We start from the raw sequence: 72,089 nt of genomic DNA, 5'->3' as shown, positions 1-72,089 counted from the left end.
TGTCTTTCCGTGCCTGGCTTGTTTCACTTAGCATAATATCTTCTAGTGAGCTAGACTAGAGGAATAAGTTTTAGTAATCTGTTGTATTGCACGGTGACCACCGTTAAAAATAATGCTTTGTATTTTAAAATTGCTAAAAGAATAGAATTTTAACATTCTCACTACAAAAAGTTGGTAGGTTGATGGATATGTTAATTAGCTTAATTACATATTTTTACAATATATACATGAATGTAAACATCACAGGGTAGCCCGTAAATATACACAATTACTATGTCTGAATTAAAGAAGAAAGAAAGGAAGAAAAAATAGAAAGGGAAAGAAAAATAGAGAGACAAAGAGAGAGAGAAGGGTATAAATGCTACGCTAAAATTATGTAGAAAGAATAAAACATAAGGAAACAATGCAATTTCTAAAAATAAAACTGTTTTAAAGTTATAGAAATGTTTTCTATTATCAACATTCCCCATGTCCTGCAGATGCGAGAGCTTCAGAGGCACTGCTGGATACATACTGCACTTAAAGCTTTTGATATGCAGTGTCATATCTTGGGTATATAATTTATTTATGGACAATTTAAATGATGTTAAATGAACTCAAATAATTCCAATAACAGTGGCATATTAATGCTACTTTAAACCTTTGTGGGCTTTTAAACAGAACCAATCTGTAAAAAGCATGAAATCCATACCATAGAGTTTACTTTGTAATAAGAAACTGTGGGATTAACTATTGAAGCAATCACTATTATTCCTTGTAAAAATTCTTCTGTAGTTAAAGATTACAGTTTTTTAATCAAAATTGTTCTGGTATTATATTTAAAAGAGAAGGGCTTTTTTGGAAGGCCCAAAGGCATAAAATGGGATATAAATTTAGCTCTTTCCCACTTCACTTATCTTCCCTAATGTTTCTTCTCCTTTGGCTTTCCATCTCTTCCAAAATTTTCCCTTAAAATACAGATAAATTGGTGGGATGATATCATGTTCTCTTCCATGGAATACTCTACTGAAATAGAGCATGACATTCAGATGCATCACCGACTAAATAAAGTCACACCATTCTGTGTGGAGAGTACAAATCTCTGCTTATTATCTTATTTGAATAATTTATCATGTAGTAAAATAGAGCAAAGACTCAGAGTTTCATGATGTAGAGAACAACATGATGCTGGGGTGGAAAGTAGTTTATAGAAATAGCCAACGAAACACTTAGGGTCAAGGGCTTCATAAGCTACTGCTAGGGTAACCTAAAGTTACTGTGCATTATACTTTCTCCTTACCTTCAAAAACAGGAAAATTATTAGCAAAGCAGCTATATTCTACTACCTTTATTACAATACTTATAGGGACAGATTATTTTTCCCTCCTCGAATTTCTTTTTAATTAGAACAGTTATAAAATTTTAAGACCAATTATAGGAAATCTGAATAACATTTTGTGTGTTCTTATTTTTATAAGCCTCCAAAGTCCCTTTGCGAAGACCCTTGACTTAAGAAAAGGATAAAAGCCTTCTTATGCAAATTTCCCTTTCTTGGTAGTCTATCATTGGCAGTAATAATAAAATTGCTTTCCATTTGCTGAACAAAATAAAGGCTATGTATAAGCCTTGGTCTTCCTGGCTAAGGAGATGAGTGCCAGCATTAAATAAGAAAACAACAAATTAAATGTTGTTAGAGAATAGGAAATAATCAAGATTTGAAGAGAACACCTAAAATTTGAGGCTAAGCCAAAAAATCACAATGTTTACATAAAGTTACCAAATTCATTATTTACTTGCCCATTGTTTAATATTTATTATGTCAACAGACTGCATAAATGCACTAGCAGTCCTCTGAATATTCAGAGGACAAGACATCCTCAGATATTTATCATTTTGATATTTTTTGAAAAAATAAAATGTAACTTTTAAAGTTTAATTTATTTGAAATCTACAATTATATGCATAGTAATTTCTGAACTAAAATTACATATATAATTGAGCTAAACTCTTGCTAATATAAGTAAATGTAGATTGAACATATTTTAAATGCATGCAAATCTTTTTCAATATTTAAAATGAATTAGAGAACAAAGAAAAAATTTATGAGCTACTATACCAATATTAGTGACCCTTAAATATTTATTGTATGCAGTGCACTGAGATGTGTCTTCTCAAGGTTCTAGAGAAATCAAAGATATGTTTCCTTGTTATACAATGATTTTTATATGTATATTGGAAGGTAGATCATTCTTATGAAAAACTGCAATCTCCCCTGCTTAATATTAAAACTTCAAATAAAAGCCATGGGCCACAAACACACAGCTTACATCATAATCAATTGTGAAAAGTTGAAAGCTTTTACTCCAAGGTGAGGAACAAGACTAGGATGCTCAATCTTGCCATTTCTATTCAACATTGTAATGGAAGCCCTAGCCAGAACAATTAAGCAAGAGAAAGAAATAAAAGATATTCAAATAAGAAAGGGAAAAAAAGTAAAACTGTCTCTATTTGCAGATGGCAAAATCTTATATTGTGAAAACTGCTAAACCCTAAAGACTCTGGAAAAAAAAAAAAAAAAAAAAAAAAAAAAAAAAAAACCAGCCTGTTAGAACTAATAAACACATTCAGTAAGATCACAACATACAAAATCAATGTGCAAAAATCACTCATGTTTCTATACTCTAACAATAAACTAAATGAAAAAAATGAAGAAAAAATCCCATTTATAATAGCATCAAAAGGAATAAAGCACTTAAGAATAAGTTTAAACAAAGAGGTAAAATATCTGTTTACTGGAAACTATGTAACATAGATGAAAGAAATTGAAGAAGACAGAAAAAATGATGGGTCAAGAGAATCAATTTCATTCAGATGTCCATGCTATGCAAAGTAATCTGCAGAGTCAGTGCAATCCTTATCCAAATTTCAATGGCATTTTTCACAGAAACAGAAAACAAATCACAGAATTAGTGCGGAGCCACAGAAGAATGTGAATAGCTAAGGCACTTTTGAGCAAGAAGAACAAAGCTGGAGTCAACAAACTTTCTAATTTCAAATTCTATTGCAAAACCATAGTACTCAAAACAGAATGATACTGCTATTAAAACAGACGCAGAGACCAACAGAAAGAGCTGAAAACCCAGAAATAAGTCCATGTGTATAAAATCAACTAATCTTTGACAAAAGTGCCAAGAATACACATTTAGGAAAGGATAGTCTGGTCAATAAATGATCTTTGGAAAACTGGTTATCTACATTGAATCCTTATTCTACACCATGCACAAACATCAATTCAACATGGGTTAAAATTTTTTATCTAAGACTGAAAACCATAAAACTAGAAAACATAGAAACATAGGGGGAAAGTTCCATGACATTGGTCTTTGCAATGATTTTTCAGGTCTAAGAGCAAATTCACAGGCAACAAAAGCAAAAATAAAGCACATCATACTATATAAAACTAAAAAGTTTCTGCACAGCAAAGAAAATAATCAATAAATTAAAGGAACCCTCACAAAGGGGGAAAATATTTGCAAACTATATATCATAAGGGGTGAATGTCCAAAATATATAAGGAACTTCTATAAGTTAATAATAAAAATACAAATAACCTGCTCAAAGAATGGGCAGATGACCTGAACAGACTTTTTCCAAGAAGACATGGCCAACGGATATGTAAAAAGGCACTGAACTTCACTAATGATCAGGGAAATGCAAATAGAAACCATAATGAGGTATCACCTCACACCTGTTAGGTTGTCTATTATCAAAAATCAAACGATGAGAAGTGTTGGCAAGGATGTGGAGCAAAAGAGACCCTTATACTTTGTGAGTGGAAATGTAAATGACTACAGTCATTATGAAATACAGTATGGAATTTCCTTAAAAAATAAAAATAAAACTATTGTATGACCCAGCAATCCACTTCTGGGTATACATCCAAAGAAAATAAAATCACTATCACGAAGTGATATTTGCACTCCAATGTGCATTGCATCATTATTCACAGTAGTGAGGATATGGAAACAATCTAAGTGCCCATTGATGATGAATGCATAAAGAAACTGTGGTGTATATAAACATTGAAATATAATTCGACCTTAATAAAAGAAAAAAAAATCCTGCCATAGCAACAACATGGATGAACATGGAGTATATTATGCTAGGTGAAACATGTCAGGAACAGAAAGACACCTACCGAATGATCTTATTTGTATATGGAATCTAGAAATGTTGAATTCATAGTAACAAAAAGTAGAAGGGTGGTTACCAAAAAATTCATAGTAACAAAAAGTAGAAGGGTGGTTACCAGAGGTTATGGGTGCAGTTATAAGATCAAGTATTCCAGAGACCTAATGTCCAGTATGGTACCTATACTTAATAATAACGTATTGCATACTAGAAATTTAAGAGTAAATATTAAGCATTTTACTTAAGGTACCTGTGTGAGATGACGGATTTATTAATAAGCTTGTTTGTGATAATCATTTCACAATGTATACCTATAAAAAACATTATATTGTATACCTTGAATATATACAATTTTTGTCACTGATATCACAATAAAGGAAAAATAAAGTTAAGCTTTCATAACCCATTTCAATGCTAGAAGTCTATTTCATAAAATTCTCTTTCTTGGAACATGTATACTTTTGGATTTATTGAAAGTTATTTGGTATGTAGTGATTTCTCCCATTAATTCTTTAACACACATAAGTAAACACATACTTAAATAGGTATTTAGGTTCTAGTAATAAATTGGAGTCCTAATATAATAATTAAAATGCAATAATTATATCTCTAGCTGAAATAAGACCAGAGTTACTCTAATTGAAGAACCTATTTTACTGAGGAAAATTAATTTGATTTAACATTGCAACTACATGAAGTTAATTCTCAGTCTTTATAAAAAATTTGTCATTAGTATGATGTATTGTTTGCCAGTAATGTTAGTCTTTGCTTGGATATTTGATTTAACCTGTTGGGATAGAAACACACTGAATCAGTCACTTCTATGTGAGGTCAAAGATTAACAACAAAGTATTTTTACTGATGTCAATAAATGTTCCACAATGCTTAATAAGTAAGTTTCTAAATACTAATGACTTATATATTTTTTCATTCTATCTCTCCTAGAGATGCATAATTTGTATGTCAAAGGAGGTTATTGTATAGTTGAGAAAATAACTTATTCCTAGAGTGTCCTCCAAAGACTTGAAAATTTGTTCTATTTTAAAATCCAAAAGTGTTTTGGAGGAATATTTAGGAAGTGAATAAAGCAACGTACAATAACTTTATGAAGTGACAATTATTTCAAAGATTCCAGGACATTGTATGATTCTCAAATAATTAAAACTTAATGATTAACATTTATTGAGAACAACTCTACATCGGGGACTGTTCTTACTTGTAAAGGACACAGACCTAAAAATGCCATAGGAGGTGTTGATATTTATGAAAATTTACCCACAATAGCAGGGTAACACACATTAAACAATTAAATAAATATACTTTAAAACATGTAAAATACATTTAACAAGCAAAAAAGCAAAGTATTAGTGACGTGGTTATATATGTAAGATAAGCAGTGATTAAAGAACAGCTTTACTTTGGTGACTAGAAAAGGTTTTTCAGCAGCTTCAACCAACAGACCAGGAGCTAACCACAAAAACAAACAAGCAAACACAAAAACAAACTAACAAAAAAAAAAAAAAAAAAAAAGTGAAACACAGAAACAGGGAGAACATCTTTGTTGGTAAAGAGCTCTTGAGTGACTGTAACCCAGAAATCCCTTGATAGTTTTAGGAAACTAGACAGCCTTTGTGGCTGGATTGGAGACAGCAAGAAAGTTCACATGGTTAGGATCTTAGGTGTGCTTCAGATCTGCACAGTAAGTCTGGATACTGGATATGGACATTTTCCTCCTAATTTTAGGAGGGAGCAAAGAATGGATTTTAAGCAACAGATCAACATAATTTGACTCACATATTTTATAAGTCACTCTTGCAGGTATTTGGAGAATGGATGAATGAGGCAAAAATAGAGACAAGAAAGAAATTTCATTACTGCATTTCTCCAGGTGAAACTTGAAGTGCAGATGGAGAAAAATGAATTTGTAATATGATCGGAGTTGAAATATAAAGGGTATTCTGATGAATGAAATTAAAAGTAGCATAAAAAGAGCATCAGGAATGAGTCCTTTCGTTTTGAGTCTCACGGACAGATAGAAAGTGGTGCTATTTACTGAAGTAAGAAAGTTTGGGGGAATAATGGGTCAAAGGGCTATTTAAGAAAAATTAACAATTCCCTGAGTTCTGAATTAAAACAACTTGTTCTTGTATTACTACTATGGGGTAATATCTCTGCATATTACATTTCTAGTATTCACAGTTCATGATTCTTAATATTGCCACATTGGGGTTGTTTTCTCAATGACAGCTACTCCTTTTAGTCAACTAGATGCCCTGCCTTTTACTATACTCATGATGTCTTACAGGCAATTGTGAATATATTTGGAAAAGCCACAATTAACTTAATAGTCTAAGTAGCTGAAGAAGTTACATTTATTCTTTTGAACTAATGTCATTAGTCCATTTAAGATACTGTGTATCTGTAGTGTTTATCATACATGTTTTTACTTTCCCATGTATTTCTTGTACATTGTCATATAATGTAATATCTACATCTAAAGTCATGTTACATTTTGTTTGCCATTATATTAGGACAGAAGTGGTATTTCAATAATAGCTTTCTGTAAATATTTGTGGAAAGAACTTAATAAACTAGGTAGGGTTGGTTAAAAAAAAGAAAAATTATAATCTACATTCAATTTGGTAATTTTCTTGCATCTTAGAAGATTAAGTGAGGGTTCTTCATAAACAATTAGATATACAAGACTGGAATACAAGAGCAAAATCAGGACAAAGGATACATATTTAGGAATCATAAACATATAGATGAAATTAAAAGCCCCATGACTCTATGTGGTTACCTAGCTAGATAATGTAAAAGTAACTCCAAAAGATAATTGAGAAGCAGATAATATCATATTCCTCATATGTATTGCTCCTGATTCAATTAATTCAAGATTTCAAGTTTTGTATATAAAAAATGATACAAGGTATGGAGTACCACCCTGAGGTGATGGTGGGGTCAAGGCTGGAGCTTAACCTGGTGCAGCTGCTGTGCACTGAAAGAGGACAGCAATTGCACAAATGTTATCTGCAAAAGTACATAAGTTCCCTGGAGGAGGGTCAAGGCTGGAGCTTAACCTGGTGCAGCTGCTGTGCACTGAAAGAGGACAGCAATTGCACAAATGTTATCTGCAAAAGTACATAAGTTCCCTGGAGGACATAGTGCCAGTCTTGAAGGCCCAAACAAGTCTCTGAGGTGATTCATTAATATCTCTGTATGGTGGATTTTCCAGAGGAGATGCTGTAGGCAGAGAAATCGACCTCCTTCTCCATGAAAGCAGCAGCCAACCAGTGTCTGGCCCTGCCACATGCATCTCACATCACAAAGAGTGGCTGCTGCAACCACAGTGCATGTGTGGCCACCGCAGGGTACACCAGTGAGATGTGGAGTGAGCTGCCAGCACTGGCTTTGCAGCAAAGCCTGTGCAGAAAGTGAGAAAGAGGGCTGGAGTGGCAGGACAGAAGCCAGAGGAGGAGAAGCATTTGGGGATGAGCTAGACCTTCTCCTCCTGTGACATCAGAATCTCCAGGAAAAATTGGTGCAGGAGATTCTAGGCTTGGCCTAGAGTCTCAAGACACTGGCCACACAGAGCATCATCAAGAAGGACAATCAGACCCTGTTTCACTCACTTACTATGGCTGAACAGTACCTGGAGAAGCTCAAGACAGTGTCAGAGCAGCTGGAACAGCACATGCAGAAGTCCATCATGTGGGTGCTTTGGGCCATCCCTGCTTCATCATCATTAGCATGGTCTTCATCGGTGTCATGCCCAAACTCAAAGGTAGACCAGCCCCTTACCCCAGGGAAAAAAGGATACAAAAGATGTTTGCTTTCATGTTCTCAACAAGCTAAAACCAGATACGATAAAAGACCAGGTTTTCTAGTGTGCTATCAGAGAGCGAGGGGTTCATTTCTTGCTGTGATAAAATAGATTAAAATAAATAAATAAATAAATAAATAAATAAATAAATAAATAAATAAAGAGCCAGGGTAAAGAAGGTCTTAATAAACAGAATTCTAGAGAAATACAAGCCTTTCTCTGGTGAGCAACGTGCGGAGAGTATATTCCTGTTTTGAGTGGAGACAAGCGTGGGATGGTGCCAGTCACAAGGGGTAAGACTTTGCAGGCACAATTTTCCCACCCATTTGAACGTTGTCCACATTTTTCACAATATGGTTCACATATTATTGATAGTTATTTTAATATCTGTTTGTTAGTCTCAACAGCTAGGCCATGTTGGCGTCTATTTCTGTTGACTGGTTCATAATGCAACGATGAAAAACATTTTTACTTGCTTTACATATGCCTATTAACTTATATTTAAGTTCTGGAAATTGTCTGTAAAAGAACAATAGAGATAGAGGTACGCAAAATGTTTGACTGAATGTTGGTGTGCCTTTTTTTTTTTTTTTTTTTTTTTTTGTATGTCTGTTACCTGGGAAACTGAGATGAGCTGGGTTTGAGTATTTGCTCTCATGGTTTTCTCCAGTATTACCATCTTCAAATTCCTTCCATTATTGATTGATGCTGCCTTGTTCTTCGTGTTGATCACGCAATGTTGGTTTTTAGTGCAATTTTTCTGCTCACTTTTAGCTTTCAGTAGATCTTGCAAACCTCTGTCATAAAAGGGCTTTCTCTCTACATTCTGATGTTTCCTTCAATGGCAGTCTACTCTTGTTGTTTCTCATGCATGACTTGTGGAGAACAGGGGCATTCTCATTATCCTCTTTATTTTGTTCCAGGCTTAATATTAAATCATCCCTCAATGCTTGACCTTCAGAGATGAGAATTTTTCAGTGTTTTTGCCCTTCTTTCTTAATAGAAAATCTTTTCTTCCTTCTCAATACAGAGTCTAGCACACAGACAGGACTTCCGCCCCTCCTGCAGTGATAGAAGACCTCTCTTTTTTGTTTGTAAAAGATCTTGTCCTAAGTTAGTTTGCTACCCATCTTCCAGCAGCTGATGACTTTTGCCAATGTCATTGTAATAGTTTTGCCCAAAACTAAAGGAATTGGTGGGGGAGGCGTGGATTTCTACACTTCTCTTTGTGGGAGAAAACTTTCCCGTCAGAGCAGGGTCATTTCCTTGCTCATAGAAATATTAGTTTCTAAGCTGAACACCGTTTCTCAAGAAAAACAGCTTTTTATCCTGTCTCTCTATCCCCTGCAAAACAGCACAACACAGGATTTTTATCTGAGTGCAGTGCACTGTCAAGAAAATAGTAAAAAGAGAGAAAGAGCAATTTCTATCAGTTTATCCAGTATTTCTCGATCTTCCCTGTGATCAAGGTTCTTGCTTGTCCTTCAGTGACAGACACCTGCTGTGTAACAGACTGCATCTGTGGTGTGATGGGCTTCATGTGTCTCTTACAGCAGCCAGTCACCAACTTTTATTCATCCAGGGCGCAAATGAATTTCTCCACTCTTAATCTTTGGCCTGCATTACCAACATGGAGTGTATTAAGTAAAAAATGAATATTTCAAACACTAGATCAACTACTACTGAAAAAAAAAAATGAACTAAGAGTGGTAGTTAGAAAGTAAAAAAGGGAACACAATAGAATACTAAATCAATGATTCACTTCATCCTCACTGCCTGAGCCTACCTACCCATTCTTAACTGCTTGCCATGCTTCTGGGCCTAAGGACAAAAACTCTGGCCACTTTTATCATAATATTACTTCAGAGTGTTTTGGCCTTTCTTATAGTCAAGTGCTGGATTTAGCATGACTTCTGCTGTACTTGATAAGCTTGGGATCGCAGAAACTCCAGTGTCCATTCAGACTTGACTGTAACCATAGAAGCTCTATGTTCTCCAACAACTGCCCATAAAGGCTGGCTAACACATTCTGGAAGTGCAGTTGAGGATAATTTCCCTTAGGATACACTTTAAGCAATAAAAGGCAGGTTACTGGATAAAGTGATAGATAAATTTTTATCTCTCTCTTTTTTTTTTTTTTTTTCTTCACAACGTACTGAGCTCAGATAAAATTCTTCTGTGTTGTGCTATTTTGCCGGGTGTAGAGGGAATGGAATAGAAAGTATTGCTTGGGAAACTGTGTTTAACTTAGAATCTAATCTTGTATTCGCTTTTCTCTTTTTCCTTGTTTATTATTAAATAATAGTTTCCTTTATTCTAACTTTCTTGGAATTCATTTCCTAATAAAACATCAGCAAATAATCTTTGCTTCAGGTTCTGTTTCTAGAGGAACTTGGGCCAAAACTTGGTACACAATAAAGTAATCTGAAAAAGACAAGAGTGTGAGGTCAAAGAGATCAATGGGGAAATGTGATTTTAGGAGGAAGTGGTCTACTGAATCAAATTTGGCTGCTAAGAAAGAATAATAATGAGATACAACCATTAAACTTTCAGCATGAAGGCCATTTATGATGTGATAAGAGTCACTTCATTTCAGGAAGATTAAAATTATTTATGATTATAAAAATCCAACCATTACTGCAGTCTTCTATGTATAGTAGATATTTTTGGTTTTCATTCAGCTCCATTCATATATGCCAGATTAAACTGCTAGAGTGGCTTCTTGTTAAATGATCTCGTTAGTGTTAAATATCCTTACCTTCTAAGTGAATAATGATGCTTCATTGAATTTCATTCTTTTGACAAAAGCCAATTCGTGGCATGAATATACCTAATTTCTCAGATATAGCTAAGAAATGTTGCCTTAACTTGCTTTAGAATTATTTTTACAACATCAGGAATTTTGTATTACCTAGACCAAAATGTTTTAGTTTAAATGGAATCTTCCTCCAAAAACAAAAATGGTTGTTGACTAGATCAATTTAGTATTCTAAGTTTAAAAGTAGCCTATACTGTATTATCAAATTGACATTGAGAAACTAGTTGGTAATTAGATTTTTTTAAACAAAAGCCTTGCAATTGGCTATAAAAAATGTTTATGTTTCAGCTGACACATACTTTTTGAGTCCCTCTATACAATCGAAAGGAAAGAAATCAGAAGTGGCTATATTCCATAAAGCAAAAAACACACCTCTACGTTGCAACTAGGAAAACTCAATGTTTAAGAAAAGCTACATTATGAGAGTTATTCAAAGGCTAGTGCATTTACTTCCAGGACCCAGAAATACCAACCAAATATGAAAGCTCCGTATAATGGGGTTACATTTTACCTCTAGTGCCACAGTGGAGTCCCAGTTAAGTACAAGTCATGGGAACTTTCTTTTTCAAAACACCACTGTTTCTCCTAATGTCCACAACCTCTTTTTCTATGTTGAAGGTTATAAAGATAAAAATCTTCAAGCCACTGAAAGACAGAAGCCCCAGATAGGACAACAGAGATAGTGATCTGAAAATTTCAGTACACAAGTGACAGTAATTTCTGCTGAATGACTTAGGGGAACTGTGCCAGCTCGAAGCTGCTGACAGTGTATTCCTTCACTAAAGAGAAGGAAAAAAAAACCTAGTAATCACCTTAGGTGACAGGTGTAATTCACTAGGCTGACAAAATCTATGACCAAGGATATCCTATCTTTTGGCTTCTCTGGGCCACAATGGAAGAAGAATTGTCTTGGACCACATATCAAATGCATTAACACTAACAATAACTGATGAGCTTTTAAAAATTGCCAAAAAAAAGTTATAATGTTTTAAGAAAGTTTACGAATTTGTGTTGGACCATATTTCAAGCCATCCTGGGCCACTGGTTGAGCAAGTTTGCAACAGTCATCAGGCATTAGTTTGATTTTGTGTAGCTGACTTTTGGATCTCACTGTGTTTCTTCCCATGAGATCCACCCCTGAAAAGCACAAACTCTTCTGTCTCCAGCCCTAATAACCTCCACTAAAGACAAATCCCATTAAGCGGCTTCCCCTTTGCAGACCAGATGAGTCTCATTTATTGTCCCAAGAAATGGGCTACATGGAATGTTCCTCTAGTCTCCTTCCAGTTCATTATTAAGGTAGTAACTCAATAACCTTTTGGGGGGGATGAGTTCCTTTTAATATTCATTTCTCTTTTTTTAAAATTTTACTTTAGGTTCTGGGATACATGTGCAGAACGTGCAGGTTTATTACATTGGTATACATGTGCCATGGTGGTTTGCTGCACCTACCAACCTGTCATCTAGGTTTTCAGCCCTGCATGCATTAGGTATTTGTCCTAATGCTCTCCCTCCCCTTGCCCGCCACCCCCACAACAGGTCATGGTGTGTCTTGTTCCCCTGTCTGTGTCCATGTGTTCTCATTGTTCAGCTCCCACTTATGAGTGAGAACATTGCCTGTTTGGTTTTCTGTACTCTGGTTTACCTTCAGATAGTATAAACCTTTCATCTTTTTTTTGTTTGTTTGTTTGAGATGAAGTCTCATTTTGTCGCCCATGCTGGAGTGCAATGGCGTGATCTTGGCTCACTGCAACCTCCACCTCCCAGGTTTAAATAATTCTTCTGCCTCAGTTTCCTGAGTAGCTAGGACTGCTCATTTTCTTTTAGCAAACTCTTTAGGAAAACAAAATGCGTACATTGATGCTGAATTTGTGAGCCTATTTTTGAAGGTAAGAAATAAAAAAAGTATTCTTATAAAGTTAAATATGCAGTTGTATGATGATTAGCAATTTCATTCTAAGTATATTTCCATGATAAGTTAAAAGATAAGTCCACAAAATGTTTTGTGTGAGAATGACCACTGCAGCTAATTCACAGTGTCTCCAAAATGGAGACAACCCGAATGTCCAGGTACAAGTGAACCTATATACACCTGTGACAAAATGTTAAAATGGAAATCTATTCAGGGATAAAAGTAACAAACTACTGATACATTCAACAACATGAATAAATGTTATTGACTCAAGAAGTCAAAGAAAAATAATACACACAGATGAGATGTAAAAATATGAAAACATACTAATCAGTGGTAATAGAACTCAGTAAGTTGTTCCTTTTGGTACTGAGGAGGATATTTACTAGAAAGAGGTGTGAGGAAACACTCCAGGAGGAAAGAAATATTCTATATTTTGTTTGGGATAATGGTTATATAGGTGTAAACAATGACAAAAACTCATTGAATGGATAATTTGATATCTGTACGTTTTTGTTATGTCAACTATTAATATATTTTGGTTGAAAAAGAAGTTATTTTCTCTTTGAATTTCTGATATATCAATGTCAATTCTTTTTGGAAAATGTTAAATGTTATGATTTACTATGCCTCCTCCTTAAACAATATTGAAGTGTTATTTTTGTTATAATTTATGTTATAAATTATAAACATAAATTATAAATTATAAATTATGTTATAAATACCTCCTGTCTTCTCCTCACCATGCTTAAGATAAACAAGACTTTTTTTAAACCTAATATATATTTCTTCAGAGCCGTAGCTTCTATGTACAATGTGGTTAAATCAGCATTCTCCCTAACTTAGCAGAAAATCACATCCATTTTTATGAAAGTAACTCATTGTTCAATCCTTTCTTGATTCCTGGAGGTTAAGAGATAAAACATATACTTTCTCATTGAGCAACTGTCCCTACTCTTGGGCACATCTTCTCTGAACAGGATGGAATAAATGACTACAAAGAGAACATTACTCTTGGAATTCATATGTGGGAAATCAATTTTTCTATAGACAGCAAACTAGCCTGTCTCAATCTTCTCTATAATTTTGCATACAAGTAATATAAGAGAGTAGATGTTCAGATCTTTCTTTTACTTGAAAGTCTACAGCATTGTAATTGAAATTACAAATGTAATAGAAATGATAATGATAAAGACTCTTTCAAGTATTCCAATTCTCCTTTTAGACATATGGCGGAATTATACTTAACATGACCCTTTGACATTAGTTACAGCTTTGTTACTTTATTTGGCCAATGAGATGTGGACTAAAGTGGTGTAAAATCCTTCTATGTCTGGTGCTCTCTTTCCCACTAAAGTGAAGGTGGACAGTATACTCCACGGGACCATTTCCTCAGCCTGAATGATGGGAGAATGATAGAGCAGAGCAAAATCAGCAGGTGGCACAATGGACATGTATCATGAGTTGGGAATAAGTGTTGCTTTGAGCTGCTGAGATGTTGAGTTGATTGATTACCAAAGTATAATCTATAGACCATCACAAAGAATACACTTTCTTCTCTCCTTTGAATACCAGTTTGACATCATTCCACTGTTTTTTGTTTTTGTTTTGTGGTTTGTTTGTTTGTTTTTCCTTTTACATTGTCTAACCAAAGTAACTAACCAGAATTTTCTTGCAGCTTGCCCCTCTGGTTAGCTGCATACTGAGTAAACATTTCTCAATGCCTGACTTCCCTCACCCAGCTGAAAGTGGTGATCAATATGTAGCCTAGACTCCTGACCAAACATCATAAAACAAGAAGGAAAATCAATAACTGCATTCCTAGTGCCATCAGAGGCACACGATGGCAATTCTGCATCTTGGTTTCAGTGCAGTTTCTACAGCATATTCAGCAGCATTTAATTAAACTCCCAGGTCCTCTGGGGTGTTTTCGTTTGGAGATGGCTGGGATAGTGTCGAATTTCTTTACTTTAGAAGCCTGAAATTCATACTGTAGCAGAAGTTTCTGTGACTTCTGAATTAACAATAAAATTATCATTTTCAAAGTGCCTGAGAAATGGCACATGACTCATGACCCCATATCAGATACACTCATTCTTTACTAGTGAGGTTATTAGATATGACCCATATTTCTTCTGGACTTTGGCCATCAGTGTTTAATGTCAGGGAGGTAATGTAGAGTATCTCATAAAGCTTATGACTTTGAATAAACTTATGGCTCTAAATCTTGCAGGAATCTGCCCTGAGCTGCTCAAAGCAGTGGGCACTAGTTATACTTTGGGATTGGCTTTTGCATTCATATGGGTCAAATAAATCCTTAAGCTTATTTCTAAAGCTCTTTCACTCCCCACTGGACCCATGTGGTCATAATCTGCTCTCAAACCTTTTCTTCAATGGGAGTAATGCAATGTTCAGTCCATATTTTTTAATAGTGAATTCCTTCAAGAATAACTGACACCTGGTAATGTTTAAATCTTCCTGTGTGTTGCTTCCATTTGTTAACTTTCCATAGTCCATCATAAAATAGGCACGCACTAAATGCAATATAGGTGATAATAATCAGAAGAGATGTTTTGGGGTCAGCTCAACAAAACTAAATTAAAATATCCTCTTAAAAGTTTTACCTGGCAAGGTGCAGTGGTTCATACTTAAGATACCAGAGCTTTAGAAGGTGGGAAGATTGCTTGTGCCCAAGAGTTCCAGACCAGCCTGGACAACATAACAAGACTTTGTCTCTACAAAATGTTTTAGAAATTAGCCAAGTGTGCTGTCATAGGTTTGTAGTACCAGCTGCATGGGAGTTTGAGCCTAAAAGATTACTTGAGCCCAGGAGTTCAAGACTACCATGAGCTCGCTGTGCCACTACCTTCCAGGCTGGGAAACAGACCAAGATCCTATCTCTAAAAATTACAAAGAAAAAACTTTTACCTACCTTTGGAGTCCTCAATTTTCTTTATCACTCCCTGTAGAATAATGTAATTTTCTTACACAGGGAACAGTGGGAAAGGCCAATTCTCTTTGTTTTTGATTTATAAGTAATTCTAGCAGTAAGCTTATACTCTATTTGTTGACTGCCACTATCTAGAGAATTATGTAATAGAATGTCATAATTATCTATGTCAAAATATAACCATATGTTTATAATATGTTCAGTCCTTGTAATAAATGGCTAATTTTAAAGCCAGAATTTTTTTTACAAGATAGTGAATTTGATTAATGCTCTAATTATATAAATATTACCTTCTTATGTACAGATTAACATAGTGAAGAAAGTTTAAATTCTATCACTTTGAGATAAAATCTGTTTATATTTTGATACATGCTCTATCATATATTTCTTCATAAATATATACGGCCTTACACACAAGTAGATTAACAGATATGAACTTTTTTTGTCTATTTTATTAAAAGACAATTATTTTTGGTAATGACTCTGACAAAGTTCATGATTGTGGTTTTGGATGCTTCTTGACAGGAGAGCCAACATTAGCATTGACAACATTTGCTAGAAACGGCATCCTCAGCAAATTCTTCTTAAACGTGGCTTTGGTTTACCCATTGGCAAGCCTTTCTTTATTTCTGCCTGTTTTCTCAGACTAACTTGTTAGCTTCCAAAGGAATTTTATAAGTCCCCAAATGTCTTTCCAATAATGATTCCTTTTTCTGCTTAAGTTAACTAAATTAAATTTTTTTCCTGTAACCAAAAAATTTTCCTTGTAATCAAATACTTCAATCTTCCTACTGTACTTCCTAAAATTGTTTCTTATTCTGGCTTCTCATTTCAGTGTTTGGTTAGAGAGTAGGAGGAGATGGAAAGTTCAGGTAAATAACTAGGACCATTTCTCTCTAACACACCTTCCATTTGTCTCCATTTCCAAGTATTTGCTGTTGCTAACACAGCACGTAGTTCACAGCATCCCAAAATCTATTTTATGATCAACCCTACTAAAGAGTTCTACTCTTTTCATTCTCCAGAATACTCAAGCCAAAGAACATTTCCTATTATGAAACACAAGAAAATGAGATAAGAAAAGTCATACATCAATCACATGTGAGGCATCTTTCAAGATACTTTATACAATGTCTTCTAATAATTTTATGTATAGAAATTATGCTGCCCTCTTTTCAATAGAGAATATCTAACAGGGGGAAATGATTGCTGAGATTCATGGATAAATGACAAAGCCAATGTAACCCAGAGTCTCTGACCCTAATTTAATGTAATTTAAACTGTATTATCTTCCCCCCTCCCAAATTTTCAAATATATTTGATCTTATATTTCCTTACAGGATGCAAGTGAAAATTAAAGATAGTGTGTGTAAAGATATGAAACATGCAAATCTTATAACTCATTTTCTAATTCCCTGTTAATACAATTATCAGTATATCTTACAGGACTAACTTTAACTTTGAGGTTACTTGTATGCTCTAAAAGGATCAAGGAATCTCAGACCGAAGTGAATGGGGATCAAGACTGGCTCCAGAGTTTGTCCCTTGAAAACTATTACAAATTTCAAGACGGTGATATCAGAGCATTCAACCAAGTGTGAGGTCCTTCAAAGCATAAAGACCTAAGACTTGTGACTGCAAGCCCATATCCTCATGAAGCTGGCCTAGACTTATATATTTAATTCTAAATACTCCAAGTGGGGTTCTTGACTATCTAAATGGAAAATATGTCACAAATCTATAATCAGTAAATTTCAAACATAGGCTGGGTCATTATACTAGCCTCTCTACTTTGTGTATCACTGGAATTTTTTGGAGCAAAATGTTAAAAATAATTTTTAAAATGTTGAGTCAAGAAACATTCAGGTAGATGGAGAAATACCTTAATGTATACAAAAACAAAACAGAAAAGTACATGATGAAATATGGGAAATATGAAAGATAGATTTAAAAGGCTTGATTTTCACAAAAATTATGTTTAGAGGAATAGAACAACACTAAATGTATTCAATAATACCACAGAAGAAAGCTTACTTCAAATTTCCTGAAACAAATATTTAAAACTATGGATCAAAAGAATATCCACTCTATGAGGACAAAAAAGATACAAAATGATTGACATCTGAATATATAGAGATGAATTTGCTGAAATATAGTAAGGAATCAACAATATAGAAATCCAAGCAGAAAAATAACTGCTAAAGTAAAATAAAACTGACAAAAACTTAGGCTGACCTAGATTTTCCCTTAATAAGATTTCATGAAAGAAGATTATTTAAAAGTATATACAAAGTTATAGATAAAAGAGAATATGACCAATAACTTTCTTTCAAGTGGAAGGATTGATAACAGATATTTAGACTTTTAATACTCCAAGAAATAATACATATTTAAGCTTGTCTTGATAACAACAACAAAAAAACGCTTTTTTTTTTTTGATAATCATCTTAACTGTTATCCTCATTTAGCTATTATCCTCAGCAAACTAATGCAGCAACAGAAAGCCAGACACCACATGTTCTTATTCATAAGTGGGAGCTGAACAATAAGAATGCATGGGCACAGGGAGGGAAGCAACACAAACTGGGGCCTGTGGTGGGAGGGGTGGGCTGGGGGAGAACATCACAGAAAATAATTAATGAATACTGGGTTTAATATTTAGGTGATGGGTTGATAGGTGCAGCAAACCACCATGGCACACGTTTATCTATGTAATAAACCTCCACATCCCACACACGTGCCCTGGAACTTAAAATAATATAAAACTTATCAGCATGAAAAAAGTAAAAATAAACTTAGCCAAATCAAGAGATGAACCAAAGCAAAAACTCGGGAATAGAAAAACTATGGGGAAAACACTGGTTTTGAGTGCTGACTTTTAAAATAGAGATTAAAGATGAGAAAATTCTAAACATTGTAGTTGCGGAAAGTAGGCAAATGAAATCTGTTTTCTAATAAACAATCAGTATTTATAGTTTTAGGTAAGCTGAGCAGCAGTGCATATAACCTTGTATTGCAGAGTAGGAGTTAATACCAATGCCTGAAACTAAAATTTGTCACAGAAAATAAGCACTTATGATAGCAACTTATATTATTGTATTCAAAATGTTATGCTAGAGGTAACTTTTCAAAAGTAATTTTTGTTTTTGAAGAAACATGTGTCTACAATTTAATAATTGCTTCAGCTTTACTTCTATTTTTGTTGTTTCTGACATTCTATATATACATATATATTAGAGACAGAGTCTTGCTCTGTTGCCCGGGCTGGAGTGCAGTGGTGCAATCACAACTCACCACAGCCTTCACCTTTCAGGTTCAAGCCATCCTCACACCTCAGCCACCTAAGTAGCTGGGACCACAGGTGTGCACCACTATGCCCAGTTAGTTTTTTAATTTTTTTGTAGAGACAGTGTCAATGTCATTATGTTTCCCAAGCTGGCCTCGAACTACTTTGCTCAGTCAATCCTCCTGCTTTAGCCTACCAAAGTTCTGGGATTACAGGGGTGACTCACCACACCCCACCTTATTTTGTATACTTCAACTGCAATGGGAATATTGCTAAATATTCCATTTAAGAACAAAGGTTTCTGTCTAACTTTCAATCTTCTTCCTTTCTGTCATTGTAACAACCCTTTTATCTGCATATATCTGGAGAGTTCATTGTGGTAATATTCTGCAAATGTTGTCAAAGGCCTGTACTAGAAAGTGAGACATTGAATGATTCTAATTAGCTTTCAGTTGATTATTGAAAGAATTGCTGATTCTTTTTAAATATTCAACTATTATTTAACTTTTTTAAAAAAATTAAAATCCAGAAATTTATAATATTTTTATTTGATGGTATTGACACATTTTGATTCAGCTTTTTTTAGTTTGAGATACTATTTTTATAAGATAATTGTGCAATTAAAATTTAAGTTGTATTTGATATGTTGACTGAGGTTTTCTTTTTACTTCAACTGCCATTTTGTAATTGTGTACACCTGATATTTTTTATTGCTGCTAGGCCTTAATGCAAGGATTTTACATGATTTCCAGCTCCGTCTTTCAGTTAACTTCCGTATCTCTCCTCTCTAAAGCTGACTTCTTCATGCTTCATAGCTATTCACTGCTATTAATCAACTGCACTTTATTATAAGATGGGAACGTTCTGATTGTCATTTGAACCTTTGATTTAACTCTTTCCATACACAAAACTAGGCCTAGGTTTCCAGTCATGTATTGGAATTTGCTGCTTTTTCTAACAAAGACAAATATTTTTAACTCCAGAATGTACCAAATAGTCAATCCCTCATTCACAATAAAAATGTAATTACATATTATTGCAGATACTTAGAAATATAACACCTATATTATCAAATCTGTTGTTGACAGAGACAGTACAGTCTTCAAGTTATTCACTAGCATTATTATTCTTGAGGATATCTTCTCATGAAATACAATTATTAGATGTGTTAATAAAAAACGCTGTCAAAAATCACCATTATTTTTCCCTTAAACTCATATTTTATCACTTATTTTCTATTTGCACCACCTAGGAAATACATTCCATTAAATATTTTCAAATATGTTCAGAGTGTGAGCACTGTAGCATAGTAAAAACAGCAAAAACTAAAAGCTGGGGAAGGCGTTTCCACTTTCTAGTTTAATGGAGTTACCAAGAGGTATGGTTTGGCTGTGTCAAATCATATTGAATTGTAATCTCATATTGAATTGTAATCCCCATAATCTGCACGTGTCATGGGAGGGTCCCGGTGGGAAGTGACTCGATCATAGGAGTAATTTCCCCCATGCTGTTCCTGTGATAGTGAGTGAGTTCTCACAACATCTGATGGTTTCATAAGTGTTTGGCAAGTTCTTCGTTCATTCTCTCTTCATTCAATCTCTTGTGAAGATAGTGTCTGATAGTGTCTGCCTCGGCGTCACCTTCATCCGTGATTGTAAGTTTCCTGAGACCTCTCCAGCCATAGGGAACTGTAAGTCAGTTAAACCTCTTTCTGTTGTAAATTACCCATTCTTGGTCAGTTCTTACAGCGGTGTGAAAATGGACTAACACACCAAGTTGCTTAACTGAAATTAAACTGAGTGTTCACTTAGTGGTAAGTACAATATGTTGGGGTAATGTGTCCTTTTGAGTTTAAATTCCCTTCAAACCTGGCTCATACTTCTGCTCTCTTGATCTGCTCACTGGCTATTCTGATCATCTCCTGATCATCAGGTATACAGAATTTGATATCCAGGTCCCTTGGTTATTCCGAATACTAATTATTAATATATAGCTATATAGCTCCTGGCTCTTTTTGTGCTCTAGCTTGAAACACCTGCATATGATTTTATTTCTATTTCCAAGGTATAAGAACCTATTCCTGGTGCATTTATAGATTTTGTGTACTCCGAGCTCACTTTATAATTTGTTTTGTGGTTACTGTCCTAGTTTGTTTTCTGTTGTTTATAACATACCTTAAACTGGAAAATTTATACGGAAAACGAATTTATTTCTTACAGTAATGGAGGCTGAGAAGTCCAAGGTTGAGCGATGACATCTGGTGAGAACCTTCTTGCTGACGAGCACTCTCTTTGTATTTTTAGTAGAGACGGCGTTTCACCATCTTGGCCAGGCTGGTCTTGAACTCCTGACCTTGTGATCCACCCGCTTTGGCCTCCCAAAGTCCTGTGATTACAGGCGTGAGCCACTGCACCAGGCCCCAATCACTTCTTAAATGCCCTGCCTCTCAATACTGCCATATTGAAGATTAAGTTTCAACATGAGTTTTAGAGGAGACAAAAACTCAAACCGTCGCAGTCATGGTTTGAACACAGCAGTCATGATTTATGTTCTCAGTTACCCCTGTCAGCTGTATCAGTAATGGTCAGTGGAGAAGTCTCTCAGGAAGAAAACTTATAAATATTAATTATTACATTGTAATATTGGAAGAAGAGTTTTCTCTCTTTTATATCCTGTTATAGCTCCTTAAATGATGTTGATATTTAATATAAATTCTCTATATTTGATATATAAAAATGAATTAAACATGTGTTAAATCAAAGAAGGCCAGTAGATCATACACAGGAGACACTGCAAAGGCTTTAGTTTCCATAAATATTCAGGAGATCGAAATGGGAACAAGTCAATCTGAGGCCTTTTTGCTGATGAGCGACCACCTTGACTCCCTCATGGAGACAAAGGTGTGCTAGGTCATGTGAAATCCCTTTCCAGTGGTTCTCAGAGCACTGAACTGAGAGAAATGAAAGAATCCCAATCCAAGGGCTCTACTGGGAATGAATTATACATTGTAAATACTGATTAATTTATAGTTATTATAAATCATAGGTACTTGTCCTCATAGTAAGAGTTGATTGGTGTGATAATCTGCAAGATGAAGTTCTCAATCATATGGTTAATAATTGTCCTTGATTAAATGAAGATTAATTTTGATCAGGTAAGTGAAGTAAATATGATTAGAAGCAAACTCACAAAACAGTGATCAGACTTTATTTTTAAAGAGACACAAGGAAGTTTTTAGAGCATTGAGACTAAATTCAACCAGGTATGTTCATTCGGATATTGCTATTGAAAATAAATGAGATTGTGTATGTTTCTGAAAGTTGCAACAGAAGCATTTATCATGTTTTCATAAATAATTGTAATGGGCAGCTTATTTTACAGAACATAATAATTGGTCTAATTATTCCAACAGAGACTTAATGAAACACTAGATTTTCAGGCAATATTAGGTGAAAGGATTTATACACAAAAGTCATTTTGGTATAACTAGCTAATGCAAAATGATCTGAAAAGGGAAGGAGACACTTATTGTGGCTATGGATGGTTTTTCACAGCTAAATACTGACAAAAGAGACAAAAAAAAAAAAAAAATCCCTCATGTGATTGGTGGCCTACAGTGGAGTCTCCCTGTGTTAGTTTACTAGGGCTTCTATTAAAAAAATGTGCAGGAAACGGAGTCTAAATAGTAGAAACTCATTTTCTCACAATTTTGGAGGACACAAAGCTGATAAGAGGTGTCAGTGGGGTTGGCTTCCTCTGAGACCTCTCTTTGGCTTGGAGGACACAAAGCTGATAAGAGGTGTCAGTGGGGTTGGCTTCCTCTGAGACCTCTCTTTGGCTTGGAGGACACAAAGCTGATAAGAGGTGTCAGTGGGGTTGGCTTCCTCTGAGGCCTCTCTTTGGCTTGTAGATTGCCATCCTCTCCCTAAGTCTTCATTTGGTCTTTCTTCTGAATGTAGCTGTGCTCCTATTTTAAAATAAGAATTTTTAAAAATAAGAATTTAAAAAATATACTTTACATATAAAAATATTTTATATATTTTAAAAAATCCTATTTTTATAATATATAAAAATCCTATTTTTATAATATATAAAAATCCTATTTTTATAATATAAGGATGCCAGATTAGGGCTCTCTATAATGACCTCTTTTAAACTTAACTACTTCTGTGTCCAAATATAGGCACATTCTGACATAATGGTGGTTAGACATTCAACATATAAATTTTGAGAGAACACAATTTAGCACATAATGCTCTACTTCCAAAAAAAAACAAAAACAAAAAAAACCTTTATATCCTTTTAACATTATCCCATTCAATTTGAAAAGCATCTGAGTTTACTTGTATAAAAAGAACTATGCTAGTCTCTTAGAATGGAAATGTGATAAAACAATTGGATTCTGCCTTCAGTGAGATGTCTCTGAAGAAATAAAAAAAAAAAATCTTTTAATTTCAAAGTCATATTAATTTTAAAACAGAAGTCCATAACAGGTAGAAACACTTTGAGAAGAGATTTAACTTGAGTACAAGATTTTATGGAAAGCATCACATGTAACATTTACTAGGTTTCTAAGAACGTTTGTATTTTTCTGGGTTGCTACAGAAGGGGAGACTTTCAAGACCATGTAAGCAAACTTTGCAAAACAAGAAATGTACAACAAAATAAAAATTCCAACCCATTGCAGTATGCTTGGCGTAACTGCTTTCCACAAAGGGGACGTAGAAATAAATGAGGCATAGGAGAATAGGTAGTCTTACATAGAAGAATCTCATAATATTTATGCAGAGGGAAACAAAGCCAGTGACAACAACAAAAAGACACTTGTCTATTATTTCATTTTATACAATTCTAGGAAATTCAAGCCGATCTATAGAAGAATGAGAAAATGTGGGAGGGGACATCAAACAGACCTATTCATATTATCGAGTGTGATGAGGATTTCAAAGATGTATACACATGTCAAAACTGATCAAATTTTCCACTGTAAATGAACGCAGTCTGTTAATTATGTTTTTCAATGCTTCTAGATTCTTACTTCCATATTCTTACTTACATTCTTACTTTATTATATACATAATATATTACATATATTCTTATATTAAATATATAGAGAGAGATGTTTAAATCTTTGACTATAATTGTTATATTGGCAACAATAATGTGCCTCACAGACATCCAGTCACGGAGAACTTGATGGACCAGGAGCCCCAGCTGCTTTGCCCTGAAATCCGTTGCTTCATTTGTGCCAAGGCTGTGATTCCCACGGGCTGCTCCTTGTCAATGGCTGAGTGAAACAAGGTTAAGGGAGGATTATTTCTGAAGGACAAAGAACTTCTCTGACTTCCACATTTTGCTAACAACTTCCTGATAGTGTTGCTAGATTTTTCTTAGACTATGCAGCTATCTAACATTTTTTCGCCCAACTTTCCTTGTATCTCTCACTCACTCAGGTTCAGACTTGCATTGTAACCTATTGTTCCCCCCAGCCTTTTCTTGTTGGCTCTATTCTTTCTTTCACAGCTGTTTTCTGTAGTTAAATTTGTTCATGTTTATTTCTACTTCTTACAGATCCAAACTAGCCTAAGTGAACCAAAAGTGGTCCGAGAAAACAGATGGTAAGGCGGGAATTTTGGAGTGGCTCACCTATCCCATGGCAAGTGAAGAAGACATTGTCTTGGTTGGTTTATGGGACACAGATAGTCTCTAGTGTCAGGGAGTGGCTCAGTTGGAAAAAATTTCACCAGTAGTGACCTGGAAAAATATACTTATAGAGAAGGATGCTTTGGCTGGAGCAATAACACAGGCATCTGAAAAATACAAGGAAATAATTTCTACAAGGATGGTAGATTTAAGTGGTTACCCATGTATTGTAGGCTACCATGAAGAAGGATAATGACAGAATTCTTAAGCAGTTAATATCTGAGTGAGAGTCAGAGAACTCCTGAGTGATAGGTTACAAAGTGTCCCTTATTTGTATAATGAAAGTGTATAGGGAGGTTAGTGGCAGGTGGAAGACTCTAATGTAGCAGAAGTCCAGAGATATTTGAATGCTCATTCATGGCAGTCTGATAAGTGAATGTGTGTGTCCTAATAAGGAAAACTTGGATATCAAAATGTAAGATGCAGACATTTGGAGGGATGCTTCCGAGAATATCTATCCTTCTCTAAAAAGAGCTGCATCTTCCACTGGGCTGGAAGATGCTGCATAAATCTTTCTCTGGCAAGGCAATATGAAACTCTTCAGAGGTTGACCCCACCTATGTCCAGATTGTCTGCTTGATACCTAGGATGAAATCGCAGCATAACCAAACTAGCCATGTGTTGGGCTTCATAAAGGAGGCCAAATTAAATAATTGCCATAATTAGCTGACTGATCCTAAGTCACTGGGAGATTCATCTTGGAATTTATTGGTTTTTGAGGGTGCCTGATAAACGGGAACTGGAGTGTAAGACTAGATAAGAAAGAATGTATTGACTTGAGAGTGTTTCCTTGGGATATATAATTTAACATCTAGTAAGAATTCCAGAGAATATGACAAACTTGCTGCCAAGTGTCATTATTAGCAATGTGATTTAAAAATGTCTAAATCTCTCCCAAATGGGAATGCCTCAGTTGTCATGACTGATGGTGGAGAAACAAGTGAGGAGGCTGAGAGAGATGGGCTGCTGGATTGGATGTAATATGTAATATGGATGTAATATGCAATGGTCTCCAAAGTGCTGCCAGAGTGTTAGTTTCCATGGAAAGTCTCAGAGGACACATAGTTCACAAAGACCATCAGAGGTGAGGGTGGGCGGTGACAGTATCACTAAATTATTTGATATTGACCCTGAAGACCATGGGTAATAGAAAATGAGGCTGTTTATATCTATTAGGATGAAGTGGATTCCTTCATGCCCATTAATAATAAAGGCCCATGGTGACGCTTACTGCTGGCATCCAAGAGACTAGAATTTCCATGATGACTGCCAAAGTTAGAAATGGGGCCAAAGGAATTTGACCAATACCGTTGTCCCTAGAGGCAAAATGGTTGAACAGGCAACAAATTTGCTACTTAACATCTATAACAACAATGACAAAAAGATTGGAGAATCAGAGATCTGAAGGTAATTGCCTAATTAAAAAGCCACAACTCTGTTCAGATCATAGAGCTGAGATGATATTTAGAACCTGAACCCACTTATCAAAAGTAGGAATGGGTCTCTGGAACACAGGGCTCTGTAACACCACTGCAAGACTATATTGTGACAAGTCCCAATTTCTTTTCCAAAAGGATCTATAACCATTTACTTGACTGATGGTACACTGAGACAAAGAGAATACACAGACAGTTCAAGGACTCTTAGACCCATTACAAATGGATGTTGATACCCCAGGACTCATATGATTATCACAGCCCTGTGTTGCATTGGGGCTCACTGGGACTAGGTAATAATAGAGTTCTGGCAAAAGTCAGTCTCACAATGGGTCTGACTATCCACCCAATGGTCCTGTTCCCAGTTTCCATCTACATGTTTGGAAATGATATGTTTGGTAACTGGAGTAATTGGCACATTGGATCTCTGATCTGTGGTGGAAAGGCTATCATGATGGGGAAGATTAAAAAGAAGCCTATAAAACTGCCTCCTCTTTCCAACCCACAACCAAGATAGTAAATCAAAAGCAGTATCATATTCTTGTTGGGGAAGGTAGTGGAGGAGATAAGTACCAATATTAAAGAAATAAAGGATATAGGTGTGGTTGTCTATCATTTATCTCCATTTAATATGTCAGTTTAGCTACTGTAAGCCAAATGGAGTCTGAAGAATGCCTATAGCCTACAGAAGACCTAACAGGGCAGGAGTTCTGAATACACAGGCTCTGCAAGATGTCATGTCATTTCTTAATTAATATTTGTAGCATACAGACTTTGAGTTGATGAATGTGCTCTTTTCCATTTCAAATATAAGAGGACCAGAAGCAGTTTGCATTTAACATGGAAGGGACAACAGTATTTATTTATAGTTTTGCCTCAAAACTATGTTAAGTGTTCTACCCTCTGTCATAATATAATCCAAGTAGATCTGGACAACCTGAACAATTCACAGAACATAACACTGATTCATTACATTAATAGCATGACCTTTTTACATAGAACAAACAAGAGGTGGTTAGTATGTTAAAAGTCTTGGTGAAAAATGTACACCTCAGAAGATAAGAGATACAGTCTACACTCAGGGACTAGCCACGTTAGTGATGTTTTTAGGAATCAAGACAATGCTAGAATACCTCATGCAAAGAGAAATAAAGCTTATTGCAACTTAAATTCCCTACCACAAGGAAAGAAACATGGCACCTTTTACCCACTGGATTAGAGGTGTATCATATTTCTCACATGGGGTCACCACTTTGACTTATATACTGGAATTATATGGAAAGCTGACAATTTTGAGGGTGCCTTCTAGTAGGAGGGGATTTTTGTTTTGCAGAAGTTCCAAGTCACTGTGTTTCCATTTCTGCTGTCTGGACCATACAATCCAGCAGACCATGTCACAGTGGAGGAGACAGTAAGGATAAAAGAGGGAATGATGGGGTTGTTGACAAGCTCGTGAAATAATCTGATTGCATGTCTTTGAAATTCTGGAGTAGTTTTATGCCATCTGCAACAATTACACACCTTTTGAGAAACAGCTGTTGGCATGTTACTGAGACCACGTATTTGACCATAGGATGCCAAGTAACTATGTCTAGGACTTCTCACTGTGAGCTAGATTCTGTCAAGCCTGTAAACTCCTAAAGTCATATGAACCCAGTAGCAGTCCATAGTAAGATGGAAATGTTACACGCAGCCTCAAACCTGAGTAAGACCAGAAAGTATGAGTGAGCTGCATTAGCAGGTTTCTCAGACCCCCATGTCACTTATCACCATTGCATGCATACTCCTGCCTGGGCGTATGCTATATAGGAAGGCCTATATGACCACCTGAAAGATGAGGAACAGTCTAAGTAGTGTTTATAGCCAAGTTAGCTCAGAACATGAATGCAACCTGAAGAGGGACAACAACTGCATTACAGCTACATTTGGGGGCAAACTTGAAAGAGGGTGGAAAAAAAAAAAGTATTTCTAATGAGTAGAACTGTAAGTTGTGCACCTGTTCATCCCTTTATAAGACAGAAGAAATGTCCCATGTTGAGCTTATATACAAACCCATGGACAGGAAAGAACTAGAAAGGTAAAGATAAGGCCATCTAGGTTAGATCCTGTTCATATACTATGGCAGAGGATAAAGTTTGTTGTGTCACATGTTAACTCAACTCATACAAGAAAACATCAACTGTGAAGAAGTTACTTGACAACCAAATAGACAAAATGAGTCAGACAATACATGTAAGCTGATCTCCGTCATCAGTCACTGCAGAATCGGTACAACAGGTCATGCTGTCAGAAAGGGAGGTTACTTATGGGTCCGACAGCACAGACTTACTAAGGCTGATGTAGCTACTACTATTTCTGAATAACCAACTTCGCAGCAAGAGACCAACATTGAGCTCTTAACGTGGCATTGTTTCTCAAGGATCTCAACTACTTACTTAGTGGTAAGTAGATACCTCATTCCCTTTCTATAGTAGGTCACTTGGCTTGTCCTTAAGGGGAAGGATTTCAGGTGGGATTTGCTTTTTCTACACACAGACTATGTGTAAGAGCCCTACTATCCTAGGGCTTTAGGAAGACCTGATGCACAGACAATCCTGAGAAATATGACATCTGACTAGGGGACCTATTTAACACTGAAGAAGGCATGAGGGGTAGGCATAGGACCCATAGGACCCACTGATCATATTAGTACTGTACCATCCTAAAGAAGTCAACCATATAGAACACCAGAATGGCTTTCTAAAGGTGCAAATAAAGCATCAGCTCAGAGAAAACTCTGACATGATGAAGTGCCATTCTTTGTGGCACAATATATTTAATAAGGAGGAGATTACTATATGGTACTGTGTCTCCCATAGGAAGGACAAATGCATGGAACTGGGAACCAAGGGTTGGAAAAAGTGGTGACTCCCTTACCATATACTCCATTGGAAAACCCCCCAGTGACTCACCAGGGACTATTTTTTCCCATCTTCTTTATGGATTCTGCAGAAACGGAGGTCTTGCTCACAGTGACGCATTCTTGTTAGGTGGTCCAATAATGGGCCCACTGAATTACAAGTTATGTCTACCAGGGCACTTTGAATTCTGTGTACCATCGGGGAGAAGAGGAATCACCACACTGACAAGGAGGAAGAAGAGCAGTTTTAAAGAGTGGGAAGAGGGAGGAGTATTTGTGAAACCCAGGAGATCCTGCTTACCAATCCCATGCTTCATTGTAAGTGTAAATGGGCAGGTACTACAGACTGAGAAGTGTATGATAATAAAGGATTACAATTTCCTCAATGAAATTAAGATAGGCCACCAAAACATGCCAAAGTAGTAGCTGAGAATAAGAGGAAATTTAGAATGGAACTTTAGATTAGATAGTGGAGAAAGGAGAGAGAAAAGCCTCAATATCAATTGTGTTGATGAAGGTGTAGTTTATTCCACTAACTTTCTTCTTTCAAATTTTACCTGATGAAATATGCACAGGAACCACAGTGTTGCTGCCACAAATCCTTTTTGGATAAGTAGATCTGTGTGGCAAAATGGTTCAACTGGATTGATCAGTGTGTAACCAGTGTGAATGAACCGTGTAGATCTCTGATTTTCGGGAGTTTAATTAACCAAGGGCCCCAGGTGCTGAACTACATAATGGATTGTTGTCATCCCCATGGGCTAGCCAATGCTGTGTGGCAGAAATAGTGAGCATTACAATTTTTGGAAAATATTGGACTTATCTGATGGCCTGTCTGAATTTTCCATAAGCTACAAGTTATTTCAAGATGCTTTCACACAAACTTTATCCCATTCTCCACACTCAAGCTCAAACACAAGTCAAGGTCTGATGCTTCTTTCAGTCTTCCCTGGCCTGATGCACATGTCTTTGATAGAAGTTTTTCCAAATATGATTCTTATATGTTTAATATCGTTTTGCTATTTGCTTCTCAGAAAACAGTTGTAATTTTATCTTGAGTTTTCCTAGACTTCGCCCCTCATGTATTTTGAAGCTCTGCTACTAGGTGAATAAATATTTAGGATTTTTGGTCCTTTTAATAATTTGACACAACATTATGACAATGTCCCTTTTTATCCTAGGTAACAATATTTGCTTGAAATCTACTTTGACCAGATTTCTCTTCATTACTATGTCTATATTGATTACTTAATTTGTGATATATTTTTGTCTTTTTATTTAGAGTGGGCTGCTTGAAGAAAGCATATAATTGGGTCTTACTTTTGAATTCAATATGACTATTGATGACTTTTATTTGAAGTACTTGGTCCATATATATAAAATTAGTATTGACATAGATTGAAACTACCATCTTGGTATTTTCTTTCTCTATTTGTTTCATCTGCAATTTCCCCTTTTCCTCTCTTTTCTGCCTTCTTTTTGAATATTTTTAAATCATTCCCTTTCATTTATTTTACAGGAATATGTATAAAGATATTTTGTTTGCCCTTTTTCATTGTTGCAATAGTTGATAGTTTTAAAACTTATTGAAGCCTTACTTAAAACAATATTGTATTACTCAGTGTATAATATAAAAACCTTCTAATGCTGCAATTCCATTTTCCTTCACCTGATCTTCTGGTATGGTTATCACATATTTCACTTCTTTAAATTTATGTTACAAATCTCATAATGCATTATTATTTTGTTTTTAAATAATTTATTATAATTTAAAGATATTTTTAAACTAGGAAAAGTATTTTATGTTTACAGGCATATTTGGCATTCATGGAGCTTTGCCTTCCATTCTGTGAATCCAGATTTCCATCTGGTATCATTTTCTTCTGCTGAAGAACTTTTTAAATTTTATTTTTTTAAGTGACAGAGTCTTGCTTCGTCACTCAATCTGACATTCAGTGGCACAGTCATGGCTCACTGTAACCTCAAACGCCTGGGCTCAAGGATCCTCCCATCTCAGACTCCCAAGTAGCTGCTCTGCAGATATGTGCCACTTCCTGACTACTTTTTAAAAAGAAATTTAGAGACGGGGTCTCGCTATGTTCTCAGGCTGATCTCAAACTACTGGGCTCAAGCAAGCCTCTGATCTCAGCCTCCCGGGTAGCTGGGGTTACAGGTATGAGCCACCTTGTCATACTACTGCTAAAGGAAATTCTTTAAACATTTCTTGTAGGATAGGTCTGCTGATGATGAATTATTTTATATTCTTTATAACTTAAATAATGGTTATTTTGCATTCATTTTTAAAGATGTTTTCACTGGATACAGAATTTTAGGTTACAGGACTTTTATTTTTCACAGTATTTTGAAATAATACTCCACTCTTCTCACTAAAAAAATTTAAGTCAGCTGCTATTGTCATATTATACTCTATGTATAATGTGTCATTTTCTTTCTGAATCTTTTTAAGATCTGACTCTTTATTATTATAGTATACAATCCAATTATGCGCATTGCTGTGTTATCATTATATCTCTTATGCTTGGGATTTTTGAAATTCTTGTATCTGTGGGGTTAGTTTTCAGCAAAGGAGAAAAATAATATATATCTTATTTTCTAAATGATTTTTCTGTCCCCCCTTCTTTGGTGGTTATCCTTACACTTGCATTCATCTTCCTGATATCTATCACTATTGCGATCACTATTGGTCTGTTATTTGTTTTCCATCTTTATTCTCACTATCTTTCAGTTTGGATAGTTTTTAGTAGTCTGTGTACAAGTTCAGTGATCATTTCTTCTGCAACATTTAAACTTCTTTTCATCATGTTTTATTTTAGATTTTTTTATCTCTAGAAGCTCAATTTGTGTCTCTTTTATATATTCTATACATTTTTTAAACATGTTTATAGGAAGATCTATTTTTTAAACACATGGAATATATTTATAATAATCCTGTTAATGCCCTTGTCAATAAATCCTACCATATGCTTCATTTTTGCACCTGCTTCTATTGATTGATTTTTCTCTGCCATTTAGGTCATACTTTCCTACTTATTTGTTTCTCTGATATATTCTTTAAAGTTTCCAAAACATCATTATGCTTATTCACAATTTCTTAAAATCATAGAAGTGATATATGCTCATGGTAAAATAAAGTACATAAATGCACAAAGCAAAAAGTCAAAGATTTCTTGAACGTATCAAAAATATGACTTTCTAAAAAAACAAAAAAATTAAGAATTTATTTTTTACTCCATGGTATATCATGGAAATATTTATAGTAGCATGTTTTTATTATATTTGGCTGTTATAAATAATTTTATTACAACGCAAAGTGCATATGAGCAAATACATGTTTTGAAGGAAAAGAGGCCAGAGTTCCCTCTCATTGGGTGTCTGAGCACTTACAATACTTACCAGTTACTCAGAAACTTTCCATTCTACTTAACTTAGGGAGTGAGAAGGCAAATTACCCAGCATTGCTCTCTGCAAGAAGAGGAGGTTAAAGCATATAACTTTAATGATCTGGCAGGTTATCACCCTGAGGATTATCTTCTCTCTCCCCATGCAAAAGTGACCACTATCCTGACTTCTAATATCATAGTTTAGTTGCTATTTTTTAAAGTTTATATAAATAGAATGACACATTATCTACTCATCAGCTTCTGGCTTCTTTTACTGAGTATTTTGTTGAGTGTTTCATGTGTGTGGCTTGTATGTACTAGTCGTCTTCCATGCAATGATGTTGTATTATTATATTTTGTAAAATGTATATATTCACTCTTCTGTTGAAGAATATTTGGTTTACTTCTAATTTTTGGCTGTTGCTTATAATGCTGCTAGAAACATTCTTATAACTCTTTTAATGCAGATATATAGATATAGATATAGATAGATATAGATATAGATATAGATATAGATTGGGTTCCTTCTCATGATTATTGCTTTTTTATTGTTATACTTTAAGTTCTAGGGTACGTGTGCACAGTGTGCAGGTTTGTTACATACATATACATGTGCCATGTTGGTGTGCTGCACCCATTAACTCGTCATTTACATTAGGTCTATCTCCTAATGCTATACCTTCCCCTTCGCCCCTCCCCACAACAGACCCTGGTGTGTGATGTTCCCTGCCCTGTGTCCAAGTGATCTCATTGTTCAATTCCCACCCATGAGTGAGAACATGCGGTGTTTGGTTTTCTGTTCTTGCGATAGTTTGCTGAGAATGATGGTTTCCAGCTGCATCCATGTCCCTACAAACATTATTGCACAAAATTTTCCAAAGGAGCTTTATCTTTTTACTGTCCTTCAGTAGTTTGCAATGGTCTTAGCTGTTCTGCATCTTTACCAATATTGAGTATGTTCAATATTTTAAACTTTATATTATTGTTGAGTATGCATTTTTTTTCTGATAACTATTGAGGTTGAGCATTTTTTCTGAAGTTTATTAGTCATTTGAATACTTTATTTGAAGGGCATGTTGATGTCACTGGACCATTTTAAATTAACAGTTAACCCTTGAACAATGCAGGGTTATGGGCACGAACCTCCCATGCGGCTGAAAATCTGTGTATAAATTACTCTCCAAAATAGCTACTAATAGCTTACCAATAACATTAACAGTTGATTAGCACCTATGTTGTATGTTATAAATGTTACATATTGTATTCTTATAATAAAGTATGCCAGAGAAAAGAAAATGTTATTAAGAAAACCATAAAAAGAAAAAAACATATTTAGTATGATTAAGTGGAAATGAATCATCATTCGTTTGATGAAACATAAATGATTTCATCCTCATCATCTTCAAATTGAATAGGCTAAGAAAGAGGGGGAAGAGAAGGAGGAGGAGGTGGTCTTGCTTTCCTAGGAGTGGCAGAGTTTGAAGAAGTGGAGGAGGTGGAAGGGGAAACAGGAGAGGCAGGCACACTCAGTGCAACTGCTGCAATAGTCTGCCTGTAAGTAGAGGCACACATTTCAAACCTGTGTTGTTCCACAGCCAAGTGTATTTACGTATTCTGGAAAAATCCTTGGTTAATATTATGTTTTTAAAATATTTTATTTTATCCTTTTCCTCTGTCTCTCTTATTCTCTCTCAATGGTGTTTTTGCTGAACAAGGTTCTTAATATTAGTATAGTTTAATTTGTCCACATTGTACTTGTTAAAATTATTTACTTATAAATAGTGTTTTTGTTTCTTCTATAATACTTATTTTAAACAAATATTTAAATTTGTTATCTACTTGTAATTGATTTTTATATATAGCATGACTTTTAGAACATGACTCGTTTTTTCATTATCAATTTTCTATTGACTAGAATTTTATAATGTATGAGATTTCAGCATGTTTCTGGCCAGAGAGAAAGGCTGGAAGACACTAACTAAAACTGTATAATAACACTTTTCTACAAGACAAAAAAGCATTTTTGGAATATAGGTGTAAACATTAGCAATAAGGAGGAAAAACATAACATTTCAGATCTCACTCAGCTAATAAAATAGAAACAGAATCTGTTAGACCAGGTGAAATACAACAGTATGTAAACAATATATTACATGTTTTCATATAGCAACTCTCTAATATCACTGTTCGAATACCATAAAGCTAATTTAATAAAAATATCCACTTAGAATATTCCCTACAAAATTCAATGTTGTGGTCTCATAGATGAAACCACAAATGACAACAAATCAAACCACAAATGAACAAATTGTTAGAAGAACTACTGTAAAATGTGAGATCAGACAGAAATTAAAAGCTTCCTAAGACTAATTTCTATATGAAATAACATTGGTCAAATTAATCTGAGAGTGTCTTTATGTGTTGAAAAACCTTAACATATTTAATATTAAATATTAAAATACAGAGAAAATAAGATTGCATGTGTTCATGTACCATCATCCAGATATAAAAGGCTCTTCTTTAAATACTTTAATTGAAATATCATTTAAAATGTTTTTTTATTTTTGTCAGGTTGCTAATTTACAAATAATCATTTACTTGTCATTGCAACAGTACACATTATAGGTAGGTTGCATTTAGACATATGAACAATTCCCTTAATAAAATGACATTATCGTTCTCCAATAAATGAAAGTAATCTGAAATAGACTTAAACCTGTAAAAATGATAATTGCGGATTGATACTAAATGAACAGTGGACTATGTCATAAATGATGGAATCAATAAGAAGAGTTTAATATTAACATTATATCCACTTTCAAAGGTATAAATTGAGGTTATACAGAGAATTTAATTTGCACAGATTAGTGCATTCTAAGAAACTCAGAGGTTTTTATTACGGCATTTCTGTATATGCATTTCATGAAATTATTGTTTCATTCGGAAAGATCTCTCCATCCAGACATTCCTCATTATCGCACACCATGCTTTGCTTTACCTAAATAAAGCATTAGTCTGAAGGAGGTGGGAAGGTGGATAACATTTCACTCTCCCAACAGAGCCATTCATTAAAGAAACACACAACTATTGGACAGAACAATTATTTACTAGGTGAATAATTAAATTGGAATTTCAAAAATATTGATTTGTGAGAAGAGAGATTTACAGAGAAGAGAAAAATAACAAGAAAGAAGGCAAGTAGCAGGCATTAATAATAAAGATCAAGGCAATGCTTGGGTAAAACAACAAAGTAACATCCTAAAACAATAATTTTACCATCTATGGTTGATTATACATATAAAACCAGTTATGATAGCTTTGTTTATAGGCTGCAGGCTTTGGAGCACCATAAATCCTTAGCAATTTCATTCCTGGTGCCTTTTCTTTCTTCTGCCTTTCGAAATCATTATGCATTTCACATAATTTATATGTATTAAAATAAAGTATATAATGGCTAAATTATTCTAGCATCACTTCAAAGAACTTCCGGAGTAATATACTTGTTTTAGAGATGAGATTAATAAATCCTTTACATTAAGTAATGTCCCTAAGAAATCTCAGGTTTTGCTGCCATTTTAAACATATATATATATATATATATATATATATATATAACATTTTATATTTTATTGCATTTTGAATAAAGTTCATATAGAAATTAAATATCCAAGATATATTTTGGAATTCAGAAATTTTCAGAGTATAGAAAGAGGACATGATGCATACACAGTATATACTGTACACTTTACAGGTCCAGTGAGTTAGGTACTGCAGTTTGTAATAAAAATTCTTAATATTTCTATAAGAAAATGTTTAAATATTCCAACTAAGTAAAATACATACAGCCTACAAATAAACCTTTATTTCTTCAGGTCAGGATTTGAAACTAAATGAGATCAGGTCAGATATACATTTTGCTTCCAAATGAGATACAAAAGACAGATATATTTAGAGCTATTTGTACTTTCTGAAATAGAATACCTTGTGCCAAAACAAATAAAAACAAATAAGCTTATCTTTGCATAAATCTGAGCCTATTTTTTTTACTTATTTCTAAATATAAATTTTCCTATTTATTGTGTAATTATGTTCACTCGACTTCTTTGAACTTGTTTCCTGGTTTATTTTAGTTATCTGAGGAGTTTAATCCTCCTCCATGGAATGTTATTTGTGCAACTACATCTCCCTGAAAAAAATAACAATACAGATAGTACACCATCTCTAACAACAATCAAAATATAAGCTTACCTTTCATGAAGTTATTATTCACTAAGATTTTCAAGTACTTTTGAGTCAGTGCTTATTGAATTCCCTATAGAAAAAAAAGGAAATTTGAAAGGAAAAAATTATTTATTTATTTTATAACAAGAACAGCAAATTTGAGTATGTTGTGTGTATATGTTCATGCATACATGCTTGTGTTTGTATATGTACTTGAGGGGATTTTGTGGAAATATCCTGACACTTTCAAATGTGTTTATATAGAAAATTATGTCATTGAGTTGGCAAATTGTGCCTTGTTCATGTTTACAGGTTGAGTTTCTCAAGGAAGCAAACTCTGAGAGGAACTTTACATACAGGATTGCGATTAGGGAATACTCTATTGAAATTAGTACCTAGGGTAATATTTGGATGAGGAAGTTATTTTTGGCCAAGGGCTAAAGAGAGAAACTCACTGGAGAGTTGTCAGTTGGGGGAATAAATGCTTTCGCTCTGGAAGTCAGGATTTATTTCTTTAAGATAATAAACTTATTTTAGAGTGGGGTCAAGTTGAAAGAGGAAGATTAATAGAATCCATTGCAACCACTGTAAAAGAAAAATAAAAAAGCTGTTTTCTTCTCTACACTCTCACACAACACTTACAACACAAAATGTGTGGACTTTTTTTATACCAAACAATTCTCTAATTATCTGCAGATCCCATCTGATTGGCCTACAATTTAATTTAATTCTTATACTACCTACCTGGTGTTAGCATGAGATACAAGTTACTAGCTCAGTCTCACAAAACCACCCTCATTTCAGATGCCAATCACAAGTCTAGGTCTCCCTTCTGACTTCTGATCCACTGGCTATACATCTGAGTTTTCCACAACTCCCCCCAGGGTTTGATAATTTGCTAGCTTGGCTGCCAGAAAGAAGAAAAACGGTAACTTACTAGATTACTGGTTAATGATAAAAGACTGTTTAATAAAAGTTATAGGAAGCCAGTGTTTTGGACTAAGCTCCTGTACTTGGCCTCCATAGACCAGACTAAAAACCAAAATGGAGTCACCTGTGTTAAAGTGCCACATCACCAAACTGAAGCTAAGTTGTTACGTAACCTTTTGAGAAATCAGGAAACATAACAACAAATTTCCTAAACAGGCCAGATTCAATCTTCCATAGGTGTAATAATGAAGTCCCCTCTACTTTAATCATTACGTAAAGAAGTAGCCTAAGGCCGGGCGCGGTGGCTCAAGCCTGTAATCCCAGCACTTTGGGAGGCCGAGACTGGCGGATCACAAGGTCAGGAGATCCAGACCATCCTGGCTAACACGGTGAAACCCCGTCTCTACTAAAAAATACAAAAAAAAAACTAGCCGGGCGAGGTGGCGGCGCCTGTAGTCCCAGCTACTCAGGAGGCTGAGGCAGGAGAATGGCGTGAACCCGGGAGGCGGAGCTTGCAGTGAGCGGAGATCCGGCCACTGCACTCCAGCCTGGGTGACAGAGCGAGACTCCGTCTCAAAAAAAAAAAAAAAAAAAAAAAAAAAAAAAAAAAAAAAAAGAAGTAGCCTAAAGCCACCTGATGCTAACTAGTTATTTTTCTAGGGTTCTCTCTCCCTGCTCCTGCCTTGCAAGGAAAGTAACTTTGAAATGATCAATCTGCTTTTTGTTTTTTATTTCTTCTCTCTTCAGTGCTTTCTGTCTACAAAAATCAATCATCTCTGCCCAACTTGTTGGAATACTTAGTCAATTTCATGAAACAAAGTGTTGCCCCTGATTCTAGTCACAATAGAGGCAATTGATATCTTTAAACTTGTGATCTGAGACAACAAACTGGATGCCCCTGTTTAAACTTAGATGGACACAAACGTTAAGGAAACAAAGTTATCTGTTGAGAATACAGGCCTGGCTGACAAAGCAAATTTCTAAATTTCTGGAGCTAAACACCCTACCAATAGGCACTCTGATTGGAGAGAGGGGTGGCCTTACAAATTCTTTTCCGATAAGCTACTGCAGAACTTAGGCCAGTTTCAGCCACCTTATAGAGGCTGTGCACAGATAATCTTTTTGTCCTATAGTCTACGTTTTGGAAACCACCTTTGCAAATGTTGCAGTGGTAAAGGAAATCTGACATAACTGACTCCATCTTGCTTCTACCAGGCTAAATTGCTTTTATTCCTTCTTGTATGGAGGCCATGATAGTTCCTCCTTAGGCCGATCCCCTCCTTTATAAAAAAATTAAAACTGCATTTGTAAAGACTAACAAAAGGTCACAGGGTTAGAATCATGGTAAGGGCTTGAACTTTGCTAAGCAAATACCTGCCATGGCTGAGCTTGCTTTTCTATAAGTTGCTTACTGCTCCGGAGTCACGTAACCAAGGGGGCACAAGTTATAACTTCCTTAACTACTTTTGTAGATAACATCACTATTGCCAAACTTAAAGAACTGGTCTTTGAGATATATTTCAGATATAGCATTTCAGCAGACCAAGAGACATCACCTGTTCCTGAGATCCTCTCCCAGGAATTGATTCAGTTGCGGGAAGACGGTGAAGATACCCATGTGATTTCATCCCCAATCAATAAATTGTTTTAGTTCTCTAGATCCTTATCGACCAAAGTTCCCTTAGAAAATCCTAGCCTCAAAATTTTCGAGACAGATTTGAGAAATAGTTCCTGTTCTTTCCTTTGACTGCTCCTGTGATTATTAATCTCTTTCTTTGATGCAATGCCCACTGTTCCCAGTGCATTGGTTTTTCTGGGCACTGGGCATTGGGCTGTGACATTTTGATGTAAAGAACCAAATTTCACCTCATTTTAATGATAAAATCCAACTCCAAAGTGGACCTGAGATGCATGTTATGTATTTTACTTGTTTACCCCATCTGCATGTACTTGATCCACCTCCTAAAGGTGTATAGCTTTTGCCCAAAACCTGCCAAATGTGTGTGATACAGATCCTTTGAGGCATAAAATCCAACCTGTCCTTCCCCTCTTTGAGGAGAGAGAAACTTGGGTCCATACTGGAGGCTTTCTCTTACCAGAGGGTCAGTATTACTCTTTTCTACTGTTTAGTCATCCTGGTGGTCTTTCAGATGACAAACTAAATTTATTGTAATTTTGCCTTTTGACAAAGTTAAAACTCAGGAACAACCAGATGAAAGAGACACATAGGGCAAGGTATGAGGGAGAAGTGCACCCCCCTCTCAACATCTCCAGGTATTCATCAACCCAGAAGCTCTCCAAACTCTTTTGCTTAAGGATTTTATGAAGGCTTCATCACAAAGACATGATTTACTAAGTCATTGGCCATTGGTGATTAAACTTAACCACTATCCCCTGTCCATTTCTTGGAAATGTGTCTGGAGTGGGGCTGAAGTTTCAACCCTCTAATGACATGTTTAGTTTCCCCAACAATCAGCTTCTCCATCCTTGGGGAGTTTTGAAAGTTACTTTGTTAACACAAACTCAGGTATGATTGAAAGGGGATTGTTATGAATAACAAAAGATGCCCCTTTCTCCTTTACAGCTCCAGAACTATTTCAGGAACTGGGGACAAGAACCAAATATTTCACAAAAGATGCTCCAATTGCTCTTAGGACATGGGAATTTACCATGGTTTTAGGAATTCTGGCCAGGAACTTGAGATCAAAAACCAAAATATATATCTCTTTATATCACAGTGTTACATCTTGCTTCTGTAGCAGATTTTGGGAGGTTTAAACTGGTATTTATTATCCCCCTCCTTCATCCCAAATTTCTTCTTCCCCTTACCCCTGGATGACACTTGTTAGCACCTGAGATAACACCACTGGATGACACCTGGCTTACCCGATTGGGTGAAATAACACTAACCCCTAAGAAGTCTGAGTCCCTATGTGCCATGACTTTCTCAAGTTGTGGCTATTGGACTTGTCCATTTATAATCAAGATAGGACAAATAAGTATTAGGGGACACCTCAAAAGATCTGCGAGTTATGAAAGTCCTTCTTCCCTGCTTTCATTGTATGAAGAATTCTACTTGTTCCCAATGATCAGAACAAATTATTTCCACCGAGATTTTTGACTCTTTTTCAAGTCTGCTAGTGTTTTGGCATCAGGAGTTCAAAATGACGAGACAGTAGCTTACCTGACGGTTTAATAAAACTCTTGCTCTGCCCCCTGTTACAAGCATCTTTGATCTAGGAAACAGTACCTCTAAGCCCATGGGGGCTACAGTTACAGTGATGAGAAAGAAAAATAAGAGGGATACTGGGATTAATGGTAAGAGGTCCACTCCTGCTTTCACCCTTCTACCTATTGGTGACAAAGCCATTCTTTACTATAGTAGGCCACGAGCTTTTAGATCATATGGTATATTATGAAACCAGTAGATCACATATCATGTGCCCACTGCCATACCTTCTTTCCTAAAGAGTAGATTTTATAGTTTAATGTGATGTTATGTAGAATCTCATGTTAGATATATTCAAACTTTTAAGCCCCTGGATAATGCAACAGTCAAGGCCCTAGATATAGAAAAGGCACACTTGTGCCCAGAATAGATGTAGACTCAGTCAGTATGAATTCCTGCCCTTTCCAGAGTGGTTGGCTAAAAAAAGTCAACTTTCCACCAAGTGGCTGGTTGGTCTCCTTCAGGAAAGGTGCCATATTAAGAGACGCATTGGTCTCTGTTGCTAGCAGGCTAGAGTCAGTTACTAGGTCAGCTTTAGTGAGTGGGAGTCTGTGCTGTTAAGCTCATGCTTAGCTTCAGTTTCTGTTATTATAGCTGAGTTATTCTGTCTACTTAGGTATTTAGTAGCTCTTCTGTTGTGAATCATTTCTGGTGGGCATTGGGATGACACACAAAGATTTTGACACCTTGTATCTACTCCCATAAGTTCGTGCATGTGTCATCTGTGCTGATTGTCTGGTTCCCAGTCATCCAGTCTTTATCGTTTTAGGCTCCTAATCAACCAAATTGATTACTACTGTTTATGAGTACATATATATTCTAACATGTGGCCATTATTTCTTTTCAGACTCAAGGGTAGTACTGAGTGATCACTGGAAAATCATCCTCTGCACTGTTTTTCAAGGCCACCCCTGAGTGAGGCTAATATATAGCCAGAATAAATTTTTATTTTGCACTCATATAATGAGTTGATAGAGAGGTGTCAGGGTAATAGGTTAGTTATATAGAAGTCTGGGCCACCTATTTGTGCAACTAACTTCTGTCCTTTGGTCTTATTTATGCCTGTTGCAAATTACATCACTTACATCTTATAATGAGTTGCTGCTAGTGCCATCTGACCTTATGATTTGGTGAATAGGACTAAATCTAGCGTACGAAGGGCAGTTATGGCTACAAGGTTACTTAATATTCCAGGGTTCAGTGATATTACAAGATCCATTTCTCAAGAAGTACGTACAAGTATACTGCAGGTGAAATATTTTGACTTACCCTGTACAAGTTTAGCTTATGATTCTTCTATTGAGTCTTACCTTTAACAGTCACCACATAGCATCTTTTCCTTCTACGGATATCTATGCTACAATTTAATCTGCTAGGTTACGTTTCCCATGGGAAAGAACCACTTATATCTCAGTCTAGAACTTTTGTAGAGCCCTATCCTTCTCTAAACTCTACTTGAAACTAGATGCATTTTGTGTCACTGGGCATAGAGTCAGAATAATATTTTAAGTGTGTGTGCTATGCTTCCTTTAAAATCTGAAAGTCCTACTGGATAACTTGCTTACCTTTTCATGGTGGGAAATGCAAGACACAATAATATAGCCCTTTTGTTCAGGGGATGTTCTGGAATACCTCAGATCTACACTGTTGTGACAACACCCTAATCTTGGTCTATGTTGCAGTTTCTGGAGTTTTTGTGCCTTACCAAAGTCTCCAATAAACTTCCCACTTCTTGCATATTAATTTAATTAACGTGATGTTAACTTTAGAGTATACCAGTGTGCTGCTCTTGCAGATGTTCAACTGTTTCACACCTCTTCGAATTATATTGTGACAGAGGACAGGAAATTAACATATTCTTGGGACAAGACCATGAAACTATGTAAGGACAGACTGTAGTCTGTGTCAAGTAACAGAAAATTATTTCTGGTTTTTCTTTCCAATAGTAATGAAAATAAACACATCTGTCAGATCACTAGCTATATACCAAGTATCTTATGCTGTATTAATCTGCTCTAGGAAAGATGTCACCTCTACCATACCAACTGCAATAAGGGCTGCAGATTGAGTTTGCAGTAACTCATGGTCTTCTGCTAGGATTTGTGTGGCCTTTTGATGGGTTATATTTGTGGATTTAATGACATTTATTGGTCTTTAAGTTGGGCATTAATCATCATTATTTCATCAGGATATGGAATGGTATGGTTTTGATTTAGCCTGTTTGTGATTGGAAGGGAGGTAGTTTCAGAGACTTCCATTTATCTTCACCTATGACAGCTCATCTTTTAGAGATCAAAAACTAGTGGGATGTGTTGACCATTTATTGAGTATGTTCACTTCAATTATACATTTGGTCATCAGAGAAATTACCATCAGGGGTTCTGTAGACCCATTGCACACTATGAACCAAACCTGGTCACAGACTCTAGTTACTTCCTGTACACATCCATTTACAAAAATCCATAAAATGTCATGAATCGTTTGTTGTCAAAGTTAATTTGGAACCTGTGTCAATAGTCCTTCAAAGATTAGGCATTCCTCTCTTTAAGGCTACGACTACCAAAGTGAAAAGTCATACACATCTTTGGAAAAGATTGAGAACTTGTTACCAAATATCCTTATGAGATGTTATGTGATGCCTATATTTTGGGACCAAGTTTCTTACATTCAATAGGTTCCAGGTCTCAAAACTAGCTCACATGCAGAAACTGGCAAAAGAGTAAGTGTTGATTTGAAGAGACTGCCTCCTGATTATTCATTCTTTATTTCCTTTGAACTATATTCTTGTCAGCTCCTCATCTAGTTTGCTCTTAGGGATCCTATTCTATTAACAATAGCTTTTGTTCTTTACAGGTAGTGATGCCCTGCTTGAAACTCTGAACTTTTCTAGCTTATCATAATAATTTTGCTTGCTTTCTATTTTTTGATATTTAAGACCATTTGGATTTTATTACTTCAGGATCTTGCCAATCCCATTGCCATCAGATATGCTATAATGACACATCTTACTTTTATCTGTGAACTATAGAACACATTTTTCACTGATCTCTTTAGTGTTCAGATTACCAGCACATTCCTTATTTCCTTAATAAATGAGGTGTCTTTGTGGACCACTCAAACATCATATTTATCTGGTGAGTTTTCTTATTGTATGCGGTGTATCTACTTTAGCATATCCACTTTCAGACTTTCTATTACGTTGGTGCACATCTACATAAGAAAATGGATGATAAAAAGCAATTGAGTATATAAACACCTAACTAAATGGCAAAAACTGCATTACTTTTAATGGCAAAAACCCACAATTACTTTTGCATCAACCTAATATTTCATCCTTTAACATCTCTCACGTTAAATGTGGTATTTCTGCATCATATACTATGGGCTGTAACATTTTCCAAACTTATAATAGTCATTCTAACATATTTTTTAAGTGCAGTCTTCTACATTCTCTTGCTAGGTTGGATGTTAAATTCTGTATTACAGAAGGCTTTTATATTGATAAACTCTCCTTTGCCAAACTTTATGTGGTATCTCTCCAGTCCCATATACATTTTTCTGCCTCCTGGTGAAGTATTTTGGCAAAGTCACACAGATTTATCAGGATATAGCTTTTTTTTTCTCTTGGCAAACCCAGACTTTACCAGAATGTGTTATATTATGACCTAATCTGTGTCATTGGTATGGTAGACAAGAAGAATTGTCTGAAATGTTAGAAGAAAAACACCATTGTCTTGAAAGATAGAGAAATCTTTGTCATCCTAAAGGAAGGTAGGATCACTAGCCTCTAATGGACAGGAAATCTTAGAATTTTATATTGCAAGGACCCAGAATTTCTTATCCCATGCCTAATAATCCCATCTTTTCCTCATGAAGTTTCTCACTTTGGTGTAACAGGATTGTCAGTAATGAGACTTCAACTTTATCTGGAGCAACACTATCCTTACAATCAGGTCCGGTCCTGAGTTTAATCTGAACCTTTTTTCTCACCTCCAATAGCAGAAGATGAAATTCCCTTTGTGTGTTACCACGGAAACCCTCCAGTGTTCATTTTTTTGCTGTAAAGGGTGATCAACGACCCTCTTCCTTTTATTTATTTTTTTTTCTAATTCATCATTAACAGTGTTAAGTTAGAGCTACTATATTCTACAGTCCTTATTTTTTTCTAGTATTTCTCAAATGCCTAATAAATCTCCTGCATTGGGGCATTCTTTTATGACAATGGACCATCATAGTTCATTCCACATTAAAATTTTAACAATTGGAACTGCTGCACATCCTGAAGGCTACATGTTCTCTGTCTGCCACAAGTGATAAGGGCTTTGTTTCCAGGAAGATAACAGATGATCTAGCACAAAAACCCTGTTTTTAGTGTGGTTTCTTAAACTACTTCTGTTGCTAACTGATGAAGTTTATTTATGTTCCCTGAAAATAACTCTGAGGAAGATTTATGTGCAGCAGTTGTTGGGGAGTGATATCAACATCAACACCAGTAAGCAAAGAAAGCAACTTGAATTATGCAGAGAGAGACATTTTACTGTGATCTGGAGATGGGATGGATTTTTAGAAGAGTCTGCAATGAGTTGGTCCTGCACTGACCAGCCATGAGAATGGAGCATATTCTTGGGTGAGAAATCTCTGTTCACCTGCTGGCAAGTCTAAGAGAGGGGCTTATGTGGAGGTAGTTGGCCAACAGCTCTCTAAAAAGATTAGGAATAAATGGCTTACTGTTGCAAGAAGGGAAAAGCATTTTATTTTCCCTTCTTGGGAAAAAAAATATGCGGAAGAATTTTTAGTGAATTTGAAGTCTGGAAACAGCATTAATGCACATCAATGGGGGATGGATTAAATGATATAGAGCAATAGGCAATAATATCCAACACTAAAATGAACGAGTAGATCTGTAGATATCAATGTGGATGGTTCTCAAAGGTCTGAAATTGAAAACTAAAAGCAACACACAGAGTAACACATACATGTGTCATTTGCATAAATAAAAATGCACAGAATTTTTATGTTCTTTATATATAGAATCAATAGTTGTGAAAATTGATTGACTAAAAAGATTAAAATGAAATATTGAAAGTGCTTGTTATAGAAAAGGGAAAGAGGGAAATTAAAATGAAGAGAAACCCATAAAGAACTCTAACATTTTTCTGAATGTTTTTATTTCATTTATACAAAAATGTGAAGCTAGATATTGAGAGTATAAAAAATTAAACTCTGATCTTTCTGATTGCAAGGTGAATGTTCTTTCCATAACAGTGATTGGTAGCCCCTTGAAATTTTTTTCTGAGTATTATCTGCTATATCCCAAGATGACTCATTCTAATTATTTCTTTAATCCTGCTGCTTCCACCTAAATTTATAATTTTATCATATTTGTTTGAATGATGTAATGGTATCCCATGAATATTAGCTATTTGTTCTAATCCATCTTATATATGTCACTACTATATAAGTTATAATAATACCCATACACACCAGTAAAAAATTCACTACCTGCTTCAAACCCATCAATTCTTCCTCATTGTTCACTAAATTATGTACAAAACTCTGGAGACAGAAAATGTAAGAAAATAAATGATGAAAAGCAATCCAAGATATAAGAACCTCACTAAAGACCCCTGGAAGAGAAGCAAAAAAAAAAAAAAAAGAGAGAAAAAACAATTCAAACAGGTAGTATCTTTAATTTTTAATTACTATGTTTTATTCATTTTGATTTTATAATAAATCTTCAAATATGAATAGATTTAACATTCATGTATCTTGTAATTAGGGAAAACATATATTCTGCTTTGCTTGGGACAGTCCTGGTTGACTTCGTCATCCCAGCATATTTATTAAGAGTATTTCTTTTTACTCTTAAAATATTTCAACTTGGATTAAAATTTATGTAATCACTGTAGATCAAACCTTGTTTCTTCAAGCCAAATATTTTTAGAGTCCCTAATTAAATGAATCTATTTTATTTAATGCCTAAACAACTCATCCCTAGTAAAAATTATTGTGAAATATTACATTAAGTTAAAGACACTTTCTCAAGATATTTACAGGGAAAATGTGTATTGCAAAATAATGAGAATAAGACAGGTGTCAAAATCTCATCAGTAACAGTGAATGCTAGAATAAGTATAAGGTGTTCACAATTGACATAGAAATTTGCTTTAAGCCTAGATTGTATTTTAATAATCAAGTGTAAGAACAGAATAAAAACATTTTTAGAGGTGTAAGAAGACAAAATTTATCTTGTCTTCTCCACATTACATTTTCAGAGAATTATTTCAGGGTATTCTCAAAAAACTGCATAAACCAAGAATTACATATGAAATTCCAGAAGTATGGATCTATAAAGAGAGAGAAGGTAGACCTCAGATCTCAGCAGGGTGACGGGATGAGAGATGAAGCATCACCATTTGGAACATAAGTGACAAATTTTAGAAAGGCTTCAATATATATAAGGGACTCAATAAAATAGAAAGCAAAATCGATGGCTCAGAAAATCACAGGAATATGGTATATTTTAGTCCATAACAGATGGAGCAAGAGCAGACATAATAATATCTGATTTGAAGTTTAAGTGATAACCAATGGAAGAACTGAAACTATCATAGCTATTTTGAGGAAAAGGAGAGACTAAATGCACTGGGTTTTGTAAATGTGGTAAATCTCACCTATCAAAACAGAAAATAATAAGTAAGATTGAAAGTGTATAAATCAATATCTAGAAGTACAAGCATAGTATTCACAGATATGGAGGTAAAGACTAAAATAAATAAACCTGGTAAAATAGTTGGCTCTGGAAAGGGGCATTAAAGGTAATAAAATTTGGGGGAAAATGTTCATTCTAGAATTTTCTAAGCTGTGTAATATCCTTTCTTGATTAAAAAGATAAAGAAACAAAAACATGTGAGATTAAAGTGATAGTTAAATGCCCCCTATGATAACTCATAATATAATTAGGTTTTCTGGTTTCTGTAATTTCAAACTGTGACCATATAATCTATAAGTTTTATCTAGTCTCAGCAGAGGAAAAAGTAGACTAATCTTTATTCACACATGCCTTCATTCATATGACAAATATATATAGACATTTTCCACATGCTAAGTATTCTACTACATTAGAATGAAAAGGTGAAGCAGACAAATTGAAAAAAAGCAATTTTTTTTCTAACTTCAAGTATTTTATACTAGTGAAGGTAGTAGACATAAGGCTACTAAAGAGCATGGTGATTGTTTTTGGTGTATTAATTGGAGGATGCAAAGAACATAGAAAGAACTTGCAGAACTAAATTCAAGAACATGTACGTTTTTCTATGGACAATTGCATTTACTCAAATATCACAGTGATATTAGAAAAATAATATGTGAATTTCTCTGACTGTGCTATAACAATGAAAATCCAACATTATGCATTTGCATACATGCACTTTTTACTCTATTCAATGCTATTGAATAGTAGGGAGTAAAAACAAATTTTCCCTTTCATTGTAAAATAAACACATATACTGTTTAATTCACCTAGTTTTCAATTAAGAATTCGTTAAATATTTATTCCGAAACCCAAATTGATGGAACATATTTTAGTATTACAGTATGGTGCTTTAAAGAAAAGTGACTAAAACTAGCCTGAAAATGACAAAAGCTTGGGTCCACTGAAAGAGGCATTGGTAGCACAGGAAAAAAAAAAAAAAAAAAAAAAAAAAAAAAAAAAAAAAAAAAAAAAAAAAAAAAGTGGCATGCACATTAAAATAAAAATAAAGAGTAAATGTGAGCCAAGGTAACAGAAACCTTGAGAAAGGATCGTAAAAAAACAAAAACCTTCTGCGGTTTAGGTAGCAAAGAAAGTATTTAGTTGCCAAGTACTCAATTTCAGGAGCTATGCTTGTTATTGAGTAACTTTCTAGGTCAGTCACATGGAACTGCTCGGATGTTCAGGTGGACAAACATTCTGGGAAGGGGTGGTAGTCACGGTAGGTAGATCAAGTTAAAAGCCATCCGAGGCAGGCATAGGCACTGGGAACGCTTCTGACAAGGACAAGCAGACAGAATGGTTCGAGTGTTGTCAAGACAGGATAAATGCAAATAGAGACTTAAAAAACCCAGATCTAAGTTACATTCAGCACCAAGTCTTATCTCAGTAGGGAATGAACAAGGCTTCTAGCCAAGGAGGTTTTAAAAGCACAGGAAAATTGAAGAAATATGTTGCAGAACAAAAGAACAAGACTTGTGACTGGTGAATACTGGTTGGAAGTGAAAGAAGCTGGAAGTATTGAATGATGTTGAGTTTTCCATCTGGGTAGTACTAAAATGACATTAATGATAAGAGAAGCAGGAAAGGCAAGACGGGGACTCTTGTAAGGGAGCATAATGACATAAACCTAAGAAAAATAGAAAGTAAAGTGAAATGTAATGCTAAGCAACACATCGTTATTAAATCATTTTAAGTTTAAGAAATTGATTAATCGATGCAAGTGATTCAAATATAAGAAATGTTTCTAGGACTGTTACTATGACTACTAATTTCTTAACTTAAAAGACAAAATTGAGTTTTAAAGATACTCTAAACATGACATTATATGAGAATATACTCATATAATAATACATCCCTCATAGTTCTCTACCAGTCCTAACATTTAAAAAAGTTTAATTTTATACATATTATTTTGTAGGTAGAGTCTCACTCTGTCACCCAGACTGGAGTGCAGTGGCAGAATCTTGGTTTACTAAAACCTCTGCCTCCCAGGTTCAAGCGATTCTCCTGCTTCAGCCTCCCGAGTAGCTGGAATGACAGACACCCACCACCACGCCTGGCTAATCTTTGTATTTTTAGTAGAGCCAAGGTTTCGCCATGTTGGCCAGGCTGGTCTCAAACTCTTGATCTCAGGTAATCCGCCCCCGCAGCCTCCCTATTTGCTGAGATTACAGACGTGAGCCACCACACCCGGCCAATACTTTATTAATACTTTGGTATTTTTTCCTTGCATTGTACTTCCAAGTGATGAAACTTACTTTGAAGTTTTCCTGGAAAGATTTTCTTTCTCTCTGATGACATCAGAATTATTGAAAGATTGCATCTTGACTGTAAAATTAACAGATAGTTAAAAGGCATCTAAATCTTTTCAGATAGAATTAATAATTCATGTTCATTTCCTGTCTTTGGTTGTGGAAGTGATTCTGGTTGTTAACAGTTTATTCAAGGAAGAAATAAGAGAAACAAAAGTTACTATAAAATTTTTGTAGCTATGTGAAAGTAAGTTCTTGCTTACCTCGACCAATTCTCCACTCCCACCATAATAGCTCACTTGAGCTTATAAAGAAAATAATGTCATTGTTCTAGGTTTTCTTAAATTTCAAAAAGCTGGATTTAATTTTAGTGTTTCTCTTTATGAAATTGTGAACTTCTTCAAAATGTAGAATATACACACACAATATGTCAACAATAATGTTAAAAAATCTAAGAAAAAATGACCAAATTATTTTTATCATTGCTATATAAAATATTCACATTAGCTAAATATTATATCTAAATCTTTCAAGGCAAAGCAAAAGCTTCAGGATAAGACTTGTATATTAATTAATTGTATTATTGAATTTCACTTACAAAATATTACCTGTAAAGCAAGATAAATATAAAAGGGAAAACTATGAGAAAAATAATTATTATCATAATATACCTGCACATTACCATTGTTGGCAGAAGAAAATAATGTTGAGTGAAGTTTTTTCTTTTAGTAATATATAATTAAAATATGAGTGTATATAAAATTTATGTGAGCATTAATATGACAGTATATGCTAATCCAAGTTCAAGGGGAAAAACTGATGTGGCCATTTGAGATATGAGTAGAACAGAAAAGCACTGCGATTCAATACAAGCATCATATTGTCCCAAAGTAAAATAGAGGCTTTTTTATATTGAATAATACATTTCTTCTCAGTCTGGGCTCATTTTTTCCCTTCTAGATATGTATGAAAAAAATACAGTATTTAATGTTTCTGTAATAAATATTATCTTATTGAATTATAAATCAAATAGGCATTTGTAAAGTTACCTGCTCCTTCAGTTTTGTTTTGAAAATGATTGTTTATAAAATAAATATTAAAATATCTAATGAGAGATATATATTGTAATACAATAATAGTAAGAGATTCACTACCCTGCTTGTAATATTGGACAAATCATCTATACAAAATTAATAAGGAAACATTAAATTTGAACACTTTAGACCAAATCAACGTAACAGACATATACAGGGCATTCCATTCAACAGCAACAGAATATAGCAACATCAAGTGCACATGAAACATTCTCCAGGCTAGGTCACATGTTGGGACACAGAACAAGTCTTAACAAATGTAATAACATTGGAATAATATCAATATATTTTCTGACTGTAATGGTATGAAACTAGATAGCAATAATGGGAAATTTTGATAAATTCACAAATACATAAAATTGAACAACATGCTCCTGAAAAACCAATGGATCAATGTAGAAATTAAAATGGAAATTTCAAAACATCTCAAGAAGAACAAAATTAGAAGCAAAGCATACAAACACTTATGTGATATAACACAAAGCAATTTTAAGATAAAAGTTTATGGCAATAAACACCTACCTCAAAAAATAAGAAACATTTTAAATAATGTTGCTCCTCAAAAAACTAGAGAAAGAAAAAATTAACTTCAAAGTTAGCAGAAGGCAGAACATAATACAGAGCACAATAGATAAAAATAGAGAAGAGAAAAATAGAGAAAATCAATGGAACCAAATTTGGTTATTTGAAACGATCAACAAAATTGGCAGTCTTTTAACTAAACTGAAGAAGAAAAAATGTGAAGAATCAAATAAATAAAACTGGAAACGAAAAAGGAGCCATGACAATTGGTTTTATAGAAATATAAAGGATCATAAAATACTATTATGCCAACAAAATTGGATAACCTAGAAGAAATGGATACATTTTTAGACACATACTATCCAACAAGATTTAATGATAAAAAAATAGAAAATTTTAACAGGACAAAAAAATAGTAAGAAGAATTAATCAGTAACAGAAAGTCTCCCATCAAAAAATAAATAAATAATTAAAAAATCAGGAAACAACAGGTGCTGGAGAGGATGTGGAGAAATAGGAACACTTTTACACTGTTGGTGGAACTGTAAACTAGTTCAACCACTATGGAAAACAGTGTGGCGATTCCTCAAGGATCTAGAGCTAGAAATACCATTTGACCCAGCCATCCCATTACTGGGGATATACCCAAAGGATTATAAGTCATGCTGCTGTAAAGACACATGCACATGTATGTTTATTGTGGCACTATTCACAATAGCAAAGACTTGGAATCAACCCAAATGTCCATCAGTGACAGACTGGATTAAGAAAATGTGGCACATATAAACCATGGAATACTATGCAGCCATAAAAAAGGATGAATTCGTGTCTTTCGTAGGGACATGGATGCAGCTGGAAACCATCATTCTCAGCAAACTATCTCAAGAACAGAAAACCAAATACTGCATGTTCTCACTCATAGGTGGGAATTGAACAATGAGATCACTTGGACACAGGAAGGGGAGCATCACACACCAGGTCCTATTGTGGGGAGGGGAGAGGGGGAAGGGATAGCATTAGGAGATATACCTAATGTAAATGACGAGTTAATGGGTGTAGCACACCAGCAAGGCACGTGTATACATATGTAACAAACCTGCATGTTGTGCACATGTACCCTAGAACTTAAAGTATAATTAAAACAATAAAATAAAATAAATAAAAGAGAATCTGATGGCTTGATGGTTTCACTGCTGAATTCTACCAAACATTGAAAGAAGTACTAATACCAATGTATCTCAAAATCTTCCAAAAAACACGAAGAAAGAATACTTCTAAACTCATTTTACAAATCTAGCATTTCCCTAATAGAAAAGCCAGACAAGGACATTACCACAAATATATATATATACAGGCCAATAACCTTGGGGAGCATAGGTGCACAAATCCTCAACAAAACACTAGCTAACCAAATTCAATGACATATGAAAAGTATCATCCACCACGATCAAGTGAGATTTTTCCCTGAGATGCAAGGATGATTCACCATATGCAAATCAATAAATCTGATCTATTATCCTTGCCAGAATGAAAGACAAAAATCATATGATTATTTCATTAGATTCAGAAAAGGCACTTAAAAATTAAACATCTTTTCATAATAAGAATTTTTTTTAAAAAACCCTCAAATAATTAGAGGCAGAAGGACTTTACCTACACAATAAAGACCATATATGAGAAGGCCACAGTTAACAGTATATTCAATGATAAAAATTTGAAAGCCTCTCCTCAAAGATCTGGAACAATACAGGAATGCTATCTCTTGACAGTTTTATTCAACATGGTATTGGACATTCTTGCCAGACCAATTAATAAAGGTTAAGAAAATAAAAAGACATTTAAATGGGAAAACAAGAGACTTCCCTTTTTTTTTTTTTTTTTTTTTTTTGAGACAGGATCTCACCATGTCATCCAGGCTGGAGTGCAGTTGCACCGTCAGGACTCACTGCAATTGCAACCTCCCAGGCTCAGGTTATCCTCCTGCCTCAGCTTCCCTAGTAGCTGAGACTAAAGGTGTGCTCCATCACACCCAGATAATTTTTGTATTTTTGGTAGACAGGATTTTGTCATGTTGCCCAGGCTGGTCTCCAACTCCTGGGCTCAAGCCATATGTCGGCCTCCAGGCTCCCAAAGTGCTGTGATTAGAGGTATGAGCCACTATACCTGGACAAAGTGTCACTTCTTATATACAGAAAACCCTAAAGACCCCACATAAAAACTGTGAAAACTAGTACATAACTTACCTCACTATAGAGGTAAGTTCAAAAATACAAAATCAACTCACCAAAATCAGTAGTTTCTATACACTAACAAGAAACTGTCCACAAATGAAATCAAGAGAATAATTCCATTTACAGTAGCTACCAAAAATAAAATACTTAGGTATAAACGTAACTTGGGAGGTAAAATAACTATACAGTAAAAACTGTAAAAAACTGGTGAAAGAAACTGAAAACCCTAATACATGAAAAGATGCCCCATGTTTATGGGCTGGAAGATTTCATATTCTAATGTTCATACTACACAAAGTACTCTTCAGATTCAGTGAAAGTTCTATCAAAATTGCAGTGTGATTTTTCATCGAAATAAAAAGATTCTAAAATGTGTATGAAACCACAATGAAACTCAAATCACCAAGGTAATTATGCGCAAACAATAACAAAGCTAAGAAATCACTTGACCTAATTTTAAACTATAGTAATTATATCAGAATGGTACAGGCAAAAAGAAAAAAAAAAAAAAATTGAAGACACATAAACAATGGAACAGAATAAAAAACCTGGAAATGAGTAAAGAACACATGTATAGTCCATTAATTTTTGACAAAAATCCAAGAATACACAATGCAAAAAGGATAGTCTCTTCAATAAACGGTGCTGAAGAAACTTGATACCCACATGCAGGAGAATAAAACTGGACCCTTATCTCACACTATATGCAAAAATCAACTCACAATGGATAAAAGACTGAAACATAAGTTCAGAAGCTGTAGAAGGACTAGAAGAAAACATAAAGGAAAAAACTACATGATATTAATTTGGGCAATATTTTGGGGGGTTTGACCCCAAAAGTACAGTAAACAAAGTCAAAAATAAACAAATGATTACATTGAACTAAAAAGCTTCTGCATGGCAAACAAAACAATTAATAGTGTGGAAAGACAAATTAGGAATTGAGAGAAAATATTTGCAAGCCATACATCTGGCAAGAAGTTAATCCCAATAATATATAAGGAACTAAAGCAATTCAACAGCAAGGAAACAATAGAAAACATTTCTAAAAAGAAGACATACAGTCAACAGACATGTGGCAAAATGCCCAACATTGCTAATTGTTAGGAAAATGCAATTTAAAATCACAATGACATATCATCTCTTACCTGCAGAATGGCTATTATAAAAAAGATGAAAAATATGTTCTGGTAAGGATGTGGATAAAAGACAACTCTTTTACACTGTTGGTGGGAATTTAAATTAGTTTAGTCATTAGAAAATTGTATGGAGGTGCCTCAAACATCAAAGACAGTATTATGGATGCCCCTGATAAATCCATCATAAGTTAAAGATATTGTAAGTTAAACATGCATTTAATACCCCTAGCCTACTTAACAGCATGGCTCAGTCTAGCCTACATCAAATATTCTCAAAACAATTACATTAGCCTACAACTGGATAAAACCATCTAACAGAAAGCCTGTTTTATAATAAAGTGTTGAATACCTCCCATGACTTACTGAATACTTGGCTGAAAGTGAAAAACAGAACGGTTGCATAGGTACTACTATGACAGTAAATTTCAAATGTTCTCATCACGAAAAAGATAAGTATTTGAGGTGATGAATATGCTAATTAGTTCAATTTAATTATTCCAGGTTGTATTCATAAATCATAATATCACTTTCTACTCCATAAGTCTATACAATTATAAATTGTCAATTAATAATAAAATAAAAAAATAATAAAAATAAAATAGTTGTTTTACATCCTCATACTATACTATTATATTTTACGGAGTACTTTTCTTTTAATTTTTTTTTATAGATAAGGTCTCAATCTCACCCAACCTGGAGTGCCAGTAGCATGATCATTGCTCACTGCAATATCAAACTTCTGGGCTCAAGTGATTCTCCTGCCTCAGCCTTCCAAGTAACTTTGACTGTAGGCATGCACCACCATGACCAGCTTAATTTTTAAGGCACGCACCACCATATCCAGCTTAATTTTTAAGCATTGTACAGAAATGAGGTCTCACTACATTGCTCAGACATGTGTCAAACTCCTGGCCTCAAGCGATGCTCCTGCCTTGGCCTCCTAAAGGCTTGGGATTACAGGCTTGAGCTACCACACCCAGCCTTTTAAAAATATATTTTATATTTTTTCATACATACCCACAACTAGAGAGAATAGTATTTATTCCCCTTTGTATATATTTCTAAGTTGCAACAATTAATGCAATTTAACCAATTCTGTTTTTATCTATTTTTTGCTGGATAATTTTTAGGCAAATTCAAGAAAACTATTTTATACTTAAATAATTCAGTACATATCTCTAAAAATCAATGTTTTTTTTTCAATTTAGTATAGCCAGAATTTCATTACTATTCAAATGTAAAAAATAATTTCTCAATATAAACTAATATCTAATCTATCTAGTCTATGTTCAAAGTGCTCCCCTAGTGAAACAATTTAAAAATAAAATAGAAAAGGTAATTTGTGCTAAGGATTTCCATGAGCCATTTGTTGAAACCATATCAGTGTTCTCTCAAAGAGTTCATGAAAGAAGTGGCCACACTGGCAGATATGGAAGTGATGTATAAGCTCAACAACATGGGTTCCTCTTCACACATAAAAAAGCCAGAACTAGCCTGTATTCCTGCATACCGCTTAATTTTCCAACAGAAGAAACAAATACTGAATCCCTGATAACATCATGCTCTGGCACAGAGCAACCAAGTATATTTGTTAGCATGATAAATAACTAAATCTTTTCATTTACAGGACCAGTCATTTCTTCTTGATGGATCTCTTGTTAAGCATTCACATAACTTAGAAATAGTGCCAAAGTCTGGGTGCATTCTGAGAGGGTCTTGTACACACCTCCATTTAAGGGCTCCTTGTAACCAATCTTCCATTCTTGTTTCTTCCCAGGTCCTCAACATCCTGCAATCTGATGTTGGTTGGTGACTGAGTATAAAAAGCTAAAAATATATCTGTGTTCATATATCTTTTCAAGCATGGTAAACAACTTGATAGGTATTCAGTTCTGCCTGCCAGGATAATTTTCCTCCCCTAATTTTCTTTAGGGTTTCTCCTAGATAATGATATTCTCTTCCACTTCTGACTAATAGCAGATTTTTTTGGCATACCTATCTTTACATGAGACATGAATACCTTCTTTTTGGACAAACATGACATAAACCACTCTTTGAGGCTATAAGAAGAAATTGGTATAATGCAAATATGAGCAGCAAATGCAACATTCTTGTGCTGTTACTCTACTATCAGGATCTCCTATAATTTTATCTTAAACATACCACTTTTACTTAATGATAGAATTCTAAAGGATACACATAACTGTATGACTTCAAATATTTACATAATATTAGATAATATTTACATAATTTTTGGCTGGTGAGCTCAAATTTTCACTCTGTGTGCTATAGTCAGATCTTTCTTACTTTCTTGTACTACTCAGCAAAGAACTGCTTTTTCAAAGCTTGAATATATATATATATATTGCCAAAGAGAATATTACTTTTCAGCATAACACTCTATTCTGTTTCTTCTGTGGGGGCATAGGACAGGCACTATTATGCTTACAGCCCTTGCACTGATAGTGTGATCTGAGATAGTATTTGCTAAGAACTGAATCCAAAGTTCAAGTGATAGTTCAGCTTCTCCTGAAGTATGAAAAAGTCAAAATTCTTCTATTCTAGAAACCACTTGAAGCAGGCAGCCAGCCAGGTTCCTCAGTATATGTAGAGGAGCGACATGATCAATACGGTAAATGTCAAATCCAAAAATCTAAAGAGTCCCAGCAGGCCGGGTGCGGTGGCTCATGCCTACAATCACAGCACTTTGGGAGGTCAAGACGGCAGATCACCTGAGGTCAAGAGTTCAAGACCAGCCTGACCAACATAGAGAAACCCCGTCTCCACTAAAAATACAAAATTAGCTGGGCGTGGTGGTGCATATCTGTAATCCCAGCTACTCAGGAGGCTGAGGCAGGAGAATCGCTTGACCCTGGGAGTCAAAGGTTGAGGTGAGCCAAGTTCCCGCCATTACACTCCACCATAGGGAACAAGAGCAAAATTCCATCTCAGAAAAAAAAAAAAAAAAAAAAAAAAAAAAAATGATGTAACTATTTCTTAGTAGCAGCCAGAATAACAGGCAGAAACTCATCTTTAATTTTAACAGAATGGGTTGACATTGTACCTCCACAAAATTCAATGAGATAACAAGCCTCTGAATATTTCTGAGTTTATTTTCTACTTTCTGGCACTTATATTTCTTACCAGTATATGGAGAATACTTGCTTCTTCCTTGATCACTGAAGCTTCAAAGAAGTAAATTATCAAAGAGTTATAAATTTGTACTTACGCTGAGACACCACAGTAATAGTGTATATCTACTGCCTATTAAAATCAATATAATATACTTGCAACTTATGATTAATGCTGCCTTTGGCCTATGCCATGTTTGAATGCTATCTGTGGCAATTTGTTACGGTAATAGTTTTCAATGAATCCCATCTCCTATATCCATGTTCTTGTGTTCCCTTCCATGTTGACTCTGGGATTGGTCATGAGATTTTTCTCGGCCACTGGGATATTAGCATGTATAACAAGCAAATTAAAAATCCTTGTATTTGAGGTTTAACTGCTTGCTCTCTTGTTTCTAAAACTTCTCCCATTATTATGTGAAAAATAGGCTCCTGGAAGATGACAGCATCTGATAAAGTGCTCTGGTGCTTCCAACTATACCATCATTCTGTTAAAAAACCAAACACATGAAGAGCCCAATCAACACCCTGGGAGAACAAGGCATCTCATGTGACCCCCCCTCAAAGGGCAAAGCCTCCGAATTATAATTAAGTAAGTGGTGGTTTTAGGTCTCTGTGTTTGGGAATAGTTTTCAAGGCAGAAACGTATAATCACTACAGAAATTAATGGTGAGAATTGGGAAGTATAACAAAAATCTAAGACATATGGCATAGTCTGTGAAATTGGGAAGGCAATGGACACTGAGAAAAAAACAAAAAATAGTTGGTGAAGGTAAGAAAAACAAAAAAATGGATAATGAATCTTGGGAAACCTATGAGTAAACTGCTATTAGACACTGGAAAAATGGTGTCTCATATGGTTTAAAAGCGGTGATCAAAACACTGTTTGCAGTAACTGGGAAGCTGTAAAACATACCTAATGAACATGTGGACCTTGCCTTCTAGGGAGAATATTAAAAGGCTCAGTCAACTTCTTTTAGTCATGTATGAAAAGATATGAGCAAATACATTCGCTATTCAAAGGGAACGGATTGGAAGACACACATCAGTTTCTGGTCCATAGCAATTCTGAAACCCAACAATGAGGATGTTGTCAGGTTCTTCTCAAGGGGCAGGGATGTTACTTTCTGATTTCTGTGAGTTCCTTCCTAACTCAGTTTTTCTCTGTGACCTTTAGGCAAACACATACAATTAATACAGAAATTAGTGTTTACAGCTGGGGACTGTAATTAAGGAAAAAATTAGAGAAAAGATAGAGGAGTTAGGAGTTGCTAGCATCTCTAGTACTTTTAGCCAGGAAAAAATTCTCAAGAATTAATAAATAAATAATAACCTCATGGCAAATCAGTTGTGTCACCATAAAATCTATTTATTAAAGACCTCAGAATGATTTTAGGAAGTCTATGAGACCCTACTGGTTGTAAAACGGGTATCTAAACACACTCAAATTAGAGATATTTGCTTCAAAATGAATTAATAATATGATATTTGGTTCATAAATTGAACTACCATAAGAACTACAGGCAACTAAAAATTTTAAACAGAGTTTTGCTGCCAAAGAACTTCCAGCATAGACTGAACGCAGCAGCAATTGTTCAAAATGAAGTGGTATGAGGCCTCAAAATGAAGTTTCACTGGGCAGGATGTAGTCTGAGAAAGTAGCTCATGTATAAACATATGTAATTTCTGAGAGAAAAGAAAGGGAATCTCAGAGGGAAGCCCAATAAGTCCAAAAAGTTGAGGCAAGGGCCACAAAGAAAAATGATTTAGGGAAGCACTTCTAGCAATCAAAAAGAAACATCCCCTGCCCCTTCAGTAGAAGAACCTGACAGCATGCTTCTGGTTAGATTTCAGAATTGCTATGTACCAGAAATGAGTATGTGCCTTCCAAACCTCCCTGTTGGAACAGAATTATTTACTGAATTTAACTAGCTCCTATTTCATCACAGCATGTAGCGTAAGTGTTGAAGAATTATTTTTTTTCATAGTTCTTCAAACATTTCTTAAAAACATTAAGATTGCTGATATCTAATATAAAGCGACACAATAAAGGTAATTCAGATTGTAATCGCATCGCTCAATTCATTTTCTTAATGGAAAACTGTGAATTGCTTTAAGTTATACTATAAAGTTCAAATAATTCAAAGTTTTTTTATCATCTTCCTTAGACACATATCACACATTGGTAACTTAGTTTCTAATTCTGGCAAAGTTGAACTGTTTTGAAGTTCAAGAATGATTCTGTGTTATCTGGATGATTTCTTCCAAAGGATTATTTTATTTTGCAAGTTGAAAAACATTTTGTTCTTAATTTGAGCTGTTTATGTATTTCAGTGTCTCACCTCATTACTGCTGCCATTTTGGTAATCAGGTCAATATGCACAAGTCTTCCATTGTGGCACTCCCCAATAACTTTCTTTCTATGTCATGTTAATTAAATAGTTTTAGGGAAATGCAAGAAAATTCCTTTACAGTTATTTCTTGGGTAGAATTTCAATCTTGGGGTGCAGCTTCTTAAGGTTTTTTTTTTTTTTTTTTTTTTTTTTTTTTTTTTTTTTTTACTAGTATTAGTCTCTTTCCTAATACTAACAATGTAAAATTTACCCCCTCCAGTTGTTTATTACAACTTTTAAGACACGTGGGTGCATTTGTTAACTTAGTGAATAAACAGTTAATATTTGTGCATTTCATTATGTATAAACCTTATATCAAAAGAAAAACTATAAACAAATACTAAACTATGTGATGGTATGCACATGAAGTATTTAAGAGGAAATCTATTGATGTCTGAAATTTGAAGTGTAACAAAAAATAAGAAGGAGTAATGGATGGATAGGGTGATGGATAGTGGATACATACATAAGAAGAAAGCATGATAAAATCTGGCTGGAGAGTATATGGAGTTTTTATTGTATAAATCTTTTCAACTTTTCTCCATGTATAAAAATGTTCACAATAAAATGTTGAGAGGCCGGGCGCGGTGGCTCAAGCCTGTAATCCCAGCACTTTGGGAGGCCAAGACGGGCGGATCACGAGGTCAGGAGATCCAGACCATCCTGGCTAACACAGTGAAACCCCGTCTCTACTAAAAAAATACAAAAAAGTAGCCGGGCGAGGTGGCGGCGCCTGTAGTCCCAGCTACTCGGGAGGCTGAGGCAGGAGAATGGCGTGAACCCGGGAGGCGGAGCTTGCAGTGAGCTGAGATCCGGCCACTGCACTCCAGCCTGGGCGACAGAGCGAGACTCTGTCTCAAAAAATAAATAAATAAATAAATAAATAAATAAAATAAAATAAAATAAAATAAAATAAAATAAAATGTTGAGGATAAAAGCTCCAAGACAGATTTCTTATCCTCCAGAACGTATAGAAATTATTACTCTTTTACAGCAGTTTTCTGATAAGTCTCCTTTTTTGTTGAAATCTAATACTAACATATACTGTGACTAGTGTCCTGAAAATTCATGAACAACTTAAGTTGCTTCCTAAAATACTTTATTATGTTCCCTGTTTGTGTTTCTTTGGCATGGTTTGATTTTTGAGTTGCGGTTTGTTCAATAAACCGCAGAACCTTATAACCAGCAGAAAAATTACAATTACATGACTCATTTTGTATTTTCCTGTAGTAACTAGGATTTGGATGATATTATTTTATCATGAGGGACTGGAAGTCTCAGGAAATAGGAAGCAATGTGATCAAAATATCTAGTGCAGAGTATCAGAAGACCCTAGATAGAGGCAGAGACGGAGAAGGCAAAGCCCTGGAAAGCCCTCTTTGTAGACTGGTAACAGCTGTGTCACATCTGTCTTTCCAGCCAAGTGCCACTAAACAGCGTTCATTTCTCCCTCTTGCTTACTAGATGAGAATATTGGTAACCAAGTTATGCCCTTGTCATAACTAAGCTCTGATAAGGTTCAGAGTTCATATGGTTAATTAAGACAAGGACAGTACTCAAGTGCATGGATTATTTCCTTTACAATCTTTACTTTATGCTGGTCACGTGGATTTGTTAAGCTCCAAATTTATTTAATCTATACCCCATTTATAAGCTTATGGAAGCTCACTGGTGTGATCAAGATATACATAAATTAAGTAAAGTGCTTACTAATGCATGTGTAACATCCACATAGATGTCTGGCTATTGCACATGCTCAATAAATATTTGTCAAGAGAAAGAAATGAGGAAATGTACATTTTAATTGGTTTAGCCATCAGTCTTTCCTAGTCGCCAGTATGATGTCAATACCACGTCTCTAGCATTATGCCATGCTTGCATTTTTGTGCTTCCTTGTATTACCTTTTGTTTGTACATGAATCATATGGCCTGTCCGGTGTTGACGACCGACTCTAGATCTCAAAATGTAGTCTTCTGATCCAAGATAGTCTCAAGGAAGGTTCTCTCCTATTATGTGTTGACAAAATAGAAAATAAGAATTTGTTCTTTTCAGATAACAGATTCAATATATATGTCAAAACGTTAAAAGAGGAAAGTATAAACCCAGTTTTGTTCTGGATTTTCCATTTTCTTTCCTTCTTAAATACTTTAAAGTCTTTAGTTTTTATAGTTTTATCATTTTCCCCATGCTTTGATATCTAATAAATTATTTGAAGTTCTTGATCTAAGACATAGCTATCCAAACTTAAGGTATATGAAATTTATATACTTAAAAAAAATTTAAATCACCAAACCAAACAAAAGACACCTAATACCAACATATATTTATTTCTTTATTCCATTCTCACTCAGATAATTGCTGTCTAATTGTAGAATGTACTTTGAAAGGAGTAACACATGTGATTAATTTACAACTTCCTTAGAAGGTAATATTTTACACTGTCTTAAAAGTTACACTTTTAAGATAAAGATATTTAAATTAATTTTCAACATAAATGTTAAAACCATAAATTTGAGAGATTATAATGCAACTATTAATTGCAGAGAACATTCTTAAAGAATACATTTTCTTTTTATAATTGAAACTCTCCTCATTAATTGTGTAATGTAGTCAAACATTTGAAAAGTCTGTAACAAGTTATAGATGAAGGCAGAAAAAAAGTATATTATTTCATAGTTTTAATCCCAAGCCTAATTACATGTGCATTGGTTAAAACATTTATTGCAATTTCAAAACAATATTTTTAGTATAGTCTATGAAATAAAGTGTCTAGTCCCCAAAGGAATTTTTACTTTATAATATTGCAAAACAATAATACTAGACACTTTTATGATTATTACAGAAAAATTGCAAACTGCATACATTTAAAATACGTATTTTGACTACTTTTACAGCCTTATCATGTTTGTTACAGTGAGATTTCTCAACAATCATCTTGTACAAAGATTTTCTCTTACGTTATAGTTCTTTTCTTATTGTATTCTAATTAGAGACCCTTGAGCTTTAATATAAATGAGCTTTAATATAAATACAAAATTGAGTTACAATATTTAGTGCCCCTGGGAATCCTCATAATATCTGCTCTACTATAGTTACCTCACTGTTTTGACGATCCCACACCACCAAAAATGGATGTTGAGAGATCAGCATTTATAGTCTTTATTTGTAATAACTATCTGGGAAGATTCTGAATACTTTCCCAAATTTATCTTCACATTATAATTCTGTTTTAATTTTCATCTAAAGTATAAAATTCTTATTTTTAGCTTTTCTTTTATATTTTGTATTCTATGTTTTATTACATACTTTAGATGAGATATATTCATATGTATATGTCTTTTAGATATGTAATTTATGTATCCAATTAAAAGTTTAAACCAGCAGTTAGGGAACTTCATATTTAGTCTTCTCTTTTCATACAGTCTCAAACTTTTTCCTTTTGTGCTCTTAAAACTTTTAGTTATAGATGGCATCTGTAAAGAACATCTTTATCATGTATTTCCTAAAGCATCATCATACAGTAGTAAGAATTATCAGGTGTAAGTGATTGTTTGTTTTTTCTGGCAGTTGGTAAACAGCTGATAAATGCTTTTGGAACTGATTTATGGAGGGCCCCAAAAACCAGGTAGTGATTTTTTTTAATGCTAGATCTTTCTGCCAAAAATATATGCACAAAAAGCTATTTCCAGAATGAAAAAAGTATCAAAATACAATTCCTCAAAAACAAATTTTCTAAATTACTAATCTGATGAATTATGGAGGCCTATTAAAAACGTTCAAGCTCTGCTCGCCTCAGCATGGGCAAGGCAAGCCCAGGAGCAAGGGCAGAGCATGAGTACACAGAAATAGAGACAAACTGCAAACTCTATTTAAGAAAAACTTCACCTGTTTGTCTATCAAATGGCTGGGGTAAATGGAATAGTAAAGCTTTGTGGAACTCTATTTGACAACTAGCTTTCAACTTCTAGTAAAAAGCCTAGAAATTAAACAAAACAGGTTGAACTAATAAGATGTCTGGAGATAGGCAGGGTGTGGTGTTCCAACAGCAGCTCAACAATGGGGAACTGGCATCTTTGTGATTCTCTGACCCTTCGTTCCCTTTAGTTAAAAGAACTACTCAAGCTCCAGAAATCACTTTGGTGTTTATGGCAGACAGAGGAAGAAGAGATGACCTAGCTGCATATATAATTTTAATGAGGAAGCAAAAGTTTTCCCAGAAATCCTGAAGCCAAAGCTGTGTTCCCAAAGCCATTTGTAGTTGCAACAGAGGCTGCAAGGGGGGCAGTTAGCTTTTCTAGGTTCTTTAGTGGAGGCAGGGAAGGGAGAAGCAGAGTGGGAATGGCTGGCAAAATGGACCACCAACATTACCTTCACAAATAATTAATTCTCTTTCAAAATGCATAGTTTATATGTCGAGAAATGTCCAACAACAATTTTAGGGTTACAAGTTGAAACTCAGTTCTGCTTTCAATCATGACGTATTTGTAACAGATGATATATAACCACTTACATGCACAAGCCAAGAGGGTGCTATCACACTTTTCCCCTAGTCCGCCCTGCAGGAGCGGTTTTTAAGTCTTGGGTTACAGTATCCTAGAATTTTGAAACTCCCTCCCAATAAAAATTGAGCTCTCTGTGCAGCCAAGGGACCTGGGGTCCATTAGTAACAGGACCATGTCTCAGGACTAAATAGAAAACCAAAGGAAGGCATGAAGGATGAAGGTCTACATGTAGTGCTCTTCAATAAACCCTTACAAATGATTAGAAAGAATACCACAAAGAAACTACTAACCTAGAATTGTTTGATTTCACAGAGTAAAATCTTTTTGAGAAGATCACTACTATTACATAGACTCAGGTGAACACAGATCTGACTGCATGTCCCCCAAAATATTGTCACAGAGATGTCTCATTCTGAATGCCACAGTGGGTTAGAGAACATGCCTCTGGGTATGTCAACAGAGATACTTTACCTTTCCCCACCACGGTAGTACTATGCAGTCAGTCGATCTCATCTTCATGAGACTCTAGATCTACAGCCATCGTTTCTAAAACAAATGCAAACAAAGGTATATTTTGAAGTGAGCAGAGGAGCTTTCTCTATGTGGGGTAGCATGCCTGGGAAACCTGCTGTTGTTTGTGTAGAAGGCTCACAAAGTACCTGGAAATAATTCTGATCAAGACTCTGAAAATTTAATTGGAAGAGAATTTTAATTCGCCATCGAGAAGTCATTCATTTTGATGGTTCAAATGATGAAATGGAAAGACTAAGGAGATTTTCCATTTTTGCAGAAAAAGTGTTCTATGTTAATGGTGCCAGAGGAAACCACATGGGCTTTGGTCAGCTGCATCAGTTCTTAAATGCCAGAGGATGTGCAGATGTTTTCCAGATGTTCTTTAATATGGAACGACAATGAGCAGAAAAGTAGTTGAAAGTACTTTGTCACTGTTGACAGTTGGTTATATATCAACTGTCATTCTTCTTTTGGAATTCTAGAGTGACTCCCAGTTGCCTCGAAAAAATTTTTAATTCATGATGTTAATGCTTCTTCCCAGCCAGCTATGTTAGTCACTCTTACAGTTCAATATCCTTCAATACTGGATTTTAAGCAATAAATTATCTTTGTCCTTTATTATAATCTAAACATCATCAGTAATATTTTTCCTTAGCGTAAAATTTTGCTTCAAATCATGTCTCTGCCTTTTTAAAAATGTTAAATGCCATTTCCTACATGTAACCATTCCAGTTACATTCCTGGAAAAAAAAATTACTTGAAATATTTCTGCCCAATTATTTTTGTGGCCTAAAGTTTGTTTTCATTTGTGTGTATTTTGTTTTTGTATGTAATCTTACTTCTGGATTGCAAGGTTCTCAAGTTGAGAGACACACTGTCTCATTCCATAGCAATTATGATGAGAGTGAGGACGGAGGAAAATAAGTATTTATCAATAACTCATTTCCTTTTTTATCAAGAACGTTAACAACTTAATTTCTTTCTCTTACAATACTTGCTATTACACTAGGTTGAGTTTATTTACTTTTGAATCAACAATGAATAATTTAACCCACCAGAGACTGTTCAATCAACTCTTTTTTTTTTTTTTTTTTTTTTTTTTTGATTTAGACCTTTACCATATAACACTGCACCAAGTTCTCTTTCTGTTTTCTTAGGATTCTGGCATGAATACAGGTAAATCTTTTTATACTACGTGATAAGTTTCCCTATCCTCCCATGGGCGTGAACGGGAAGCTCCCATGAGAATAAATGGAGATGTCTTCACAAGTTCTAGTACTATGTATTATGCTTCAGTTTTTAAGGAGATCTTGTTACAAACTCTAAATACGGGGATCTTATGACTTATTTCTAAAGCCATGACTTAATAAATTCATAAGACAACTCTCATTACTAGGCTGTATTCTATCTACCCAAAGTGAAATGAGAATTATATGGTGATGATTTGCAATTAAAAAAAAAAGAAGAGCTAGGTCATGTTCTAGGTCATGACATTTTCTATTTAAATTTGCTTTTGGTGTTTTAGACACGAAGTCCTTGCCCATGCCTATGTCCTGAATGGTATTGCCTAAGTTTTCTTCTAGGGTTTTTATGGTTTTAGGTCTAACATTTAAGTCTCTAATCCATCTTGAATTAATTTTTGTATAAGGTGTATAGATTTTTCCTGATGAATGTTTTTATTATTAAGCTTGGCTTAACAGTTTTAGAGAGCTACAAATATTGCATGAGTTATATGGCAGCCTTAAACTATGCTAAATTAAAGTAAGTGTTGATTTGTACTTAGAAAAGAAACTGAGGACTTCAGAACATTTTCAAGATTAAAATAAAACTGGCATCAATTAGAAATATGCAAAAAATCAGCTAAATGTATTGATCACATATAGAAATATGTTGTCACCTAATTCTTCAGTGACAATGGCAAATACCTGACTGTTGTGTGATATTAATGTTTTTGTAAGATACACTTTGATGTTTGAATCATATCTAAGATTAATATGTAGTCTTGCCCAAAGTACACAATTTTCATATTGCCACAACTTCTATATACCTTGTATGAGAAGAAGAGATAAAAAGGAATCATTAAAGACCCGTTGTCCACAAAAAACCTAGATTATGTCAGATTTTTTCCTCTGTAAAAGTAAATGTTTAAATGATAAACTGTTAATGAAAACAACACTTGCCTAGTATTTGTATATTTAGAAATATAGAATGCATGAAATCTCAATTCAAAGTTACAATTTAATCCAATTTCCATCTCTCACTTTGTATTATTTGGAACCCCAAGGTAGAGATTTAGGTGTGAAAAAGGAGTCCCCTTGGTTTCACAGTCCACACTTCTTCTCTCTCTTCTCTTTTTCAAGTCCTGTGAGCTAAGAGATTGAGGTGTTTGAAAAACTGAGACTCTTCCCATATCCAGCTGAACAACCTCAGTGGGTTGCAATATTCCGTTTCACTGAATGTAGTAGGGTTTTATTTGTTCATGCTAGGGACATTTTCTGATTGTTCTACCTTTATCTTACTTTCCAGCCACTTTCTCATCCTTCTCTTATTCAGGGTCAGTAAATGCTAGGTAGATCAGTAGTAGAAAGATGATAGCTTTTTCATGTAGTTTTAAATTTTTAACTTGAATGGTTGGTACTAGCTGGGATCGTCATGGAGCTACACTTGAAAGCTCTTGTCTATCAACTCACTGTCCTGGTGTTTGTAATATCGTCCTCTAACCTTTCTCTCAGTTTCCCTTTGGTAATTACTCAGACTCAGCACTTAGTGTCTGCAGGCACATCTGAAAATTTTACATGCAGACCACCTCCAATTACGGAACTCAATTTTCTTTTCTGAGAGACTCTCCTTGGGTGGTCCTAATCATGAAGTCCGCCTCCTTAGGGTTTTTTTCCTTTGTTTTTCTCTCTTTAACAACACTTTTACAAGGGTCATGATGGCAACAGTCTGCAAAATTTCTTTCAGATTTCCCTGCTCTGTTGTGCTAATTTGACACTTTCTCCCCTTTTATAATAGACTACTGTGGTCCTCTTTTTCAATTAGAATTTTCTGATTAATTCTTCATGATTTAAAGCATCTTTATCTCTTCAAGGAATCAGATTCATTTAACCTAGAGTAACCTCAATTTTGTACACAACGTAAGTAATGCATTCCTTACTTCTACCTTTTAATACAGTCATGCTTAGATGATCTTTTTCCAGTAACCTTAGGGAAACTTTAAAGGAGGATTTAGGTAAAACATTGTAAGAGCAGAAAGCTAATTGGAATCTCAATAAAAAAATTAATTGCCATATCCTACAATAATAAAGAGGTCAAGCAAATCTCCAGTGTATTTGCCAGCAATATATTTGCATTAGAAAAGATCAATGGAAGGTAATATAACAAATTAATTTAGAGAGAGGAAATTTGTTAACCCTTATATTAGCATTAGGGGTGGTGCTGCTGATAGAACTAAAATTAGTTTTGTTTTGTCGTTTTTTATAAAATTGATGTTACTTCTGCTTTGTACTGCTTGGTCAAATAGAGTTCCCTATAATAGTATTAGGTATGCATTAAGGTATAAAAACATTTTATCTGAAACTTTTTATGGAACCAGAAGCATGGAGTTCACAGGATGACTGTTGAAGCTACGTGTGTGTGTTTCTTGTTTTCTTATTTCAACACGTTAATGTTATAGACATGTAAGATTTATTTTCAACCAGAGACCTGTCACACATTTCTTTCTCTTCCATCTATTGTTGGGCACAAATATTTGAAAGAATTCACACTCTATTTGAAATAAACTAGGTTGGTTGGTTGCTTGCCAGGTTCATTCCACAGTAAAAGGAGAAAATGAATTGCATACATGCTGTTTAACAACTTTCTTCATATTCCTTTTCTGGATTCGATCAGTATCTTCTCATGACATGTTTTTCCTTATCAGTTTTTAGTATTTTCTCTAATAATTTATACCAAATTTACTTCACAGTTCTTTTGATATTGTTCACCAGAATAATTATTTTTTAAATAAATAACTCATTATATTTTGAAATTTTTATATGTGGTAGTGGGGACATTTAATTGAACGTGTATATTTTTTAAGGCCAAATTCAGGTATTTTTCTGAAAAAAAAAAAAAGTTTCCATCGGCATTATCTAATTCAAGAGTTTAAATCAACCTCCCCGAATGTTTTCTCCTCCTGGGCATCATGGTCTACATGAGGAGTCAGGAAACATCTATTAAGTGCCAATGTACTAGTTTTCTTGTTGCTACTGTAACAAATTTCCACAAATTCAGTGTTTAAAAATAGCACAAGTTTAATCTCCGGAGGTCTTAATAAAGAAAATGTCTAAAATGAGTTGAACAGGGCTAAAAGCAAAGTATCATCAAGGATGCTTCCTTCTGGAGACCCTGAAAAGAGGATCCATTTTTTTACTTTTTTTTAACTTCTAGAAGACACTTGCATTTCTTGACTGATGATAACTGCAAACTCTTGCTTCCATCATCACATCTGCTATGGTCTCTTTTGTCCTGCTTCCCTCTTATAGGGACCCTTATGATTACCTTACACCCACCAGGTTCATATGTACTAGAGACTATGGCCCGAAAAATTTAAATATAATTTAATTGCACCTTTTTCTCCCTGGAGTGTCTTTGTACCTTTACCCATCTCATAGCCAGTTAAAGTGAGAGAAGAATTAAGGAATCACAGATATACATTTTTCTAATGCTTCTCTTTTTCTCTTAGTAGTCCTTTTTGTTTTTTGTCTTTTATAGTTACTCTGGAGGCAAGAAAGATGACAAAGCACTTACTATAATCCTGAAATTGTGATTAAAGTTTTCAATGTAAATTTTGCTTTTGTTTAGCTGAATATCATGTTAAAATCCTTACGCCAAACCAAATAGATAGCCAAACCCACTTGTACTCTTGAGAGTAGTTTTACAAAAGTCAATATACGTAATCAATTCTCAATATATTTTAGAACTTTTAAGGCACCATGTTTGTAAAATATTATTTTTTAAAAAATCAGTGTTAGAAAACTTTGGTCTCTGAGGTTCGACTTGATTTTTTAGAACAACTAGAATATTGTTGAATCGTGCCTGATTAATCTAATTTTAGTTAATTCAGTTTAGTTTTAGAATAGTTAGCACAAATCAAGAGATTAACACTATGAGGCAAATATTCTCATACTCATAAATTTGCTTTGGGATTCCATTCATAAAACAAGTTCAAATTGATTTTAGATACAAATAAGATACCTGGAGCATAATACTATTTTAAAAAGTTTTATTTTGGTAAAAAGCCCATAACATAAAATTTATCATCTTAACTATTTTTCAGTGTGCAATTTATCCCGCTTATCCATTCTTCCTTTGATGGACACTTGGATTGCTTCCTTGTTTCAGCTATTGTCAATAGCACTGCAATAAACACAGGTGTACAGATATCTTTTTCAGGCCCTGCTTTCAATTGCTTTGGGTTTGTACCTGGATGTGGAATTGGTGGCTCATATAGTAATTCTATTTTTAATTTTTTGAGGAATTGCTATACAATTCCTCAAAATTCTGTGGCCATACAAATTTACATTCCCACCAACAGTACAAAAGGGTTTTAATTTCTCGGAATCCTTGTCAATATGTTATATTTTCTGTTTTTTTTAATTTTTATTTTTATCATAGCAATTCTAATAGGTGTGAAGTGCTATCACAATGTAGTTTTGATTTGGATTTCCTTAGTAACTTGGTGATGTTCAACATCTTTTCATGCACTTATCGATCACTTGTATATCTTTGGAGAAATGTCAGTTCAAGTCCCTTTCCAATTTTTCAATTGATTATTTTTTGTCATAGCATTTTAAGAGTTCTGTTTATATTCTGAACACTAATCATTTATTAGATACATGATTTTAAAGTATTTTCTCTTGTTCTGTGGATTTTCTTTTTATTCTTTTGATAGTGTCGTTTTCTTTCTTCTTCTTCTTTTTTTTTCTTTTGAGACAGAGTCTCACTCTATAGCCCAGGCTGGAGTGCAGTGTTGCCATCTCGGCTTACTGCAACCTTCAATGCTCCAGTCCTGGTTCAAGCAATTCTCCTGCCTCAGCCTCCTGAGTGGGTGGAATTATAGGCATGCATCACCATACCCGGCTAATTTTTGTATTTTTAGTAGAGATGGGGTTTCACCATTTTGGCCAGACTTGTCTTGAACTCCTGACCTCGTGATATGCCCACTTCGGCCTCCCAAAGTGCTGGGATTACAGGCATAAGCCACAGTGCCAGGCCAATAGTGTCTTTTGATAGAATCTTTAAAATAATCACACAATTCAATTTGTCTAGTTTTTCTTTTGTTGCTTTTGTCTTTGTTCTAGCCAAGAAATAACACCAAATCCAGTGTCATGATGATTTTGTCCTATGTATTTTTTCTGAGTTTTATATTTTAGGTGTTACATTTAAGCATTTGATTCATTTTGAGTTCATTTTTGAATATGGTGTTGAATGGGGGTCTAGCATCATTCTTTTGCCTGTGAATATTTATCCCAGCACCACTGATAAAATCCTGTCATTTCCACATTGAATGGGCTGGACAACTGTGTCAAAAGTCATTTGACCAAATATGCAAGGACTATGTATGAGCTTTCTTTTTTATTTCATTGTTCTATATGTCTGTCTTTATGTGAGTACCACACTGTTTTGATTACTATACCTCTGTGATAAGTTTTTAAATCAAGAAGTGTGAGTCCTCCAGGTTTGCTTTTCATTTTCAAGATCATTGTGGCTATTTGAAATCTCTTGAGATTCCTTAT

General features: G+C 34.8%; 1 pseudogene; it reads left to right on the top strand.

The window, feature by feature from the left end:
- The first annotated feature begins 21,790 nt into the window (after positions 1-21,790).
- Positions 21,791-65,712, top strand: LOC104662884 (annotated as a pseudogene).
- Positions 65,713-72,089: the final 6,377 nt, after the last annotated feature.

The sequence above is a fragment of the Rhinopithecus roxellana genome, chromosome 2 (genome assembly GCF_007565055.1).
Source record: "Rhinopithecus roxellana isolate Shanxi Qingling chromosome 2, ASM756505v1, whole genome shotgun sequence".
NCBI lineage: Eukaryota > Metazoa > Chordata > Mammalia > Primates > Cercopithecidae > Rhinopithecus > Rhinopithecus roxellana.
This window is presented reverse-complemented; position numbering and strand designations above follow the sequence as displayed.